Here is a 60948-nt window from a genome sequence, read left to right as displayed (position 1 = left end):
GTCCGCGTCCACCCCCTTCGGGATCGCTTGGAAGGTTCTATGGTGCGCAGGACTGACTTCTCTCCTCATTCCAAAACCCAGGAAAAAATAGAGAAAAGATAGGAAGAAAAGAAGAAAGATGAGTTCATAGAGGAGACTGGAAGCTCTTGGGATTCTAGAATAAAAATGTCCATCATGGTATTTTTCTTGCAAAACTCTTCTTCCTGCATAATTATGTTTTTACAGAAGGAATCAAATTTAAAGAGATACTTTTTGGATAGCCTAAGAATTCTCAAGTAGTTCAAGTGAGCTGTGTGTCTTTGGACCTATCCTGAGTCTCTCTGAGCCTCAGCTGGTCTGTGTGTGTGGAGGGTTGAAACAGGCCTTCCCATCACTACCCCTGTGCTGCCCTGGATACTGCAACAGATCTTGCTTGGGAAGATGGCCACGTGCTTCCGGACAATGTCAAGGAGAAACTCTCCATCATGTCACTTGGAATCTATGAACCAAATAGGCTTGGGCTCTGCTGGAGCCCTGGAGGAGAGAGGAGGGAGAGGTCATAGGGTTGGAAACTCCCCTTTTCTCCCCAAGTCCTGAATGATGGGGACAGACCACGTGTGAGCCATGGGACAGGAGACTAAGGGAATAATTCTCTGAACTGGGCCCACTGTGCTACCCCCGCGTGCTTTCTCTTTTCCAAAGCCATTTTCCTGCCGCCCTGGCTGGAAAATAAGCCACAGGCCTCCTTACATTCTTTAGCAAACAGCCTGCAGGACTAGCAGGCCCGGAATGCAGATATGAGGAGCACCAGTTTCCCCGAAGCAGAGACTTTAGTGACCCTTACACAGACCAGATCCCAGAACTCAGGGAGATAAGGATGATTCCCCCTAACCACAAAATCTGTAAAAACAGGTTCCAATGAGAACCAGTCAGCAGGGGCCAAAGTGACCTGCAGGTGTCAGGCACCATGGGGACTCAGGAGTCTGAGGTCATCCTGCTGTCAGTCAAGTCTGTTATACAAAATTACATATAAGAGGAAGTGAGGGGAAAGGGGAAAAAAACAAGAGAGAGAAATGAATTACAGTAGATGGGGTAGAGAGAGAAGATGGGAGGGGAGGGAAGGGGAGGAGGGATAATAGAAGATAGGAAAGGCAGCAGAACACAACAGACACTCGTATGGCAGTATGTAAAAACGTGGATGTGTAACCGATGTGATTCTGCAATCTGTATACGGGGTAAAAATGGGAGTTCATAATCCACTTGAGTCAAATGTATGAAATATGATATGTCAAGAGCTTTTGTAATGTTTTGAACAACTAATAATAATAATAAAAAAAGTCAAGAGATGGACCTGGGTGGGATTCTCTGAAAACGTCCCCAGGATCCCCAGGAAAACTGAACGGCAGGAGGGGCATGCTGTCCCTCTCCTCTCTGAGAGGACCCAACCTCTCCCTTGAGAGTGTGCCCTTTCTCCCTTTCCTCTCCCTTCTAGTAAACTCGTGCCTGTTACTCTGAGTGATATCTCTGATGTCTTTCTGGAATGATTCCAAGAATCAGGATTTGAAGGGGTGGGGGGTGTCTCTGTGCTTCCTCAGTTGTCAGAAGGCCCCAGCCCTGTCACACCACCCCAGACTCCCCCCACTCGCCTACCTTCCTTCTGCAGACCCGCTCCCTGTGGCTCCGCCCTGTTGAAGAACTGCCAGATTGCTTTAGTTTCTATTTCCTTGTAACGTCCTGCCTGAGCAGAGGACAGCCCAGCCTCCGTGAAAGGCAGCAGTGGCCACCAAGGTGGTGGAGAAATGGCTTTCTGTGGCGTCCAGCCTCCCTACCTCAGCCCGGTGAGTACTGACTGGGGACTGTCACAGGGCTGTCCCCAGCTGGGCTGGCTGCCACAGCCTGGGAAACAGTGGGGTGGTGAGTGGGTCAGTGGGGGGGAGGGGCAGAAATGCCAGGTGGGGGCCTCCCAATAGAGCCCCTATTCCATGCCAGTCTCGTTTGTGCCTCTTGGGACCAGCGGGTGACAATCACTGTGGTCCATGCATTTGACAGACAGACACTCTGAGCTCCTGCTGGGTGCCTGCTCCATCTGAGGTGCTTGAGCTAGACAGGCCTAGTAGCTTCTAGAAGGGTGATGGTTTGGGGAATGGGGATGCCAGCAGGCTTCTGGGAGAGTAGCCACCCTCACACGCAGTAGTTAAAGCACTGACTCTGGAGAGGGCCTGTCCGGATGGGTCGCTCACTAGCTGAGTGATCTCTGGGCCTCAGTTTCTCCATCTGTGAAGTGGGAAGCACCCCCCAGCCCCCATCCTAAGGCTGGGTAAGCACTGAGGGAGGGAGCATATTTGAGCACTTCCTGGCACACTGTAGGTGCTTTAGGAGTGTTCCATGTTATTAGGAGTCAGGGGGCATCCAGGGGTCTGTGCTCTGAGGACTGAGTCAGAGGTCACAAGGTAAGGGCATGTCCAGGATGTCTGCAGAGGGCAGCCCTGGAGGTGAGGCAGAGTGGGGACTGTCCTTGTGGGCGACAAGGGGCTGCCTCCCACACCTTTCCCCTGTCCGTGGGGATCCTTGTAAGGCTGATTATCCCCACTTCACATGTGGAAAAACTGAGGCTCCAAGAGGTTGAGGCACTTGCTAAATGTCTCCAGATGCAAAGTGGCAGAGAAAGCAGCGCTTGGTTTGCCCTCAGAGGAGGGGGAGACCAATGTTGGGGAAGCAGGAGCGCCTATGGTCGTTGTGTCCTGGGTGTCAGGGTTGAGGGGGTTGAACAGGTGCCAGGGGTAGCCTGGTGGCCTGGGCCTCACACTTGACCCTGCCGCAGCAGAGGCCTGAGGCCTGGCCTGAACTCCCCAGCAGTTGCCATCACCCCTCAGCCACCCTGTGGGGCTCCTGGGGTGGGGCGTGCATGGAGGGGCTAAACAGCACCTCTGGGGGGGGGTCTGCGGGGTCACATCGGGTCCCCACAGCATCTCATACCCTCTCGCTGATTCCCCATCAGACTGGAAATGACATAAGTGCTGACATTTTGTGATTCTGATTTTGAGATTTTCTGTGGATGTAGAAGCTAAACTTCCTGGTTTTCTATCAAATGAGAAAGAAAATCCTCCTGCAGGCAAGGGAGAGTTCAAAGAGGACTTGGGCTGTGCACGTCCAGACAAGAAAGAGGATGTGTGCACTCCCCACTCACGTGGTGGCCGCTTACCTCTGGTAGTCTGAGCCACATTTCCTCCAAACGCTGACTCCTGAAGGAGCCGAGTGACCACTGTGGTGCTAGGAAAGGCTCCCAGTGTGAGGCCCTGCTGCTTCTAGGCAGCCTTCTCCAGGGCCAGGAAGGAAGCCAGAGCCATGGATAGGACAGGCTCGGCTGTGAGGCCGGCAATAAGGGTGTCCTGTGCTTTATCATCAGCAGCTTGTGTGGGGAAGCATGAGTTCTGGGGTTCAAATCCCAGCTCTGACATTGACCAGCTGTGCGGCTTTGGGCAAGTTACTGAAGCTTTCTGTGCCTCGGTTTCCTCATCCTTAAAAGTGGCATTAACAAGGGGACAACACAGGCTTGAAAGGCCAGCTACCAGCAGGACCCGAGAGCTTCTGAGGTCTCAGGGCCCTGGGCTGAAAGTCACATACTGCCTCTTTTTGCTGAGTGTAGTGGTAGCCATACCGCTGGTTGCAGGATGGGGTGCCCTCTGGTGACGCTGGGCCGGCCGGCGGCAGGAGGCTGTCCATACTTTGGTCTCTTGGGCCCAGCCCTGCTTTCTGGACCTCCAGACAGAGGAGGGAAAAATCTCAGCCTCCAGGTACAAGCAGGAGCTCAGAGCAAGATCTGAGCCAGTGGAGGGATTTGTCCTGATGCAAACAGCTGTATGACCAAGGCTGAGCCCGAGACAGTGGCTTTCCTCATGGCATCGCATGCCACCCTCTCCCCAACACTGGCAGGCTACATTATTAGCACTGTATTATAGTCTGAGGAGGGACTGGGGCCCAGACAGACAGAGTGACTTGCTCAATATCACAACTTCTGGCACAGGGAGCTAGGGAAGGAGCCAAGGCCAGAGGCCATAAACCCAGTGCAAGATGCTATCCTCCCTTCAGCAGGATCAAAAGTGGGTCCTGCTCAGAGCTCTCCCTCACATACAGGCCCAAATTCCATAGGAGCCTCACCTGGCGAGGCCTCACAGCATCTGTTTTCTGACAGCTTGCATGCTGTGGCTTGCTCACGGCTCCTGCTTCCATCTGTAAAGCCTGCAGTTTTGGAGCCGGAGGCATAGGGTTCAGTGGTAGAATGCTTGCTTAACATGTGCAAGGCTCTGGGTTCAATCCCCAGCACCACAAAAAAATAAAAATTCAATTACATTAAATAAGCCATAATCCCGGTGATTTGGGAAGCTGAGGCAGGAGGATCTCAAGTTTGAAGCCAGACTCTGCAACTTAAGTACACTCTGTCCAGAATACTTTCCCCATCTTAAGATCCTTAACTTAATCACACCTGCAGAGTTCCTTTTGCCACTTCAGGTAACATCATCACGGGTTCCAGGGACTCTGGACTTTTCCAAAGGTGGAGGCAAGGGGTCATTCTGCCCTCCATATCTTCCTCAGTACGCAATATCTTGCAGTCCACCAGCGTTATCAGGTCCTCCTGAATTGTTTTAGAGATACTTTATCTGTAATAAGCCTACACATGCACACAGTGCCCCCACCCACTTTTTACACAAGTGGCGTCATTGTGTATCCGTGTTGAGACTTCCCTCCCTTTTCTCTCTAAGGACACATTGAATCCCTCATTTGGAAACAGTATCATTCATTTCACCTCTTTTTCCCCTTGCATTTTTAGGCTGTCTCCCATCCTTTGCTGTTATAATGAGGAAATGACGAACTTTGCTTGTAATTAGCGACACCCAGAACAATCTTATTTTTCAGAATTTGGGGACAATCATTTAAGACATTTTGAAATCTCAGAAAACTTTTTTTTTTTTAAAGACACTGTTGCCTGAGAGATGAAGGTTCTCTGTCCTGCCCCATCACCTGTACCCTTCTTCCTCCTTCCAGAGTTTCTGTAAGATCTGAGCACTTCAGAGCCATCATACCTTGCTTTCTGTTCCTTTTTCTTTTTTCTTTTCTTTCCTTCCTAGTACTGGGAATTTAATCCAGGGCCTCACATGCTAGGAAAATACTCTACCACTGAGCTCTCTTTGGACACAGGATCTCCCTAAGTTGCTGAGGCTGGCCTCCAACTTGAGATCCTCCCACCTCAGCCTCCTGGGCCACTGGGATTACAGGCTTGCACCACCACACCTGATAGCTTTCTGTTCTTGTGCCTCAGTGTGAATAAACTTCTGTGAAGGGTGCAGGCTTCCCAGCTTTGGCGTGTTTAAAGCGTTATCTCTGGACTGGGGAGGTGGCTCAAGCGGTAGTGCGCTGCCTGGCATGCGTGCAGCCCAGGTTCGATCCTCAGCACCACATACCAACAAAAGATGTTGTGTCCGCCGAGAACTAAAAAATAAATATTAAAAAAATTCTCTCTCTCTCCTCTCTCACTCTCTCTTAAAAAAATAAAAATAAAAATAAAAAAAATAAAGCGTTATCTCTTTTGATAGCTTAAAAGGCTCTGATGAGAATGTTGGGCTTCAACAAACAGGGGAGGGGTTTCCAATACTCTGAACTCAATGCCCTTCAAGTCAGTTTATGCCACGCTGGTCCATAACTCTATCAGGGTGACTCTACTTCCCCCAGACCATGGACATGGGCATGGGTGAACTCGGAGGCCAAGAGAAGTGTGAATTTCTCAAAGTCACTAAAGGATTTAATGTGAGTTCAGACCCATCCTGAGTGGCAACAAGAGACACTTCCCTGAGAGGTCTACCGACAGCAGCTTCTGCCTGAGGTCCAGGCCCTGCGGTGCCCCTGAGTGTGGATGGGCTTCTGTAGGTGCCACAGTGTCATATGCCTTCAGGACACAGGCGAGAAGTAGCCGTGGGCTGGTCTTGGCAGTGGTGCTTTTGAAATCCCCAGAGAAAACAGGTCACAGAGAACCCCGCCCTTGCCCAGCCCCAGGGCTGATGGACTTTGGCCCTGCCTCACCTCCTCCCAACCTTGGCCCACTTCCCTTTCCACCCTTGGACTCCTCTGGAGCCAATTCAGCTACAGCATTGCATTGCGAATACTTCATCCTGTATCTCCACCATATAGGATCGGATGCACCCTTTTTGGAGAATATTTTTTTCCCCAGAAATGAAAATGTTTACTCAAAAGATAATAATAAATCTAACTTTCTGGGTTACTCTTTAATTTGGGAACTGTTAACACTGAGCCTGGGTGGAATTCATGGGTTAGAGCTGGTGAGGGTGTGAAGTCCCCATGCCTCAGTCTCCACTGCTCCCTACTGGTCCTACCTGGCCATCTGGCTCATGCACATCACTGCCCCTGCTCTGGGAAACACTGAATTCTTTCAGGAAATTGACCTAAAGGAGGTGTAGAGAAGAGAGAAGGAAAACCACCCAGGACACAGAACTGTGCACTAATGCGGGTGGACAACAGGCATCCAGAAGTGTGCTTGGAAAGTTGGGAAGTCACCAGGGTGGGGGTTGTGCTCAGAGAGAGCAAGGCAGGGAGAGGAGGAGGGTAGCAGAGAGGCACCTACTACGCACCATGTTCTCCACAGTCATCCACCAAGCTGCCTTAGCAAGGGCAGGGGTTATCTCTACGTCACTGAGGAGGACACTGTGCCAAAGAGAGCTCAGTAAGCTTCCCTCGGCCGCTTCTGCATCTGGAAGGCCCTCCTCCTGGCGGATTCCTGGGTAGTCCTTCCTCTCAGACTGCCAAGGTCGGCTGCCCATCATGTCCCCTCAGACTCAGGTGGTCTCCTCTTTTTAGGGCTCAGAATGTCTGCAACCAACCGAGTCGCATCTGCTTCTGCACAGGACCCTAAGATCTGTGAGGCTGGGACCCCACCTGTCCCATTCACAGCCACATGCCCAGGCCCTAGCACTGTGCTCTCACACCCAGGCGAGTGCCCACCAACTGACATCCCGTGTCTTCTCCCTGCAGATGGTCCCCTTTTCTGGGACAATCCTTGGAGGTCTCCAGGAGGGACTCCAGATCACTATCCAGGGGACCGTTCTTCACTCCTTTGAAAACAGGTATACAGATGGTGCTGCTCTTGTCTCCAGCCTCTTCCCTTAGCAGCCACAGGGTGCTGAGCGTGACGGGCTGGGCCCTGCCCATGCTTCCCAGTGCCACTGAGCACGGGTATCGACTGCAGGGCTCCCTGTCCCCAGAGAACTCAGCAAGGAGGAAAGGGGCCCAGAGTTGCAAAAACAGAACTCCCTCGGTCCCCTGCTGGCTCTGTCTACTTTGGAGCCCTTCTTTGGCAGATGTGTGGACCTATTCAAAAGTCATTTTGTCTCTTTGGTTTTCAAAGCATTTTCTGGAAAATACTAAGCCAGCCAAGGTGCTGATCAGTGCTGTTTCCCACCCTCCTCAGTGAAGCGGGGGCTGTCTGCAAACAGGGAAGAGCTCCCATGTCCTCTCAGGCTGGAGGGGGGTCTCTGACCCCCGTGCAGCCTTGGCTGACCTCTGCTGAGCAACACTGTCCGGGTGGCACTGAGGTGTGTGGTTTTACAGGTTTGGTTGGGATCTACACAGCTGCTGTCTGCCACTGTCCACAGTGCCTGGGCAAGCCCCCTCGGGGCTCAGCTGTCTGTCTCAATCCCAGAGGCCCTGTCATCACCTTACATGGGGCACTAGGACCTTGTGGATCCTCTTCACACCCTCTGATGCCTTGGATTGGCAATCTGAATTTGATTCACTTCCTCCACGACTGCCATCCCCCATAACTAGGGTGGACATGGCCACCGTGGACATGGAACTTGTCTAGGAGCCCTGGGAAATCCTGCAGGAGATTTACTCGAAGCCCTCCAATAGGGCAATCCAGGACCTACCCTGAATTCCCACCCACCCCCCCACACACACATCAGCCTGACCCCCTCCCGCACCAGAAGGAATTCCTACTGCACCACCCTGTCTACAAGACATTGTCCCTCCAGTTCTGGTGACTCTCCCTTGGGAAATGTTGCTCTCGCCCTTCCCTAGAGCAGGAATTTTCAAAACACAGGAATGAAGCTGGAGGGCTGCCAAGGGAGAAATACATCCAGAGATATTTCAAAATCCGCATTCTCCATCCAAAGAGAAATGGCTTTAATTTTGTAACTTGGGTTCTTCCTTCTTCTTAGCACTGCTAGAGTCGGGGCCAACAGGGATCCCGGCTGGGTTCTGGGCCCTGCTGTCATAGAGTTCACAGAGCAACCTGGCTTGAAGGAGTACATCAGAAGGTGCCAGAATGTTCTAGAACATGCCCTTTTCCAACAGAAATTGAGTGGGCTCTACAGGAAGTTAGAAGGCTGCCTCTGGGGCATGGTGCAGTGCTGGGCCCTGTGAGGGACAGAGAGGAGGGAAAGCCAGGCCCCTGGCCTGAAGTCTGTGTGGGAGAACCGAGTGGCCAATGAAGCAGGCAGAAGCCGCGTTCATACAGAGCTCAGGGAAGGCTGGACTGCAGGGAGATGCCCCATCTTGAACTTGAGACTTGAACTTGGTTTCAGGGTCTAGATACAACAGAGAAAAGCAGAGAAGACATCTATCGAGCCACCATTTTGGGAGCCAACTGCCCTGGAAGGTTCTTTGATTTGAAATGGCTCATGTCCCAGGGGAAAGTGTCCAGGGTGAGGGGCTTCCTCCCCAAAGAGAGGGATGAACTGGCACTGGGGGCCTCCTGAACATGACCTCCCTCAGGATCTCGTCCTGAGTGTGGCAACCTGAGGGCAGTGTCAGGGGTCTGAGTCCAACCTCACTTGACTTCAGGGTCACCACGTCCACTCCAACACACACCAACATGCAGTGAGCACCAGGCTTCACAAAACTCCGCACGGTGACATTTTTATGCTGGTGAGCTGGTATTTATCCCACACTTTCCCTTTTCAACTTTGTCTTTGTAGGTATAGGGCCACCGATTTCAAAGGATCTTCAAATTTGTTCAGAATTTCTTTCCCAGTTGGGCAGGTGGGGGCTGGCTTCCAACACTGAGCCCTGCGAGCGTTCACTTGGCACTAAGTCACATGCTTCATGGTTACCATCTTTGACATCCATTTGTAATTAGTTTCCAAGACCCGGGCTTCTTGTAGCTAACTATTTTCCTATTTACATGTTTTTAGAAAATCACGCTGGAAGGGCAACATACAATAATTGCATGAAAAAATATTAGGTCCAAATTAGATGAATAATATCAACAGAAAAAGATGCCAACAAATTCATGTAAACTGCGCAGGCTCTGTGCAAAGAAGCCCGTGGTGCCAGGCTCTTCCATTCTGATGTTGGCAGTAACCATGCAACAGAAGACTCTTTGGTTTCCCTCTGCCTAGGTTTGCTGTGAACTTGCAGACTGGCTTCAGCGACGAAAACATTGCTCTCCACTTCAACCCTCGGTTTGAAGAGGGAGGGTATGTGGTTTGCAACACGAAGCAGAATGGACGCTGGGGGCCTGAGGAGAGAAAGATGCAAATGCCCTTCCAGAAGGGGAAGCCCTTTGAGCTCTGCTTCCAGGTGGAGAGCTCAGAGTTCAAGGTGAGCGGGAAGCCCTCTCCCTGTCCCTCTGGGCTGGGTGAACAGTCTTTAAATACATTGATTGAGATCAGGCCAGAGTGACACCACTACCCAGACCATGGGACTGTGGCTTTCTAGATCGCCACCTGTGGCTAGCTAGTCTCCATGCGTGCAGTCACCTGCCCCTGCAGGTGCCCCTGTTGCTTCTTTTACTGTGCAAATAGGGACTAGATGCATCACCGTGGTGTTTTTTGAGCTCTTACGTCTTTAAGATCAAGATGATCCCATTCCCCTGCTGTAGCCGTTCCTCCACTTCTGGAAACATCTCTTTTTTTGTGTGTGGGGGGGACCTTGTTCTAGACTTTATCCAGGTTCCAGTAGCCACCTGGCTTTATAAGTCCCTGCAAATGACCTTTGCAGCCAGAGCAGTGTCTCTGGGCTTGGGGACCCAGGTGGGGTGAGACTGTCCTCTTCTGTGCTGTGTGGCATGGGGTTCCCTGCTTAGTGTGTGACCCTAGATCACCTCCCCCCGCTCTCCATGAGCATTTTTATGCATACCTAGATGCTGCCCCAGGTGAAGTGTCACCAGAAAAATGAAGATACAGTAATAAACAGAAAACTATAGGAACAAAAAGCCAATGGGAGCTTGGGGTTGGAGGCATTTGACTCGCATGTTCCTGTCACTGGTGCTGTCCTGAGGGTCCCCCATGCCCCCTCTGAAGTGGGCTGGTTGTGAAAACCAGGCTCAGGCCTTTGATTCCAGAAGCGGGGCTCCAGGAGCTCGGGTGTGCTCCCGCCCTGGCCCGGGACTCCTCTCCTGGAACGCGGTCTCCTTTGCCAGGTGATGGTGAACAAGAACTTCTTTGTGCAGTATGCACACCGCGTGCCCTTCCATCGCGTGGACACCATCTCTGTCACCGGCACTTTGCAGCTGTCCTACATCAGCTTCCAGGTGAGACTGAACCCTAGGCCCCTGTCCCAGGGCTGGGGCCAGGGGCCCAGGCTGGCTGTGTCTAGACTCCGTGGCCCAAAGTTACCAGCCAATCTCCTCTCCAGGTGGCTTTGGGGACACATAGGTTGGGAACTAACCAATCTTTTTTTTTTTTTTTTTTTTTACTTATTAAGAAAAGAGATTTATTTTATTTTATTTATTTTTTATTTTATTTTATTTTTTAATTTAATTTAATTTTATTTTATTTTTTATTAGCTACACATGACATTACAATGATCTTGGCAATTCATACCTTTGAATCAGTTGGGGTATAATTTCTCATTTTTCTGATTGTACAGGTTGCAGAATCACACTGGTACTAACCAATCTTGGTGGTTGTCTTCCCCTCCTCCTCTGTCACTCTGCCATCCTTGTGTTGCTGTCTCTGTCTGAAGCTCCTGCCTTGGTCTCCCAGACCCCTCGACCTCTCCTCTGACTGTCGCTCTCTGTTTCCACCTTGGTTCGCAGACCAGGTGATTCCAGAAAGAGCCCAAGTTTGGGAACCAGGCAGAATACTGTTCAAATCCCCAGCTGTTGCCATTCTCTCCATCTGTGGGGGGACCAACGTCACTTCTCCCCGCCTTGAAAGGACATAGTTACGGCCACTGGGTTGGTGGTTCCTCATCTGTAGAATGGACATAGTCATTGCCACTGGGTTGTGTGGTTCGGTGACGCTGTGTAAGTCAGGGTCCGACTCCCCGGCTCACTTTGTCGTCGGTTTGACCCTCCCTGTTTTAAAATATCTAAAAGCTGAGGAGACATCATGCGAAAAAGGGGAAGGTTGGGGTGTTCTGGACCCACAGTAGGTCCTCAATAACCACGAGCTCCTTTCCCTCAGAGCTTCATCCTTCACGTCCCCTCCCTCCCCGGCAGGGGAAAGACAGAGAGAAGGAGAGGGAGGGAGAGTGCCCACCTGCCATGACTCACCCAGCAGCCCCTTCCTCGCCCTGGAGCCACCTGGTCCTGAGCTGGCCTCTGGGTCCTGTGTCTGCCTGGCCGCTGCTCCTACCCGACCTCTTTCTTCTCTTCCTTGGCTCCATGGATGCTCCGAGTCAACCGGTGGTGCCTTTTGTTTTAACAGAGGTCTCCAGTCCAGCCGGCTTTTTCCACCATGCACTTCTCCCAGCCTGCCTGTTTCCCATCGAAAAACAGGGGGCGCAAACCAAAAGTGAGTTAAAGATGGAGGCCGGGAGGCTGAGCAGACAGCAGGAAGGACAGAGGGCCCACAGGCCGCTCCAGCCTGTCATAGCCGCTAGGGGATTCCCCGTCTGCTTCCACCAGGCGCCCAGAGCTGGGGACCTGGGCAGTGTCCTGGGTCCCTAGCCCCTTCTTGATACTCTTGTCTCTCCCTCTCCAAAGCCTCTGCCATGACCCAGACCACGGTGACTCCTCACTGTGACAGCCGTGGTCCAGCTCCTCACACCCCACTGTGCAATCCCTTCCCATGAGCACACCCCTCCTGGTCTAAGCCTCGCCCTTCTGAAGGAAGCCCCAGATCCCCAGAGGAGCACAACAGAATGTCCCCAGATTCGCCTCCGCCAACCTTCCTGCCTTCCAGCCCGGCCCACTCATAAAGAGCATGCAGCCTCTGTGTTCCCTCGAGGCCTCTCAGGCCACCATGCTTTTGCTCATGCTGTCCCCAGAGCTGAAGCCACCATGTGCCCATCTCACCCCCGGCAAGCCTCTCACCGCACAGTGATGCTCTGCTTAGATGTCACTCCTCCAGAGAGTTTTTCCAGTCAGGAAGGCTGCCAGATGCTCCCCTCTGTGTCCCCATGAACTTTGTCCATATCTGTGCCATGCAGTCACCATGTCCTATTATAACCATGCTTATGTGTCTGTCCCTGTCACTCTGCTGCCCCCCTCCCTGTGCCCACAAGCCCCTGGAGCACTGGCACAGTGGCACCATTATTTGGACACCGTCACCTTGCACAGAGTCTGGCACAAAGCAGGGACCCAAGAAATGAATACGGGCTCTGGTTCCCACAGCCAAGTAGAGGAGGAAGCAAGCCAGGGCCAGAGTGGCCTTCTGGGAGGGGCAGGATCAGGGACAGGAAGGCAGCCCTTCCCCTGGCTACCAGGGCAGTGGGGGTGGGGAGAGCGCTCTGACTACCCAGGCTCCGCATGGCCCATGATGACATGGACGTCACATTAATTGCCTCCCATCACACCAATCCCAGGACTGGTCCAGCTCCTGGAAACCTTTTGCAGAGCCCTCCAGATTTGGCCCTGGCCTGGGGAGGATATAGGGGATGGTGGATCCAGTCAGACAGATTGGGTGCCATTTTGGATTTTCTCACTTGCTTCCTGGGCCAGCCTGGGCAAGCTGCTTTGCCTTTCTGAGCCTCCAGGCCCCTCCAGTGAAGTAGAAGCTAAAGATGTCTCCTTTACTGGAAAATGAGAAGCCCAGTGCTCAGCTCACAATGGGGCCTCCGGTGAACGCTGGTTTTCACCTGATGGGTGGAATAGGGCATCGGGCGGTTGCCTCTGGGGATTCAGGGAAGCAATATGGCCTGTATGGGACCCATCTGGGGCAGCCAAGGGCACATCCTCCTCCCCAGCCCTGAGACTTGTGCACTTGGGGGTGAGAATCTGATGCCTCAGGCTTAGGAAGGGAGGAGGAGGGAGGTGAGTGTCAGGGAAGTCATTTCTGACCACAAGAAGCCCACCTGGAGGTAGGTAGCCATGCCTCCTCCACCTGAACCAGCCATCATTTTGAGTTTTCTTGTCTTCTCAGCCTCCAGGCTTTTGGCCTCCCAACCCGGCTCCCGTGGTAAGTCAGCCTCTCTCTCTTCTGGTCCTCTTCATTTTGTTTCTTCCTGTGGGTTAAAGGGAGGAGGCATGGCCAGGCATTGATGTCTCTCATAAGAAAGTGGGCAGCTAAGGCCAGCCCCATGGACCACCTGCCTGGCCTCTGGTGTGTGGTGGAGGGACCTGGGGGTGTGGCTGGTTGGCCCCATGCAACAGGGAACCACCTGAATGGCCACTTGTCTGCAGAGGCCCACATTCCCCTCTCTTGCTTGCAAAGTACAGCTGTGCAGACGGAAATTCCCAGAGAGGAAAGTGGGGCTGGGGCAGACGTGTCTCTTCTCTGGAGCTCTAACCTTTGGTCCCCCACATTCCCGTGAGCTTAGAAACAACTCTATCCAGCCTCTCTGAACCTTGGTTACAGCTCAAGGTTAACTCTCTTCATAGTGTGTGTGTGTGTGTGTGTGTGTGTGTGTGTGTGTGTGTGTTTCCACTGGTGGCAGGTGGTAGCATTCACGCTAGTGGGAGCTGGGAGCTGGTTGAGACTTGGTTTCTTTCTTCCAGACTCAAACTGTTATCCACACGGTGCACAGCACCCCAGGACAGATGTTCCCTGTAAGTCTAAAAGTTCCTTTTCAGCTCCTAGCCCCGTGGCTTCCCTCTTGAGCACTAACAGAATTCCCTAGAGTCCCAGCACTAGTTTAGCTAGTCCTAAAGTGGTTTATCCAGGAGGATGGGGACAGATGGGGCTGAGCCCCCCCCCCCCCCCGTCAGAAGATGTCCAGCTAAAACTCTCCTTGGGACAGTGGAGATTCTGGAACAATCTTCAAATAAGCAGGTCTGCTAGGGGCCAGCAGAGAAATGGTTCCTTCTGCTACCAAGAGAGGGAAGGATAGTGCCCCCAAATCCTGGATGTGAGGTTCCTAGACTTGGATCCCGAGGACAAGTCCCTGCAATGTCACTACTGGTCACAGTCTTGATCTTTGTCCTCCTCCTGCCATTGCAAATCAGGTGGGGGCCTGGATTGAGTGGGGCTTCTGTGGAGGTGCTGAGAGAGAGGTGTCCATGATGGGTCCAGGAACACACCAGGAAGTTTCAGGAGGGCTGATGGAAGGCATGTGGCAGAATCCAAGGGCTGAGCCCTCACAACTCAGTCTCCCACTGGAGCGTACTCTAGAGTGTGTGTGTGTGTGTTTGCACATGTGTTTCCACATTGAATTTTCTGGTCTCTCTTCAACAGAATCCTGCAATGCCACCTACGGTGTTCCCCAACCCAACCTATGTGAGTAGGTTCTCAGAGAAGGCAGGAGATTTCATTTGTGTGGGGCAGGGAGGGAGGGCAGGGCCACTGGGGATGGTCCTCTGACTGGCATAATTCAAGGCAGTCCATTGTCAAGCTGATTTTAAAAGCATCCGCATAAATCAGAAGACTGTCCAAAGGAGCCCTCAACTCTGAAGTGGTCTCTTCCAGTGAGCAAATTAGGACTTTCCTTTTTCCACCCCGAGAACCCTTTGGTGTTGGCCAAAGTTCCTTCTGTGACATTTTAAGCCCACTGCCTTGGGGAATGCCGGAAAGTTTTCCTTTGACTTGACTGAGCCAGGTACAGATGTCCTAGGGCTCCTTCTGGAAGACGTCCTGCTCACAGGCACAGTTCCAGACTTGGCTGATGGGACACATCGGTGGAAGTTGGTACAGGATTCTCAGGGGCAGGTATGGCTCTCTGGCTGCTGCTGGCTGACTTGTCCCCACCCTCCCAACAGCCGATGCCTTTCTTCACCAGCATCCCAGGGGGGCTGTACCCGTCCAAGTCCATCATGGTGTCAGGCACTGTCCTGCCAAGTGCTAAGAGGTAAGACAGGGCCTCCAGGGCTATCAGAATAGAGAGAGACCCCCACGGTCACTCTGGCCATCTCCCTGGCTCCAGACAGGTTGGCGATTGTGGGGGAAGGGCTGGGTCCCAGAGTTCAGTGGACAGAGAGGGTCCATGTGAGTTGCCCCCCCACCCCAGGTTCCACATTAACCTGCGCTCCGGGAGTGACGTCGCCTTCCACTTGAACCCCCGTTTTGATGAGAATGCTGTGGTCCGCAACACCCAGATCAACAGCTCCTGGGGGTATGAGGAGCGAAGCCTGCCCCGAAAAATGCCCTTCACTCGAGGCATGAGCTTCTCGGTAAGTTGCTGTGGCCTGGAGCTCAGAGGGAGGGGCTCACAGGGGGCAAGAGGAGAAGAGGTGGAGGAGTCTGGGGGTACCTGGAACAGCATGTTGCTGAATCCTGAGGGATGAGGACTGCACCCCAAGGAAGAGCGAATGTTAACAGGTTATTATTATTTCCATGATCACTGCCCCCACACACACACACATAGCAGGTGTCAGTGTCCGCTTTTCACATATGGGCAAAACAAACTCGCAGGACACAGGTCACACGGCCAATCTGTGTCAAACGGAACCCAAGAATGAGGCATGGTTCATTTGCTCCCATCTTCACTCTGCCATCACTTGCTGACCACTTTATGGGGGCCACCTTGTAGGAAGTAGCCCACTTGCTGTGGATGCAGCCACCAAGCTGTCAGGCAGGGTCCTGCCCCCACAGAGTTCACAGTGTAGATCGGGGAGGAAGAAGGAACCGTCATGAACCCGTCACTGCAGAGAAGGGACAGGTCCTTGCAGAAAGGGAGACTGAACATGGGCTGGAGGGAGCCGGGGCGGGAATGGTGGGGAGCTGCCTGTGTCTTGTGCAGAGGCAAATGGGGTCCATCTGGAGCCTCAAGGGCAAGGGCTTCGGATTAGCTGGAGGCCTGACCACCCAGAGTGGGCCTTCTCCACCTTGACTCTGCAGTGGATTCACTCAGAGAGCTTAGAAAGACAAATCAAGGCCAGGGCCCCCACCCCAGGCCAGTGAGGCGATCAGCCTGGGCCTCTGTATTTTTAAGACACTCCCTAGGTGATACATCTGCAATCAGGGTTGAAAATGACTGGTGTGGGCCTTTGTGGGCCATGAAAGGGGCTTGGATTTTAATACAATGAGAAGCCATTGGAGTGTTTCAAGTCCAGGAACAATAACCTTGATTAGTGAGCTCTGAGACCTTGCGGAAGTGACACAATGCTCTGCGTCTCAGTTTCCTCATCTATAACATGGAGTAATAATACTAGAGATCAGAGGACTGTAAGAATGGAATGACGGGATCTGTGCATGCTGAGGGCAGGGCCCAGCGCAGAGCAAGGGGGCTGTGCTCGCCATCGCCATGGGTAATGAGGTTTTGAGGTTTGTTCCCTGCCTGCCTCGAGGAGAGGCCTCCGGCTGTAAAGAATGTTAGGAGGCTGCTGCAGGAGTCCAGGCCCCGAGCCCTGAGGACACAGATAGCCCAAGATAGCATCTCATCCCAAATGGAGAGTAGACTAGGGAGGCAGGTGGCTAGACAGGGAGTGGGTCAGGGAAGGCTTGGGTGTGCAGGGTGGGAACAACATTCCATGCTCAGGAAGGGCATATGCTAAAGTACCAGGGAAGGAGAGCGCATGGGTATTTATTGAGGAGCAGATATTTCCGTGTAGCCAGAATGCAGGGGTGGGGCTTGTTACTGGCCAAGGCAGGAGGGAGGGAAAGAAGGAGATTCAAGCCCTGCATTTAGGGCTGCTGATTTTCCAAATGGAAGTGACAGGGCCTCTCTGTCCAGGTATGGATCATGTGTGAAGGTCACTGCCTCAGGGTGGCTGTGGACGGTCAACACCTGTTTGAATACCTCCACCGCATGAAGAACCTGCCGGCCATCAATAGCCTGGAAGTGGCTGGTGATGTCCAGCTGACCCACGTGCAGACATAGGTGGCCTCCCTGGCCTGAGGACAGGGCTGGGATGTGGTGCTGAGTTTCCTCATCATCTCCACTCCCCTGTCTCAGCCCCAGCCTCCCGGATGCTACCATGCAAGCAGAGGGTGTTCAGAACTGGTGAAGCTGTGTTCACCCCCCTCAGCAGACACGGAGTCTCCGGAGCCTCCCAAGCACCCAGTGCAGGCCTGTGTTGAATGTGGCACATTCCTGTCCCAGGTCAACTCCAGTCCCCAGCCAGAGCTATGCACTCCCTGCAGTGAGGGGACCTCCTCGGCCCCACCCCCCTTCTCTGACCCTTACTCTTTCCTTCTCACCTGGCACCCAGCTCAGCCCCCCACCCCTCCAGGAAACTACCCTGATTCCATGTCCCTGGACTTCCACCAACTCTCTTTCCCAGGGGAAAATAAGGAAAATGAAGGAATAAAAATGGTTGCTGGCAACACGTGGGGAAGACCGTGGTTTATTAAATGTGTCTGGAGACACTTGGGAGTCTCTGGAACTGGAGGTCCCTGCCCAGGGAGTGGGAGAGACAGCGTGGGATCCCTTTGGGAAGGGGGATCCTGACGTCCACACCTACTCACAGTGAGTCCCTGGCAAACCCCAGGAGAGAGCTGGGGAAAGCAGGAGGACATGGAATTCTTCCACAGGGGTCTCTGGACCTCAGCAGCTGGGTGAACCTGGAAAACAGCTCCATGCTTCTGAGATGGAAGAAGGGCTGGGACAGAGCCTGTGGGAGCCCCCCCCCCCCCCCCCCCCCCCCCCCCCCCCCCCCCCCCCGGCAGAGCCTCATCAGAACCTTGTGCCCAAGTGGGAGGAGGAGGCAGGCGGGACAAGAAGCTGATTCCAAAGCTGTCCCAGTCATGATGTGCAAGAGGGAAATGGCTCAGTGTCTGGGGATCTGCTGGCCGCTGGGCAGCAGAAGGGAGCCCAGCTGGATGTCCAGGTTGATGCCATTTTACTCTGCTCACTCCGTCAGAACCCAGCCCCAGGAGCCAGGGTGGGGCTCAAAGAGTGTTCAGACCAGCGGGCGCCTCATGATCTGGGAGCTGATTAGAAATGCAGCACCTTGACCTGGTGCAGTGGTGCATGCTTGCAATCCCAGCAGCTTAGGAGCCTGAGGCATGAGGATTTCAAATTCAAAGCCAGCCTCAGCAACTTAGCAAGGCCGTATATCTACATAAAATACAAAAAAAGGGATGAAGATGTGGCTCAGTAGTTAAGTGCCCTGGGTTCAATACCTGGTACCCCCCCCCCAAAAAAAAAAGCACCTCGGGCCCCACCCAGACCTACTGTATCAGGTCGGCATGTTAACAAATCCTGGGAGACTCGAGTGTACATTAATTTGTGAGAAGCCTTTGGTCTAGGCCACTGGACTCTGGGCAACTAGACTTTGGGAAGCCCCTTTCCCCCATCCCCCACCTCCATGAGAGTAGCTGCTACCAGAAGTGGCAGGAGAGGAGGGGAGAGCAGGTGAGGGAGCCCATGAAGCAAGGCCCAAACTGAAGCTGAGAGCAGGATTTCTCTAGACCACCACTTGTCCCCAACTGAGACCTTTTTGTGGTTCTGACCAGGTGGAGATGCAGCTCTGTGGCTTAAGAAGCTCTCCTGGTCAGGAGGCTGAGGAAGGAGGAGTGCAAGTTCAAAGTCAGCCTCTGCAACTTAGTGAGACCCTGTCTCAAAAGAAAAATAAAACAAACACCAGGTCTGGGGGTGTGGCTCAGGGGTTAAGCACCCCTGGGTTCAACCCCTGCCCCAAAAGAAGCAGCTCCCTGGCTGGCTTCAAATCAAGAAAGGACCATAGTCTCCCAGGAGGGGCAAGGGTAATGCATGCCCTTACCCTCCACAAAGTCTTCCACAACCAGGAAACCTCACCTGCTTTCCCCATGTTCTAAATCACAAGTGGCCAAACAGGTGGCTACAGAACAAACTCCTTTCTAAGACAGGGTGAGGGTCCAGGCCTTTGCTAAAATCCTGGCACTCTGCGCATAATCCCGCTGCTCACCACACCTTTCATCAGATGCTTTCTGGGTGAGATACAGCTCCAGCCCCTTGCCTGTGCCCCGCATCCCCACCACAGGTGGGGATCTTTGTCCCTGTGTGGGACACATCAGTCCTTCTCCATAGGATTTAGATCTGCTTTCCTTACAAAACAATCCCCCCTCCAAACACACACATACATATACAGGTTGGTTAAAATAGAATGCATTTAATATAAATATTATATTAAGGAATCACAGAGGAAAGGTCCAAGGGGCTGTTTCGAGTGGGGTTGGGGGTTGTTTTTTTTAAATACGGAGACATAAATAACTGTACACAAGGCAGCTAAATACAGAGTGTTGTGATAGCGCCTCCTGGTGGCCACTTACAATACTGCAACCAGAATAAGGTTTCCCCTTTTCCTCACCCTCTTGCTAGGCCTGGCTCACAGACTGAACCTCCAAGGGGCCAGCGAGGCCCCCCCCCACCGCCGCACTCCATTGCCCAAGGAAGGGTGGGCTCAGAGAGAGTGCTGGCTCCAACCAGCCCAGGATGCTACTTGGTAGTAGGTCAAGTAGAAGGATGGTGGAACTAAGAAGGGCTTGGAGAGATGGCTGTTTTCCAACTCCCCAGGACCTTGTCCTCAGCTTGAGAGTCGACTCCGTCCTTAAATTCCATGCCAGCAGCTTTCACTGCTCCAGTGGCCGTCAGAGGCCTGTGTTGGGCTGTCCCTCGGCCCTGTCCTTTTTCACCTCGTAGGGAAACACAGCACCAAAGACATCTTCATGATAGCGCTTCTGGCTCTTGAAGAGAAACAGGGGCCACGAGGTCAGGCCTGCTGGCCCAGCCACCCCCCCACCCCCCACTCACCAAGCCCTGGCTCCTCTGTGACACGGAACAGGCCAGCAGGAGCCTTTTGGTGTGGAGAGTGCGCTTGGATCTGGTTCATGCCCCAAACCCCATTAGCGCCTGCTCTGGGGTGAATCGTCTCAACATCTCCTGAAGCTCTGCAGGTGGACGCCATTCCTACTTCCTGCCTAGTCTCTCAAGATGCCCCAGAAGGTGGCATAAGTCTGAGATAAGTCTGGGTGGGAAATACGGTGCACTTTCTCTCCCCTCCCCCACCCCAGTCTTGAACTGTCATGATACATCTGATGGTACACCAGTGTGTTTGCCTTTGTTTAACTGAGCACGTTCTAAACTATCTGACCCTGGAATCTACCAACTCTGAACACATTTTGGGAGACATTTGTGAGGTCTTGCTGTTCTTCACACACATATGCTAACGCCACCCCAGGACCTTCATGCATGCTGTTCCCTGAAGAGCAGCCTAGAATGCCATCTCCCTCATTACCCACAAGGCTTCTTCCTCACCTGCTTCAGGTATTTTCTCAACTGTCACCTTCCAGTGACATCTTATTTAAAACAATAGGCCCCTAAGTCTCCCTCAGCAGCCTCTCTGATGCAGTATCCATTATGCATGTTCTGTTGTATCAACCCTTCTAGAATGTTCCATCCAGGCAGGGATTTTTGCTTGTTCTATTTACTGCTCTATCCCTGTTACATAGTAGGTGCTCAAACATGATGAACATAAGAACGGGTCTTAGGAAGAGTATGGAAGTGGTGAGCACAGGCTTTGGGGCCAGAGACAGAGTGCTAGGCTTTCAGCTTCACTGTTGTAGACCCCGGGCCCCCTCCCTCTGTAAAATGGGGGTGTAAATGTGCCTCCCTCATGAAGCCCTTAGAAGGAAATGCCTCATGGGAATCCTCCATAAGCACCTGGCCCCAGGTGGGCCCCTGATAAACACTGTGGCTATTACCATCATAAAGGGAGTGTCCTTCCCACTGGGGGCTGAGGGCAAGCAGACGGCATCCTGGGTGTAAATAACAGGTGCTTCCTGCATAGGAGGCTGCCAAAGGGGACAAGTTTCCCACCCTGTGTTTGTTACTCTGCTCTGGCTACACAGCTGCTCTCTGAAAGGGGCCTGGAGAGAAGCCAGAGAGATCCTCCTGCTCCCATTCCACACATGGAAAGACAGAACATGTGGACCTGCCTTCTTAAAGCTGACAGGCAACCACACCAGGGGGTAGAGTTAGGCTTTCCAATAGCCCATCTGGACTGCTCTAGGGTTCCGTCGGGGCCCAGGAGTGTCCTGGGATTCTCCTGATCCTGTCGCCCTGGTCTAGCTCTTGCAGCCTGGACCCTTGACTACACCCCCGAACACACACACCAGCTCCCCGTACCTTGAGCTGGAAGAAATAATCCTCAACCTGCTCTTCACTCAAGCTCAGCTTGGCGGCCACCAGCTGCTTCAGGGTGTGGGCCACATCTCGGGCCATGCGCACATCCCCACAGACATAGAGGTGGCCTGGGGACTCATGAAGCACACGGAGGACCTCGCCAGCCAGCTGCTGCCGCAGAATGTCTTGAACATAGACCTGAAATCAGAGGATACAGTGGGTCTAGTCCCTAGCCCCTGGGAGAGAGGCTGGGGGTCAAGCCTGCTGTCCCCCGTTAGGGGAGATAGGGATGTCAGGGGAGTAAGCACCCTCCCAGGCAGGACCGTGGCTCAGTATGAGAAGGTACACTGACACCCAGCCCAGGCCAGGCCAGAATGGGGGGGGGGGGCAGACTTTCTCCAAATTCATCACACTTCAAAGAGGCATCAATCAAGTCAACCCCCTGCCCAGGGCTCTGAGGCCTGCCTGCCTACATTCTAGAAAGGGCAGCCTCCCCATGCCCAGGTTCATTGATTTGAAGCTGGGGTGCAGGTTTCCAGGCTTCCCAGTCACACAGAGGGTTCAGGAGACAACCGGGATTCTGTTTTTGTTCCACACCAGATGTCCAGTGGGCCCAAAACGGGGTCCAAAAGGAGTCTTCAGGAACAAGTTCATGACTGCTGAGCCAAAAGTTTGTCCAAATCCCCAGGCTCCTGGGGCCCAGTGCAGTAGCTGCCGTCTAACCTTGTCAGCTGGAGTGTAAACCAGCTGGACCATTCTCCCTGGGCAGCCACGTGTCCCAGGGGGCTGCTGGGGGTCTTCAGCAGGCTGGGCTCAGGGGATTAACCCATAGTGTCACCCTGAGTTGATCTTAAACCTCTCTGGGCTTGTCTCTTCTCCTGGACTACAGGGCACAGTGCTCTCCACAGTGTCACCCTGATGGCTGTGTGTCTCCACTTTCCAGCTGAGGAGATGGAGGCTCAGGGGGCCAGGGTGTCCACTCACCGCCGCACTTACCTTGGGCTTGCCGGGCAGCCGAGAATAGGCTGTGTGCACCTCATGCAGCACCCCCTTCCGGGCCATCTCCAGCATCTCCTCCCGATACAGGTGGTCCTCCTCTGGGTGGCGGCACCCAAACACGAGGGTCATGTGGCCTCTCTGGAGCCCTGCAAGACCCAGCAGGCTGCAGTTACCAGCACGGCCACCAGAGGGCAGATCACAGCTCAAAATGACCAACTAGAAACCTCTTCAAGCGTCCTGTCTGGTATAATCTCCATTTTACAGATGAGGAAACAGAGGCCCAGGACATAACTGGGCACACAACTGAAGTGCAGGCACAGGAGTCCGTCCAGCTCATCACAGGTCAAAAGTGGGGATTTCCCCCATTATTCCCTGAGAAATAATGCACAGGCCAAGGCAAACTCTGGAGGAAGGTCTTCCTCTGGACAGGGGCCAAGAAACATCTGTGGGCTGGTGGCAGAGTTCTTCTAGGCAGGTGGTGGCCACCTGATGCTGTGCCCCACACAGGAACCTTCAAGCTGTACTTCTTTAGGGTCCTATTTTATTTATTTGTTTTTCAGTACTGGGGATTGAACCCTGAGGCGGTTTACCATTGAGTATATCCCCAGTCCTTTTTATTTTTTGTTTTCAGATAGAATCTTGCTAAGTTGCAGAGGCTGGCCTCAAACTTGTAATCCTCTTGCCTAAGTCTCCCAAGTAGCTTGGATTACAGGTGTGAGCTACTGTGCCCGGCTTTCTATTTTATTTAAAAAAAAAATTTTTTTTTCAGTACGAGGTATGCAAATCAGAAGATAATGAAGGGCTGGGTGCAGTGTATGCACCTGTAATACCAGTGGCTCGGGAGCCTGAGGCAGGAGGATCACAAATTCAAAGCCAACCTAAGCAATGGTGAGGTGCTAAGCAACTCAGTGAGACCCTGTCTCTAAATAAAATACAAAATAGGGCTGGGGATGTGGCTCAGTGGTGGAGTACCCCTGAATTCAATACCCAGTGCCAAAAGAGAAAAAAAAAGAGAAGATAATGATGGCAGTTTTCAAGATCACACATCCATCTGGGTGCAATAATGCACAGCTATCATCCCAGTGGCTTGGGAGGCTTAGGCAGGACGATCACAAGTTCAAAGCCAGCCTCAGCAACTTAGTGAAATCCTGTCTCAAAATAAAATGTAAAATGGACTGGGGATATGGCTCAGTGGTTAAGTGCCACTGGATTCATTCAGTCTCTGGTACCCACCCCCCCCCAAAAATCACACATTCAATACCAATCCTAAGCCAATACATTGTTCTTTTTTGTTTTTTTTTTGTGTGTTTTCTTTTAAAATATACATGATTATCGTCTAATTCATGGAGCACGGTGTGATACTCTGACACTTGCATACAGTGAATAATGATCAAATCGGGATCATGAGCATTGGCTAGGCCTCGCCGTGGGCTGTACCTTTGTGCTCAGAGTCATGGAGCCGCTGCTGCCAGAAACTGCGGAAGGGCGCGATGCCTGTGCCCGGCCCAATGAGGATGCAGGGATGGGAGGGGTCCTCGGGCAGCTGGAAACTGCTGGCACTGAAGGGAGACAGAAGAAGAGAGGTCTCATCCTCAGACATCCTGGGCTGGTGCAGGTGCAGGACAGGGGCTGGGATGCTGGGTGTGTGGCCAGGAGGTGGTGTTGGGGATGGAGGAGAAGAGCTCCAGGTCGACTTCCTGCCGGCCACCTCCCTTGCCCTGTCCAGGCACATCATCTCCCCACCCAGGAGCCTTCTGAAAAGACCTGACCCCACTGTACTCTGGGCACCTGCTAGAGACTCAGCCAGGGGATAAAATGGGGAGGCCCAGTGTGGTCTCAGTACTTTCTCAGTACTGGACCAAGTGGCCCAGAGGGGCACCTAACCCCCGATCTCTCTCTCTCATCCCAGGACACCCAGAGGTCAGTGGTCCCACAGGGATGGGAGGGTGTTTACCTTCGCACAAAGCAGGGCACTGGGTCCTGGGGCATCAGGCTGCTGAGCCATGTGCTGCAGACGCCGTGGTGCAGTGGACCCTGGCCACCTGCAATGACAGAACAGACCTGACCAACGTTCCCCCTCCAGCCCAGCCCGTAGGCGACCCTGTCAGCAGCTCCTCCCACACTGACGCACCCCCTTGGGCTGGCCTGCCTACTCAGATGCTCTAAGGGCTGAATGAGGGGTTGTGTGTCTCTGGTTCTGGGGTCCACCCTCTACACATCCAGACCTGGGAAAGGCTGCCAAGGGCTTAGCAGGCAAGGTGCCCCTTTTACCTCTCAGAAACCGAGTCTCAGAGAGGGAAAGTGGCTTGACAGGTTGCTCAGGTGGTGGATGGCTCTGGGTCCCTGATTCTTACTCTATTGCTTCTTCCAAGAGTTTCTCCAGGGACCCCCCCAGTCCCCAATCAGCTTGGAGATGGCCACTGCTGGGTGTGTCCTCGTGAGGGTAGCCCTTGCAGGTATAGCCTGGGTGCAGGTATAGCCGCTCATCCAGCCTGTTCTGATGTCACTGTCTTTCCTTGTAGTCCCTCCTGGCCTTCTGGCCCTAGGACTGAGACCTGGTCCATGGGGAGCTCTCTGACGGACTGACACAGCCTCTGTGAGCTCTTAGAAGCTGTGTGACTATTCTTCACAGAGGACAGAGGGCTCCCAGTGTGGCCGGATCCCAGCTTGCCACCACAGACAATGCTGAGTGACAGGGGTCAGGGCAGGGGGCCAAGTGTGTCCAGGGGAAGAGCCAAGACCACAAGGGATTGGCCTCCCCATGAGCTCCATCATGGTCCCCTGCACGTTCCTTCTTGGCTACTTAATCATAATCTCTCATTATTTCCATGCCTGTCTCTTCTTTGGCTCTCTAGATACTCCATGAGAGCAGGAGCTATGCCTGCTGCGTTTCCACACCCACCATGGTGCCCAGCAGAGAAGTGTGACATAAGCCATCCCTGAATGAGTGGAATGAATGAGTGACCAACCAAGTCAGAACCACCCTGAGCTCAGGCTGACTTCGGGGACTAAGAATCACTGGGCTCCCCTTGAGTGTTGGATGGTCTCCCCATGTGATCTCTTGTCCCAAGAGTAGGACGGTACAGTGATGAAAAACCAGGATTCAGCAATTAAACAAACGGGGTTTGAATCTCAGCTGTCCACTTAGTACCTGTGTGACTTGGATCAGTGGCTCAGCTTCTCCTCCCCTGTGAAATGCCCAGTACCTATCTCACCTGGCTACTGACCCTAGTGATTCAAAGCGGTGAGCTTAGCGCCTACTCTGTGGTGATCTCTTCCGCACACCTAGAGTATGATTGACAACTCTGGGAGGGGGCGGGGTTACCACCCTGTTTAACTAATGAGACCAAAACTCCGAGATGTTGAAAAGCTGCCCCAGAAGCAGGAGAGCTGCGCCCTTCACCTTGGGTGCGGTAAGTGACCACGGCCACGGTGAGGTGGACCTCTGTGGGTGTGTGGTCCTGGGAGGAGCTGATGGAGTAGTAGCGCGGTTTCAGAAGAGGGAGCTGGGAGAGCAGGAAGGCAGCCGGTACCCGCAGCGATGGGAACTCCTCCAGCACCTCCAGGAACGTGGGGCTGTTGGTGGACTTCCACTTGTTGTATTCTGAGGGCTGAGAGTCAAGGGCAGGGTGAGGACTCAGGGTGCCTGCCCCGCCCCGCATTCACCGTTGAATCCCGCAGCGTGCGCTGTCCAGGGTGCTGAGACTCCCAACCTGCAGAGAAAGCGCTCCCGACCTGGAGTAGCGTTTGTCTAACTGTGTGCCCAGAACTCTGCTGTGGGCAGCTCAACTCCATTGCGATCTAAATCGGGGCAAGGCTTTGGAACCTGTTAGATCTGGGTTTGAATCTTGGTCAGGCACCCTTCCAAGCTATAGAACCATCCCCCTTACTTAACCTTTGTGAAGCAAGGACAGTGTCACTGCCCACGTGGGGACATTGTGAGAATTAAATGAGATGGCATGTGTCAAGTCAGTACAGCACAGCTGGAAAGTACAGTAGTGGGAGGGTTGGGATAAAGATGATTAGCCACAATGAGGATGATGATAACGATGTCTGGTGACTCTTAGCAAAGACTTGGGCCCAGAAGCTGCAGGTGAGTTAATGCATGCTCTCATTAAGGTGCTAATTCCACTCTCTGTCACTGCATCACTTATCCATTCGTCCACACCACCCCTCCTCCCAGGCTTCTGAGTGCCATGTTTTGAGAGGACAAGGACAAGCAAGATATGGTGGATCCCCTTTCTAGCTCATTCCCAAGGAAGTGCACTTTGGCTACATCCTGCTGGCACTGAGGAAAAATTCAGTTTATTCCACACAACTGTGTCCTACAACAGGGATGGCAGACAATGTCTGGCTTCCCACTAGCCCTTGACAAGTCTCGCCTTGGGAATCTGGGGAGATCCTCTTGAAGGTTAAAGACCCACTCTGGGAACTTCCCCTGCCTCACCCACCAACCCTGACATTTACCTGGCACAGGGTCTCCAGCCTCTGTCTCTCAGACTCCTCTGTGGCCAGCCTGGCCAGTTTTTGGAGCTGCAGAGGGGTTGGGGGCGTGGTGATGTCCAGGAAGTAGGTGAGGGCCTGGCTGAGCGAGCAGGGGGGCAGCCTCTTGTCCCTGATCCAGTAGCTGCCTGCAGAGGGAAGGAAGGCATCAGGAGAAGGAAATGCCCCACCTGGGTTTCCCAGAAGGTGATGGGACTCTGGGAAGACACACTCTATGCTCTAGCTGCAGGGGAGAAAAGAAGGTGGTACCCAGAGATAGGGCTGCCAGGAAAAGCCGACTCTTGGGGGACTAACAGTCCTTCAAGAGGCACCCAAAGTGATATGATCCTGACGAACTAACCACATCCTTCTCTGGCCTACACCTGTACATTAGCAAGATATCCACGGTGAACTACAGTTTCCCACTGGCTAAATTCCACAGGAGACTGACCTATAGCCCGGAGGCCTGTTGTTCATTTAGAGAAAAACTCATGACCACCAGGCCCTTGGGTGTTATACCAAGAGGTGCTGGCTGAGCAGAAGATTAGGCCAAAGTGAGATGGCAAGGGTGAAGGAGTCCCAAGGGGCAGTGTGCAGGGTAATCACAGCATGGATCCTGGGGCCAGCAGACCTGGGTTCAAACTCTGACTCCCTGTTTCCTGTCTGAATGACTGAACCGTAGGGCTTTGGGTTCCTTCCCTGAGAAATGGATATGATGACAAAAACCTGTCTTACTGAGCTTCCACGAACATTGAATAAAATCAGGCGTGTAAAACAGTTGATACAGCACCACGTACACTCGATAAATGTTGGTAAAGATTATAATAATTATTATTATTTCATCTAGGCCAGAAGTCTGATGAACCACAGGGCTTCTCTGGCTCTCCCCCTTTCTCCTGGTCAGGGAGAGATGGGGGCTGGCTTTGCTTCTCTGACCCCCCACTTTCCTATCTTGGCCTCTGTGCTTAGAGGGTATGTCCTTTGGTGGTATCAGTAACCCCGAGGACACTAAGGCCAGGGAGCTATTCCTACAGGCCGGGGCTGGGGTAGCTGGCCTGGGGTAGGTAGAAGCCCAGCCCCAGGCTGGCTGGAAAGGGGCTCTCAGCCAAGGGCTCACCGCTGTCATCCAGGGCCTCCAGGCACACAGTCTGCTGGGCAGCGGGGCTGTCCACTACTCGCTCCAAGATGCCTTGGACCAGGGCCAGCTGGTTGCTTGGGAAAACCCCGAGGTGCTCTCCGGGCAGGTAGCTCAGGTCTGTGCTGTCCTCGCAGGAGAGCTCCACCAGGAGGGTGGTGCGGCTGCGGAAGGAAGGACCTGGTGACTGCCAGGATTTCCTCCTGGCCACCTGGAAGGCGGGCCAGTTTCCCCAGGAAATGTGCCCTCCTGTCATTTTCGTGCCTGGTTCCTTGAGCCTGAGCTGGGGACCAGGCATAGCTTTGGGCGGGAAGACTCAGCATCCCACAGTTTTCCCTTGGGAGAAGGCCACCCTGCCCTGCTTGGGCAGCCCGCCAAGCCCCGGAGGTCTAGCTGGAGGCTTTGCTGAAAGAGAGCCTCTTGCGTGGAGATCTCTGGGTACTGGAAGAAATGCTTCCCTGTCCCCAGCGCAAAATCCTGTCCTTATTAGAAAAAAGTCCAGTTTCCCCAATGAACTTGGGAGAGGACAGTACAGAGAAACAAAACCCACAAATAATCCCCAGTGCTCAGCTTCCTGGCTAGGACATTTCCTCCCTGCCAAAACTTCATGGCAGCTCTTAAGACCCCAATGACTTGTGTCCCTGGGCCTCTCCTTTCAATGAAAGAGTCTAGTGAGGAAGGAGAGAAAGCAAAGCAGGGGCTTTGTTCCCAAGCTGGACAACTGGCTGGTCAATTGAAACTGGCTGCAAAGACACACAGGTGGCCACAGGTTGGTAGACCAGTTGATCCTATTGGTGGTATTTTTTTTTTTTTTGGTGTGTGTGTGTGGGTACTGGGGATTGAACCTAAGGGTACTTAACCACTGAGCCACATCCTGACCCTTTTATGTTTTATTTTGAGACAGGGTCTTGCTAAGTTGCTGAGGCTGGCTTTGAACTTGCAATCCTCCTGCCTCAGACTTCAGAGCTGCTGAGATTACAGGCATGCACCACCATGCCCAGCTATGGTGGCATCACTTCTAGTGACAGCAGATGCTTCTCTCCTTTCCCTTCAAGGACTGACTTGCTCCGGTCTTCCATTTATCAAAACAGAATTTTCTTGGAACATCATCCAAGAGCCCTGCACAATACCTCACCTGGATTTGGGACTTTGTAGATTCCGCTGAGATTTGAGCCTCATTGTGAACACCTTCTTGGCGTGCATTTGGCTGAGGGCTGTGGAGACACAGATAGGAAAAGTGGGCTCTTGAGCAATGGTCAGGGAAGTCACATGTCTGAGTCTTGCCCATTGCCTGTTATGGGTTGGACATGAACAGTCCCTGTATTGAAGATATATCCCCAATGCAGCGATACTCAGAGGTGGGGCTTTGGGGAAGGGATTGGATCTTGAGGGCTCTGGCCAGTGGATAAATAATTTGAAGTCATTGCTGGGAATTGTAGGAGGTGGGGACTGGTTGAAGGAAATAGATCACTAGGGGCATGCCCTTGGGGACTACATCTTGTCCCTGACCCCTTCCTCTTTCTCTCTGCTTTCTGGCTGCCATGAGCTGAGCAGCTTTCCTTCGCCATGGAGTCAGCCGACTGTGGACTGACACCTCTGAAACCACGAGCCAAAATAAATCCTTCCTCCTCTAAGTTGTTTTTGTCAGGTAAGTGTTTGTCAGCTTTTGGTTGCTGTGACCAAAATATTTGAAAAGAACCACTCAGAGGTTGGGCTCCTGGTTTCAGGTCTCAGTCCATGGCCAGCCGACTCCACTGCTCTGGGCCTGAGAGGAAGCAGAACATCATGGCGGGATGATGGAATGGAGGAAAGCTATTAAGTTCAGGGCCGCCAAGAAACAGAGGGAAAGAGGAAGGAAGGGGTCAGGGACATATATAGTCCCCAAGGCCACACCTCTGGGGACCTACTTCCTCCAATCACACCTCACCTGCCTATAGTTACCACCCAGTAGTTCATTCAAATTATTAATCCATCAAGTGGATTAATCCACAGATAGGATTACAGCCCCCACAATCTAGTTTTTTCACCATTGAACACTGCCTAACAAATGAATGGGTGGGGGTAACCTTCCAGATCCAAACTGTAACTGACAAAAAGCTGACTAATAGACAGTGGTAGCTACTGGGATTTTTTTTTCCTTCTGTTTTCCCTCCGTTTCTGAATATAAAGATCCCTCATCTGACAGATGGTGGATGTGCTGCTGCTAACTATTGGGAAATTTAATTTAGAACCCAAAATGCATGATGTCCCAGGGCAACTCCCTGGCTTGGGATCCACAGGAGGGCAGAGCTGAGGCTGGGGATGTTCTGGGGATGTTCAGAAGCCTGCAGGATCTCTGTTCTCAGGGAGCAGGCACAGCACTTAGAGGGAGCAGAGTCTGAACATAGCCTGAGTCATCTCATGCTGTCACCGTTGGTAAAGCTGGGCTCAGCGCCTAACCTGGCCACGCTACCACTTGCTTCACCTCCTTGAACTTCAATTATTCTGTCCCTTTCTCACAGGTTGAGTGTCAGGGTCTCTTACATCACCGTCCATGGTATCAGCAACAAAACCCCAGCACAGTCAGCCCACCCCTGACACAGCCCATCCTCCCTCCCAGAGGGTCTTCTTCAACAGCTCTCTTTGGAGCCTGGGGTCTGGTTGAGTACCAGGCTCTTGGATTCATTGAGGCAGATGCCTGGCAGCCCCAGCTGCTGTCTCCATTCAGAGGGACCTGGTTGTGGGCTCAAGGCCCAGACACCCAACCCAGGCAGGAGGCTAAACAGGCCTCGTGTGGTGTAGAGAGGCAGGTACCTTTGTTGAGGTCCAAGGGCTGTGAGTCCTGCACAAGCCTGTGGTGGCGAGGCTCCCAGGTCATGCTGCCCGTGTAGAGCTTGGGGATCTGAATGTGGTGTTTGCCTCGAATGTCAAACGTGTCGCAGGCAGCCTGGAAGGCAGTGCAGACTGGTGTCAATCATCATCCTCCTCATCACCGGTGGGGCTATCAGATTGTAGGCCCTCACCATGGACCCAGCATCAAGCTGAGTGCTTCAAAGAATTTCTAAGCACATGAATCTATAGGGTCACTATAGGGACTCAGAGAGGTGCCCGGGCTTTGCACACAGTAGTTACCACTAATATTAGAAATATTAATACTGACATCGTCTTGCCAACATGGTGACGGAGGTTTGAATACTTTTCTTTCCTTATGTGAATCACATGGAGGAGGCCTGGGCTTTGAAACCAAGTGCCCTCAGCTCAAGCCATGGCTCCTGAGCACCTTCAGTGATAAGCCCCCTACACCCACAAGCAATCCCCATAATAAAGGTCTATGGAGATACTGAGCCAGATCCGAAGAGCTCAACCATGTGCCCTCTGTCCCCAGCTCTCTGTGTCTAGGAGTCCCAAACAAGATGTGGTTGTTAAGAGGTGACCTAGAAGGCCAGGGTTGTGGCTCAGTGGTAAAGTGCATGCCTAGCACGTGTGAGGTACGTGGTTCAATCCTCAATACCATATTTTAAATAAATAAATAAACAAACAAACAAACAAATAAATAAAAAAAATAAAGGTATTGTGTCCATCTACAACTAAAAAATGGTTTAAAAAATAAGAACTCTTCTGGGAGGAGTGAGGATCACAGCCTTGACCTGAGTCCCCTGGCCCACACCTGGGACCTACCCACAGGGTGGGGCAGAAGTCGCACCACCCAGGATGGCTGGTACACATGTCCTGGGTGGGAAGACACCCCATCATGGGGCAGTTCTGGCTGGGTACTGACCTTGAAGGTGTGCACGGCCCAGCTACGGAATGCATCCTCCTGCCCGCTGAGCTCGTCACCTTCCCCCATTGGGGTGAGCTGAGAGGCTCCCAGGTGGGACAACTTTTGGTCGATGTCATGAGCAAACGCACAGAACTGTGGGTACATGCTGGAGCCAAGACCGAACACGGCATACCTGCCCCAGGAGGACACACAAAGAGACTCAGGTCACATGCAAGCAGCACCCCTCGCCAATGGCCTGCAGACCCAGCCTCGCACTCTCCCATGCCAGCTGGGCCATGCCTGCTCTGGTCCTCTTTGGCCTCTGGCCCTCACCACCAACTGCCATGACCAATGCACGCTTAGCTAGTAGACCCGGGAGAGGAAGTGGTTTCCCCGGCTGGATCCGCAACACACTCAAAGGATAAACTTCAGATTAGGGCTGTTCCTGTGCTGGACAATTCCAGGAAGACCCACTTATGCACATCCAGTTTCATCCCCAGATCCCAGACTCTGGGCCCAGAGGTTGGGCTCAGCCAAAAAAAGGAGTGGGGAAGAGCCTGACCTGAAGGTGTTGGTGAGCTCCTTCAGCATGAAGAGGGATTTCTTCAGAGTCTAGAAAGGGAGACAACCACAGAGTTCGCAGGCCAGGATTCACACAAGCATAACTTTTTCTTTTTCTCCTGGTGGCCCATTTAAAAACTGGCCATATCTAGCTGGGCTGGGCACACCTGTAATCCCAGCAACTCCAGAGGCTGAGGCTAGAGGAGCACAAGTTCAAAACCAGCCTCAGCAACTCAGCAAGGCCCTAAGCAACTTATGGAGACCGTGTCTCAAAATAAAACATAAAAGGGATGGTGTTGTGTCTCAGCGGTAGAGCACTCACCTAGCACACATGAGGCACTGGGTTAGACCCTCAGCACCACATATAAATAAATAAATAAAATTGTTAGGAACCCCAAACAATTTTAGGTGCTGTGTGATCCAGCATAAACAGTGTCAAATCATGGAAATTATTCCCTTTTGTGTATTTCATTTTTTAGTTATTCTCTTCTCAATTTATTTTTCATCCTTCTGTGCACCAGGAGTCTCTAGTTGGGGCCATAGAGCTGTAACCTCTTGAATACTTGCCTATTGCTCTTAAAAAAAAAAAAAAAATAGAGACAGCAGACTGGGTTGGTCAATAGCATTAACTAAAAATCAATAACTTTGGATTTCACTGAATTTACTTTTTGCTGGATTTCTCTTTGTGAGAGTGATACAAGTTTCCTTTAAACATGAGTTTTTCAGTTAGAAAATGTGTAGGTCAATTCACAGAGATTTATTAAGTGTGTCAGAGGAAAGGTGGCCCATGAAGGACCCTGGGTGACTTGGGGTTTCACTCCCAACCACCCTCTTTTTTGGGGTGGTTTCCAGGGATTGAACTCAGGGGCACTAGCCCACTGAGCCACATCCCCAGCCCTACTTTGAATTTTAGTTAGAGACGGAGTCTCACTGAGTTGTTTAGCACCTCGCTTTTGCTGAGGCTGGCTTTAAACTCACGATCCTCCTGCCTCAGCCTCCCAAGGCGCTGGGATTGTAGGCATGCACCACCATGCCCAGCCCAACCACCCTCTTTGTGGTATGTCGATCCCTTTGGACCTTTCTTTGGTTCTCTTGGGCTCTACTCACCCCTCGGTGATCAGGACCTTGGGCCACCCACCTGTCCATTGCCAGGGGCATCTCCATTCCCAAATGTGCTGGTCACTACCAGCAGTAGCTGCTCCTGCTCCAAGTCGCTCAGGCTGTACTCGTCCATGCAGAGGACCTGTGAGGTACCCAGGAGGACATTAGCCTTCAGCTCCCAGGCTGGGCCCTCCACCCTTTCCCCAAACACCTGTCCAACTGATCTGGTACCTTGGGGTTGAAGGCACAGCTGAACAAGGTCCCCAAGTCCTGGGCCAGCGCTTCTGATTTTCCTGTCTCAGTTGCAAAGAGGATCGTGACTCTGACTCGGGATGACATGGTCTTGCGAATCAGCACAGAGGCAAAGAGCACAGCTCTGTGGGGACAGACAGACAGATGCTGTGTACTGAGTCCTCTTCTAGAAGGAGGTGAGGGTTAGGATGGGAAGGGGACAGTGTTCCAAGTGGACAGGTAGAGGGAGAAGCAACCTTCATTTCACCAACCGTCCACCCTGACTAGTGGCCCTTATCTCCCCTCACCCTCTACTCGGCCCCTTTGGGGAAGGGAGGAGAGAAAAGGTGGGACACAAGCATCCAGTGACCCTCAGAAATACTGCCCAGATCTCTGAGAGTCAAACTGCACAAAGCAGACTCTGTCTATGTGTGTCCTGCTCTTCAAGGCCTGGGGCAAAAGCTGACTAGAAGGAAGGGACAATGCAGAGGCTGGTGATGATGGCCGTTCCCACTCACTTCCCCAAGACTTTGAACCGGATCTCTCTTCTCCTGGGTCTCTTCTTCTCATCCTGCCAGACGTGGGTCTTCCAGGGCTCCACCTGCAAGAGAAGGGAGATGTGAGTGTAGGCCAGGGTCCTGCTCCGTTCATAACTTATAGTCTGAACCAGGATGCTTTCGAGAGGACGAGGAGGAGCTTGATGGGCCTCAGTAGTCCTGGGCAGACCAGGGTACACAGCTGCCTGACTTTGAAAGTGAGGCAGTTTCTCCCAAAATTGAATTTTTGTGTGTGGTGCTGGGGATTGAACCCAGGGCCTTGTGCATGCAAAGCAGGCACTCTACCAACTGAGCTATATCCCCAGCACTTGAATCCTTTTTGATAAAACGTGTACTCATGTCCATAGCTAGCAGTCACTGACTGCATTCTGGCCTGGGCACTGGGCCAGTGCATATGACCCTCAAGCACATCCTCCTCTCATGGGAAAATCAGGGCTCAGAAAGGCAGGCACATAGGTAGAAAATGGCAGAACCAGCAGTCTCAGTCTGACCTCCCCCATGATGCTAGGTGACAGTTTTCCAGACTCCCCAAAGAAGTAGGTATATCAAATAGACACCAGAGAGGCTTAAGCCAGACATGGCGACAGAACACAGAAAGCACAATGAAAGGAATTTCCTTTATCTCTGTAGACATGGACAGGAGATCCTCTGAGTCCTAGATTGGGGCTTTAGAAGCATTAAAAACATGTCCCTGGGGCTGAGGATGTGGCTCAGTGGTAGAGTGTTTGCCTAGCATGCCTGAGGCCCTGGGTTCAATCCACAGCACCACAAAAAACAAAAACAAAAACAAAACAAAAAAAACAAAGAAATAAAAAATTAAATATCAAGTCTTTTAAAAAAAATAATAAGTCCCTGCTCCTCACCCATGGCACACACACAGTCTCCACACCCGCATTCCAAGAGGAAGAGGACAGGAGGCCCCTCCCTCACCTGATAGTAGTAGAATGGGGACAGGACATAGTTCAACATTTCCTGGTGAAACACAAGGGTGATGCTCCCAGAAATTGGAGGGACCAGCCAAATCCAGTCTGCAGGGCAGCCCCCGCGGGCCCGGTACTCATTCTGCATGTGCTTCATGAAGGACTCCGCGGCCGAGTGATGGTCCATGATGGTCACGTTCCGCTTCTAAATCAGAAACAGGAGGGAAGTTGAGATAAGGGGTGAGGAGAGTGGAGAGCCACCAGGTGGCAACAGGGATAATTCCCAGGGAGCACGGGAAAGCCTTGCCATCTATAAAATGGGAGAGCCACACCTCCTGGCTTTTCTGCTCACCTACTGGAAATAAATGACCACATGGGAGCTCTTCCCGAGCCTCTGAAGGGGCCTCAACATCATCTAAGCACTGTTGGCCCAGATGACATGGTGGCCCCCCATGATCCTGGGGAGGAAGCATCCAGCTTCTCATGCCCACAGGTCTCCCTACCCTCCCGGCAAATGTCTCCTAGAGGACTCAAACAGAAGCCCTTATTTGCAGATAAAGAAATACCACCCCTTCCATCTATACCCTCTCAGCCCAAAAGGAACAAGACATCTCAAGTGGAGAGGCCTGAAGCACGGGAGAAGGATTACAGGGAAGACGAACCACCCATGTCCTAAAATTAGAGGCCACAGGATCTGAGACACCTGGTCTGACCCATTAAGAGCAGCACCACCCCTATGTCTAGGGCAAACCATCCAGTCAAGAGACACATGTTTAGCATTGTGGTCCAGACTCTGACCTTTCACAGGCCCGGTAACCTTGACCTACTAGTTCCTTAACCTTGCTAAGCTTCAGTCTCTTCATTAAGCTGGGGTTGACAGTTCTACATAATGAGGTTGTTGAAAGGGTGCAATAAGCTAGTAGAAATAAAGCATCAAAGTTCTCGGTAGATATTAGCTATTATTATTATTTCCATCTGCCAGTACCATGTAAGGCCCTGGCATAACAGGAGGAATGACAGTCCCTTTCTCTGTGGTAGGCTGTGGTCTAACTAGGGGAAGCAGAAGGAAGTCTGGGAGCTATGATGGAGGGGAACCAAGGCTGCTCGGGGAGAACAGAGGCTCAGGGGAGTCGAGAGGGGCTTTGGGCACAGCTTCTGGAAGAGGCCAAGTCTTAAGAGATGGGTACAATGTATCCCAGGATGCAGAGGAGTGGGGCATTCCTGAGAAGATGCTATGAGTCAAGGATGGGAAGGACGGGAACAGCCAGCTGATGCAGGCCCTGTGCGTCCAGCCACATCTTTTAAAATTTCATATATAGGTGCCTTCCCCCTTACTATGGGCTTAAATCTTGATAAACCCAGCAGAGTTTGAAAGTCAAATATGCATTCAATACTCCCAACCTCCTGAACATTGTGGCACCGCCACACAGCACATTACAGAGGGTCAGGTGGTGAGCCCGATGCTGACGTGACTGACTGGGAGCAGAGGGTTGCTGCTGCTGCCCAGTACCACAGGAGTATCCTGTTCCCCATCACCAGCCCAGGAAAGATCAAACTTCAGAATTCCAAGTTCAGTTTCTGAATCCACATCACTTTCACCCCTCTGTAAAGTTAAACAATTCCTAAGTCAAACCATCCTAAGTTGGGGACTGTCTGTATACATACATGGGGACTCCTCAGTGCCAGGCCAGTGGTCGTCACAGGAGCCAATGATCATCGCTATGATTACAATAATAAATAACAACAGTAAAACGAACGTGCTGAGGGTCCTCTGTGGGCCAGGCAGTGCAGCTAAACGTGTTGCAAGAGCTGTCATTTAATTCTTAAAATAATCTAGGGAGGGAGGTCCTGCTATGATCCCCATCTTTCAGGGAAGGAAATTAGGCCACATCTTTGGAAGGTCATCCTGAAGGACGGTGACAAGGAAGTTCTGGAGACTCTCAAGCCCTGGAGGGGCGTGGTCAGCCATGGTCAGGAGACGGCAGAGGCTCTGCAGATTTTCTGGGACATAGCCACATCCTGCCAGCAGCAGGGCTGATGCTGGGAGTCCCCTGGAGCCAGGATGTGTGGTCCAAGGCCAGCCCTTCCTGATGGAGGCCAGCTCCAGGGGCTCTCTTCCTGTTCCTCTCAGCTCAGAACCCCTGACTCCATCACGCACAGTTTGGATCTGCCTGTGGAGTGACCCAGCCCTGGGGAACCGTGTGTGATGCATATATATTTTGTTTACTACTTATGTTCGTGGCCCAGCCTAGCACTGGCACATGGAAAATGCTCCATAAAATTTTGCCAGTGGCTTAGACTCTAGGGCATCTATCAGCTTGGTAGAGATGGCTCCAGCTTCACACATCCTGGGCCTGAAGCCTAGGAACAATGTGAACAGGGGCAGCAGATGGACTGGTCTGGCCCTGCGTGGGAAGCAGCCTGCTGTGTGTGGGCAGAGATGGACGCTGAAACCCCTGCTCTTGTGCATGGGACTCACATTCATTCATTTTAGTATTTGCCTTGTGTCCAACATTCTGACTAGAGGTACAGCAGTGAGCACAAGGGACAAAGTCCTGTCCTGTGGCTCCCCAGGGAGATTAGATTCTAGTGAAAAGAAACAAAACAATGAAGAAAGACAGAAGTAGTTGTCCAACACAGTGCCACAGACTATGAAGAAAAATGAGGCAGAATTAAAGGAGTAACAGAGAGAGGCAAGACAGAGGTGGGTGAGGACGTTGATTCACGTGGAAGACTTGGGGAGGGCTTCTTGAAGGAGGTGTCAGCTGAGAACTTCTAGAAGGGAAGGAGCTGGCCAAGGCATGATTGGTGGGAAGAAAGTTTTACACAGAGTGAAAGTTAAAGGCAGAGGCCCTGAGGGGGAAATTCTCTTGGTGAGTTTAAAAACCTGGCAAGAATTTCAGCATCACTGAGGAGGAGTGGGAGATAAAAGCCAGACCAGAAGGACTACTGGAATGACTGCAGGAGGAGGAAGTAAAATGAGTTCATTGAATAGTTTTGCTGTAAAGATAAGCAAAAAAAATGTAGCTGGAGGGAACCTGAGGTTACCTCCATTTGTTACCTGCAGATGGGACCTAGGATAGCCTGCCTGCACACCGATTGGAATGTTCCAACAGAGAAGGAGACACTGATGATGCAAACAGAGGGGAGGGGGATTTGGGGGAGTAAAGGCCTTGAGCAATTGAAAGCGCACAGGGATCAGTGCGCATGCGCAGGGACTGACCCGTCTTCGCAGGCAAGGAGTTGCCTGGTGCTAGACCGAGAGAGCGAGCAAGAGGGCACAGCGAGCGGCCTGCTATGTGCCAGGGCCTAGCCGGTGCCTGGCACTTGTTGATGTTCAATATTTGTTTGATGCAGGCACAAATGAACAATGCTTCCAGGGGGAACATCCAGCACCGAGCCAGGTCATCTTGTCACCAAAGCATCGGTAGACCCACGTCACCTGACGTACCTGGAAGCTATGGAGCACAGCAACGTTGATCTCCGTGACGGCCCGGTCTTTCCAGAGGGAGGCCAGCATGTGCGTCTCCAGGCCCATCCTTCTCCCCACTTCCTACAGGGCAGAGCAGCAGGGGTGAGGCCTCCTGGGGACCCACCTACAGGCCCACTCACACCTCCAGTTAGGTGGCCCTCGTTACCTCCAGGATGTTGTAGCGCTGGACATCACAGAAGTCCCGGACTCCGATCTCAGTGCCCATGTACCAGCCATTGAAGGGGCACGCGGGGAACTCAAGGCCACCCACCTCCAGCAGCATGTTGGACACAGCCGGCAGGGCATACCACTTCAGGTCCAGCTCGCGGAACCACTCGAACCTGGCCGGAGGCAGAGTCAGTTGCAGTTGGGGACTTCTTTTTTTTTGTCCCCGGCTCCCCCCACCCCCGCAAAAAAAAAAAAAAAAAAGCAAAAGCTTCAAGCTTCAGAGTCAACCAGGAAAACTCCTTTCCAGGTCTCTGAGTCACTCCACCAGGAAAGTGAACTGGGAACACCAGATGTCATTCACTAAATTACTGCACTCATTCACTGATTCCTTCCCCCCAGGCCTTGTGCTAAATGCTAACAATCCAGTAAAACATAGCAGTTAGGAGCTCCAGAGAGAGAAAACAGAACCTCAAATTTGGCCTCCCTACTGACAAGCAAGGAAGCCGAGGAAGCCTTTAGCCTCTCTGAGCCTCAGTATTCTCATTCATCAACACAGCATCAAACTCATGGGACTGTTATGAAGACAAGACCATCCATTTATATATCCAATTATTCTATAAATACTTATAACTGAGCAACTACTGTGTGTCAGCTCCCTTCCGGTTTCTGGGGATGTTCTGGTGAATAAGAAAAGTGAGATCCCCAATCTCCATTCGCTTACAGTGATGTCTAGACTTCAAAACTACACAGAGGTAAACAAATACATAAGAAAATAAAAACAAGATGATGTGTTCGTCTGAGGGTGATGGTGCCTACTCTAGATTAGGTGGTCAGGAGAGTCTTCTGGGCGGGGGCGGGGAGTGACACCATGGACAATACCTTTCAATAAGAAGGAAAAAAAAAAAAAAAGGTCTTGCAAAATTCTGAGGAAAGGGCAGGTCAGATTGGAGGAACAAGAAGCGCAAGGCCCTGAGGCAGGATGAAGTCCAGCGTATTCAAGGAACAAGAAGAAGAGCTCAGGGGCTGGGGATATGGCTCAATTAGTAGCTCGCTGGCCTGGCATGCCTGAGGCGCTGGGTTCGATCCTCAGCACCACATAAAAACAAAATAAAGATATTGTATCCACCTAAAAGCCTAATGCCGGCTACATAGTCTTAATATGTGGGGTTACTTTTGCTATTTTTAGAAGGGCCAAGAGTAGGTTCTGATCCCACTGAGCTCTCAGAGTCCTCATAGCCCTATCCTTGCCCCACAGTCAGCAGACAGACAAGCTGGGAGGAGGGAAAAGGAGACCTGGGCTGCCCAGACTGAGTATCTCCAAGGGTTTTTGTCCTGAGGTTGAGGCTCTCCAGTCTCCTCGGGGCCCATTCATCTAAGCCTCGGATTCTCTTGTCCATCAACACATCTTCCTAAGTCTGAGGCCAGATAATATAATGCAGAATTGTTGCAGAAGGCACAGGATGACGCCTGGGTGTCACCTGCTGCTGCTGGGCTCTAGGGGAGGCACGGGAGGGGTCTGATGGTCGGAGTCCGTGAGGAAGGAGAGGGACGTGCCTATGGATTCGCTGGTCCTGCACCCTCAGCCACTTACTTGGGATGTTCCATGGGCACCTCAAGCACAAGTTCAGGTGGGATTTCAAAGAACTCAGGGTCACGGCCATCAGCCTGCAGGACCAGAGGCAGCACATCGAAGCGGCCATAACGAGGCTTCCAGCCCAAGTCGATGCACAGCTGGGGGGCAAGACAGGTCCAGTGAGCCTGTGGGCCTGCGCCTTGACTCCCCCAAGCCCCACTCGACACCCAGCACTGAAGATCCCGGGGGTAGAGACTCGGCAGGTACCTGGGTGAACTCCAAGTTGGCAGGGTCCCCTCTGATGGTGCCATCAGGCATCTGGTAGCCGGCATACCGGATTAACTGAGAATTCCAGACTCGGAAGTCGTGCTTCCCATCGCTCCGCTGGGGGAACACAGTGATGGTCGACCTTCCCCAGGACAGGAGTGGCACTGTTTACCATCTGGCCCTGGTGGGGACTCCCAGCCATCCCCCCTGGCCCACCCCATCCCCCACTCTTCCTGCTCTGCAGTCTTTGCAGCTGAGCTGACTGCCTCCCACCTCCCACCAGCCCCTTCCTTCTAGACCAGCACAGGGACCACTAGGGACCTCCACATCCTTTAGGCAAGAGTAGCTGCCCCTCCACAGCCCTCTCTCTCCCTGCCCGGTATTTCTTCCCCTGAAGTTGAGTCAGCCGGATGCCTGTCTAGTGCGGGTCGTGGTTCACAGTGAGGGTCTCAGACACCTCTGCATCCGGGTCCCCTGCCTCTTCTTCCCCAACCCCCCATGCTGGTCTAGTCCTACTACATGGTCTTAATATGTGGGATCTAGTGATGAGTCCCCATTAGGTGGCCCCTGAGTATTTTGCTGGACCCCAAAATGAGTGAATGACAGAACGAGATGTTAGTCCTATCGGGTGGGGGTAGGGGGACAGAGTGACAAGCAATGACTCACCTACCTCTAAGAAACCACACCAGAGTCATATGCTAGCAAACCAAAGTCTCAGCCCCTCTAGGAAGTGGAGAGCTGTAACACTGAACCGTGAAGTTACTTCTTAAAGCTGGAACTTCCACAGGGTTCCAAGCCCAAAGGAAACCCAGGAAAATGGGCTCCTGGTAGAGGCTAAGCCGTGGAGGCTGGGCTTGCCATTAGAGGTCCCTGAAGACAGGACCAGATCTTCCTCCTTTTCTCTGTCCCTGGTTTCTCCTGGAGCTGGTGAGGCCTCCTCCTAGACCCATCTGCATGTTTTGGCTAAACTGGGGGGGCAGAGTAGGCCCCACGGCCACCCTGGACAGGCACCCCCACCTGATGTTGCCGTTGTTGGTGGCATAACGGATGTGTCTGCAGAGGTGTTCAAACATCTCCTGGGCGGTGGAACAGCTCCGGGCGTCAAAGACCTGCACACAGCCCACCAGAGTCAAGGATACTCATGCCTTGACTTGAGGCATGTCAAGAAATGCATGGGGCTGGGGATGTAGCTCAGTGACACAACATGTGACAGCGTATGTCCTGGGCTCAATCTCCAACACCAAACAACAAACAAACAAAAATCCGATGACTATGCAGACAGAGGCTTCTGGGCCGACTGAAGCCCTGGGGGACAGCAGGCAGCCTGCATGCCCCCATTCCCACAAGACAGAGGGGCCTATGCTCCTCTGCGTGAACGGCTGCCCCTTTCTTCTGTTCCCCTGGGGCAACCCCACTCAGGAGACTCCAGCAAAATGCACATTCCCAGAAAACCCAAATTTATAGCTCTACAAGTCAGGAACACCCAACCCCAGCCTGCTCCCCTTGCATCTCGAGCCTATTTGAAAACGGTTGGGGTTGGTTTTCCTGGTTTTTCTCATCGATTTCTCCTTCCAGAGGATCCAAACCACAAAATGATCCTCCAGCGAAATGTGGCCCAGGAGCCTAGGATAAATAAAGTGGTCTCTGGGAGCCAAGAATTCAAACATTTGAGGTAAACAACCTCTCTTGCAGCACCAAGGCCTTGGCAATAACAAAAACAAGGTCATGGTGTGGTTTTACAATGGCATTTGGATCTCCTGAGCTTAATGCAACAGAGAAGGTCAGCTAGAGATCCTGAAGTTAAAATGGGATTCTGGGGGCTGGGGGCGTGGCTCAGTGGTAGAGCACTCGCTTAGCACGTGTGAGGCACTGGGTTTGATTCTCAGCACCACATATAAATAATTAATTAAAGATCCTTTGACAACTAAAAAAAATATATTAAAAAAAAAAAAAGGATTCTGGATTTCTATGGGGGCGGGGTGAGGGGGCTTTGAACCCTATCTCGGGCTGAGAACATGGGGCTTTGGCTTGTCCTTGGAGACCTAGGCACAGCTCCGCTGGGCTGCTCCAGAGCCATCTGCTCAGGGCTCAGGGCTCAGGGCCAGCCCACCTCCAGCTCCTCTCCTGCCCAGGGGGAGGAGGCTCACCTGCAGGTTGGACCACTGGATCCTCCCGATGCAGCGGGGGGCGTTGCGCCAGGCCAGCTTGGTGGCAAAGATGAGCTCATCTCCAGTCAGCTGGTAGGTTCCTGTTGTTTCGATCTCCTTTGTCACCGCTTCCACCCTGGCCAGATGTTGCTCTATTTTTGCCCTGGGGGACAGGAAGATATCAGGAAGACCAACAATGAGATGACCTTACATGGGGATTAATTCAATCCACAGAAGCAGGAACCGCAATCGGACACCAAAAGGGCAAGCTGTCCCTCACGGGAGACTGTCCCCTCTGAGGTCTGCTCCAGGGGCCTGTACTGAGTGCTCAGCCATGGCCATCGTGAAGTGCTTAATCATTTGGAATAATGAGTCTACATTTTCATTTTTACACCAGATCCTGCAAATTATGAAGTCTGTCCTGCGTCAATGAGAACCCTTATTATTTCTAGGTACTTTTTCTTTTCTTTCTTTTTTTTTTTTTGATATATTTTTATATTTTTTCTAATTAGCTATACATGACACTAGAATGCATTTTGACACATCATACAAAAATGGAGTCTAACTTCTCACTCATCTAACTGTACATGATACAGAGTTACACAGGTCACGTAATCATATATTCACCTAGGGTAATAATGTCTGATTTATTCTACTACCCTTCCTATGCCTGTGGCCCCCACTTCCCTTCATTCCCCTCTGTCTAGTTCAAATTACCCCCCTTATTGTGAATTAGCATCCATATATCAGAGAAAACATTCAGCTTTTGGTTCTTCAGGATTGGCTTATTTTGCTTAGCATAATGTTCTCCAGTTCTATCCATTTACTGGCTAATGCCATTATTTCATTCTTATTTAAGGCTGAGTAATATTCCTTTGTGTATATATTCTAGGTACTTTTTCTTTAATGATTCATCTTAGCAAGGGGTCTGATCCTTCTCAGACATTTACCAATGTTGGAGGAGCAGAGTCCCATTAAGCCACAACACTGTCCTGACTGTTTTACTCAGGGGAGCACCTGTTCCCCTTGTCCTGGCTAAGAGGCGGTAGGCCAGACCCTCCTGCAGCAGCTCCTGAGCACCAAGTACTCACTATGAGCCAGGCACTGTGCAAAGCAATTCACAGACAAGGTCTCATTGCATCTGTGATTTTTAAAAGTCTTTTTGAGTTGAATGTAGTAATACATGCTTATATTCCCAGCAGGAGGATCACAAGCTTGAGGCCAGCCTCACAACTTAGCAAGATCCTATCTCAAAATAAAAAAATAAAAAGGTCTGGGGATGTGGATCAGTGGCAAAGCACCCCTGGGTTCAATCTCCAGCACCCGTGCACTTGACTTAGAAGGAATTTCATGTTTACTTCATAGTCAAGGGTCTCAAGGCTATAGCAGTTAAATATCAGGCCCAGGAATATAAGTGTGGTCAAGAGAAAATCAGGACACAGACTCTAGGGGCAACAGCAAGCTCTAAGACATTCTTCACAAGCCCAGCCAGGCCCAGATACAACCCTGGAGGTTAGGACTCAGCCTGCAGGGCCTCAGGGAAGAGGTGCACCCAGCAATTTCTAAATGCACTTCAAAAATATCCCAAAGGAAAAGACTCGTCAGAAAGACTTAAACCCCCACCACCACACATACACCTCACCGTAACCCTCACCGTAACCTTGAGATTTCCAATCAGCACCATCAAAGGTTTTCAAAATGGCAACAAACAAAATTATTTTAATTATTCTGTTCTACTCAGAACAAAAGTGGCCTTTCAGTTGTGCCATGTCTCAGCAACCCTTGATTAGAGAAAGAAGCTCAGAGACAAAACACAGGGTGATACTTATCCTCAAGGACATCCCTGTCATAAGGATCTCCTGGGGGCTGTGGGGTGGAGTGGTGCTTCCCCCCTCTCCAAACAAAGCTTCTAGAAACATCTTCCACTCTGCGCTTTACCACAAAGACAGTAGTGACTGCTGTAACCCCAAAGCCTCCAACGTGTATAGCGGTGTCGGCATGTGAATACTTAAGAAAGGTCATTTTTAAAGTCTGTGCCTGGTTCCCTTCGAGCTTTATGTCTGACCATTTTGACACAGTCGTGTTTCTGAGGCACAAACAATGCAATGATGCCTTTTAACTCTGAAAAAGGGGAGCAGCCTTCCTCAGCAGCAAAAATATTTGAATATAACATTCAGCATGTCATGATCCCCCAATGTGCTACCATCCTCCACATATAGAAGATGACCAAACATGCTCGGCTGCTAGCGATTGTGGGGGATGGGCTGTCATTCATGATTCACACCCCCCAGGACCTCCCGGGTGTGACAAGTGGAACTTCCCTGTGTGAGAAGCCAGTGAGTTTCAGCAGAGCCCAACCGCAGCACCGTGGCCTCTGGGCTTCCTAACAACCATCCAATTACCTTTCAAAGACCAGCCACCCTCGCAGTTCCAGAAGAGCATCAGAAACCTGAAGGGTAGAAGGGCTAGGTGGAAGGGCATGCAGCTAATAGCCAAGGCTCAGGGTACCAGCTGCCGAGGCCCCAGACACAAGCTGCTGAGCCTCCCATCCCAGCCCCGGGATTTCAGAATGGGTACGTTCAAGCAATTACATCTCAATTGGCTTTGGTTTCCTTGTCTGTAGAATGGGGATAGTAATAGCGCCAATCTCATGGAGTCATGGTGTTACAAAAAAAAAAAAAAAAATGTGACTTACATAGGGGCCTGCACGTGCTTAGTGTCAAATAAATCAAAAAGAACTGTGGCCCAATGAAATCCATTAGGGAAAATCCCTGTACTCCCAAAAGGCTCCCTACCTAACAACTGAGCTGAAAGACCAAAGACCGTGAACCCTGCAATCGGAACACAGTTCAGTGGAAGTTCCAGGTGCACGGCATGCAAACGAGACAGCGCCCTGACAGGTCTCAACCTGGGCTGCACATCAGGATCATTGGGAGATTTTGGAGAACATAGATACCCACCCCTTCCTCATCTCCCAAGACCCTGTCACCTTTGGTCCAGGGGACCCAGGCATCTGTGTTCTGAAAGCTCCCCAGGCGAGTCTACAGTGCAGCCAGGGTTTGGCGACCACTGGCCTGGAAGATGGGGACCTCTTGCAAAGACTCCTCATCTCTCCTAAGCTTGGATCTTCTAGGGTTGTGGTTAAGGGCAGATGGTATTTCTAGGAACCACTCTTTCCACCATGGGTCCCAGGCACCCTTCTGTGGCTCACTTCATGTGGCCAAGTGTCACATGAGTCTGCCACCTAAAAACCACACTGTCCTCCCAGCTAGAAAACAGCAAACCCAATGCCTCTACCATCCCACATTTTGTCCTACAATGTCTTCATGTTTTGTTTTTTTTTTTAAATACTGGGGATTTATCCCGTGGGTACTTAATCACTGAGCCACATTCCTAGCCCTTTAATTTTTTTTTTTTTTTTTTTAACAGTAAGTTGCTCAGGGCTTCGCTAAGTTGCTGAGGCTGGCTTTGAACTCATGATCCTCCTGCCTCAGCCTCCTGAGTGGCTGGGATTACAGGCTCTTCACGCATTTTTATGTTTAAGTTTTAAAGGAGCTTAAATCACATAGTCATCTATTTTATTTGGACAACATAGGGTTCTAAGAATATAATAACAGCTCATACTTGGGTTGTTCTTATAATGGACTAGGTACTGATCTTAGTACTTTATATATGTTAACTTATTTAGTCTATATAAACTCCTGCAAGGCAGATACTTTTTTTTTGGTACCGAGGATTGAACTCGGACATTCAGGGGCACTCGACCACTGAGACAAATCCCAGCCCTGTTTCCTATTTTATTTAGAGACAGAGTTTCACTTTTTTTTTTTACACAATATCTTTATTTTATTTTTTATGTGGTGCTGAGAATAGAACCCAGTGTCTTACGCTTGCCAGGTGAGCACGCTACTACTTGAGCCACATCCCCCGCCCCACTTAGTGCAACTTTGGCTGAGGCTGGCTTTGAATTCATGATCCTCTTGCCTCAGCCTCCTGAGCTGCTGGGATTGTAGGCATGTGCCACTGCACCCGGCAGCAGGTACTTATTATTCTCACTATTTTCAGGCAGGAAAATTGAGGCACAAAGAAACGAAGTAATGTGCCCAGGGTCGGGCCACTTAGGAGGTTCACAGCTAGGATTTGAACTTAAGTCTGCCACCGGAATCCTGACTCTATAATATCATTATATGATAGTATAATCGTATAGCTATCTATATGATTCTCTGAATGTTTTCAATTGTACATGTTAACAATAAAAATCTGCACTCGACAATTTAAAACATCTTTGCATTCCAGTGCCTGACACCAGGCTGGTACGTGATAGTGCATTTGTCATCTGAATGACTGACTATAGAAATCAAGGACTCCTAGCACTCCTTGCAGAAATCTCATTGGGTAGGAAGACGAAAAGAACCCCAGGAATGTGGAGCCCCACCAGATTCAGTGCAGAGAGCACCCACCTGCCCTGGCCAAGTGAGATGGCCGTGTTTTGTGCAGGGATTCAGTGACCTCAGGTGTGTCACTGGGTTCCAAGTTCACACCTGTAGGAGGAAGGGCTTGACTAGGTAGTCTCTGTCTCTGAGGTCCTTTCTATCTCAAACCTTTCATAATAAAAGAGTCCATTTAAATTCACAGTCAAGGTTACTGAGAGCTAGGACACTGTTCTGAATCCTCATAATGATCTTATGAGCCAAGTTCTATTATTCCCATGGAAGCCGAGGCTTCAGGAAGGTAAATAGATTTCTCAGGGATTCAGCGGTGGTTAATGATGGACTCAGAATTCAAACTCGGTTATACCTCAACCCCCACTTTTTAGCCCTATTGCTATTCTTGAACTTTATCCCCGGTTACAAATACCTACTCCAGGAACTCTTCTCTTGGAAAATTACAATTTAGCCTGGAACCACTAAGAATCTTGGAAGGAAAGGGATCTAGGGTCAGAGGATCATTGCTGGAGATAGGAGAGCCCGGGGGAGAAGGAGGAAGCAGTGACATCATAGGACACAAGACTTACTCTTTGAAGGAGGCGTAATACTGGTTGACAAATTCAATAGCTTGAGGTAGAAGCTCATCCAGAGAGATAGGCTTGTCCCTGGGTCCTCTGGTTAAACTTTTGGGGTTCATGATTGACCCCAGGCAAGATTTAGACTTGCAAGTGAAATCCTGGAAAGACAGAAGCAGGTCAAGCCTACTCTGCTGGCCCGGCCACCTCCCTGCTCTCTGGATGCTTCCCCTCCCCACACCTCCTCCACCCTGTGGCACCTTTTCCTTAGGATCCAGGAGCTTGGGCTTTCTCCCCACCCAGACCTCCTCTTCTTTACTGGCTGAGTCCCAATGGGTGTGAGCCAGGACTGTCCCCGGATCCTGGCCTCAGTCTCTAACTAGCCCCATTTTGGTGGCTGTGGGAACATTTCATCTGCTTTCTTATTTAAAGAGGCCCCCGTGGCTCCTGGGGGGGGGGGGACACACAATTCTGGGGTCAGCCAAAATGAACTGAAATGAAAGAGTGCAAATCCCAGAGTCACAGGATGGCACAGAGAACATTCTGGAAGGAAGTATCCCCAAATATTAACTTCGGTGGTTTCTGGGGGTGGAGGGTTGGGGAATCATTCTGCTTTCAAGGTCTTGACATTTTCCATTCTTTACTTGTTGAGCAGCTGCTCTCTGTATTCTAAAGTCAAAATAAGGAACTTAAAAGACAAAAAGAAGGACTGGGGGTGTAGCTCTATGGTAGGGTACTTGTCTAGCATGTGTAAAGCCCCGGGTTTGATCATCAGCACTAGAAAAAAAAATTAAGACAGGAAGGAGCTTTAGAAGACATTTAGTCCAACCACTCACTGGATGCTCCACCCGCTCTGTGATCTCTATTATCAAATAGTATTTGACTTCTTCTAGTGACGGGGAGCTCAATTACTGCCTCACTTAGTTCGGTCTAGCTTTGGGCAATTGAGTTAGAAATTCTTCCCAATTTCTGCTAAATTAGGTCTAAGAAAAGTATTAATTTGTTTTTTTAATCATTTATCTGATATCCTTGGTTATCCGTTTTCCATTAGGGGTGGTTAAAAGAAAGCTGTCATCATTAACTTCCTACTGTCATTGGTAAGAAAACTGTTAGTTTCTGTTCCCGGCAGATGATTGTCTGCCTAGGGGGAACATCTGTTGATCCACAAAGGGTCCCCACAGCTTCACCGGCTTGGACAAGGGTGGTTCTTCCTGGAGCCCCGCCTTCTCACCGATTTGGCTTTGAGGTGGAGCGTGTCTTGCAAAGTCATCCCATTGCCCCAGTTTTTGATCCTCATGTGCTCTGAGCAGGATGGAGGAGGCACATTCAGCGGTCCCAGAGATTCTGGAGACTTCTAAGAGGGAGAGAAAAAAAAAAAAAGAAACAGGTCTCTCCAAGTGTTTGCAACCCCAGGATCCCACAGTCCTCCCCCCAGCCCTCTGGGTCAGCTCCAGCTTGGGTGGAGAGCTGTAGGTATGCACACAGGGGAGGGGGCAGTCCCTGTCCCTCCTCCCTGCCCAGCAGTGAGGCCACCTGGGCCAGTCCCTGCTGAGAGCTCCAGGTGCCTGGGCCACTGGCCAGGCTTCTCTCCTCACCAAGGCCCTGCCAAATGCTTGCTCAGAGGAACGGCAATGGGAGAGACTCAGGTTAGATGTGGGGGAACCTGTCACAGCCAATACCACTAAGGACAGAAATCAGGACAGGGAAGAGTAGACCACCGCCTTCCTCTCCCAGGACTGGGATTGAAGGCTCAGCTGGTAAATCTGATTGTTTGGGAATGTCCCACCCCTTACAATCAGGAATGATTACAAATCATCCCTCATCTGTCGCCAGGCCACCCGGACAGGTTACCCAGATGCTTATGTACCTTGGGGACCCCCACTCCTGAACACCACAGACCATTCCACTCTCAACAGCCCTTCCTTGCTCCCACCGGAGCCCCTAGGTTTGGGCCTCTCCACTCACCACCCAGACCCTGGCTTCCTGCACCCCCAGCCCAGCCCGCATCTGCCCATGTGAGGAAGGAAAAGGATTTCCACATCCATGTGACCCACTGACCTTTGCCATCTCCGGGAGGGGAGGGGGAGATCCATTCTGGTGCCTGCTGAGGTTGTGACATTTGGGGTCATCCTGCGTCCCTGGGCTACGAAAGGAAACAGCCATCAGATTTGGAGTCTGAGAGCAGAGAGGGATCTTGGAGTGCCGTCCCCTAGTCCCCTCACTTGACAGATTGGGGGACTGAGGTCCAGAGGGTGGGAATGAACGGAACGTGGCTTCCAGTCAAGGAGGACGGGGGGTGGGGGAATCAGTCACACCGAATCTCCCCACCGGTCCCATCCTTCCTCTTCTTCTCTTTTTCCCACACAAAAGGATATGAGGAGACCTGAGCCAAAGCTACTGGCCCAGACAGCAACACACAGAAGTTCTGGGAAAATACCCTCTTCAAAAGCCAAGTGCCCATGTGGAACAGGGGCAGTTGGGCCGAGAACAGCTCCGTCCCCTCTCCCCTCCCAGGCCAGCAGCAAGCTCTGCCCACCACCTGCTTGTTTTTCAGTGACTTGATCTCCTTATCCAAAACACGAAACTTATCCTGGTTTATACACTTTAAATTTTTATTCTGGAAAATGTGAAACTTGCAAAAGTCGAGAGAATACTTTAATAGCCTTCCATGGGTCCCTCAGATTCAACCCCATTCATCAGTTATCATGGCCATCTGGTTTCGACGCCCATCCTCTGCCTTTATTTTATTTGTTTGTTTTTACAGTATTGGGGATTGAATCCAAGGTCTCATACATGCTAAGCAAGCACTCTGCCACCGAGCTACATTCCCATCCCTTTTGATTTGATTTTATTTATTTTTTTTGCAATGCTGGGGACTGAACCCAGGGAGTGCTCTACCACTAAGCCATATCCCTAGCCCTTTTTCTTTTTTATTTTGAGACAAGCTCTTGCCAAGTTGCTTAGGGCCTCAATAAGTTGCTAAGGCTGGCCTTTAACTTGTGATCCTCTTGCTTCAGCCTCCCAAATTGCTGGGTACAGGCATGCAACACCTTTATTTTAAAGCAAATCTAAGATGTCATGACATCTTTATTGACATACATATCCCAGTAAGTATTTCTTCTAGAAATACTTTCAAAAGGATTCTTTTTACAAACATATTGGTTTGATATATTTTAAATCAACAAGTTGTGTTTCAAGAAATGAGCCTGTCCTTTGAAGAAGGAAAAGCCTTGATTGTCTGAAATCATTGGTTTTGGTTTGGGATTTCAAGTTCACCCAGTGCTGTAGGAAGCAGACAACATGGGCGCTCTCTGTGCACGTATGTGAGCACCCTCCAATAGTCATACCCACACCTGCCTGCCCCTGGGGAGAATCATTCCATCGAGGCATCCTACCTTGAAAGCTTATTGTGCCCCATGTTCTTGGCATTGTCAGAGGGGGAAGGTTAAAGAATATAATAAGGGTCTTTCATTTTCTTCATACATATATCTATGAGATTGGAATATGAGTGACCATAGATTGCTTTTTTTTCCAGTACTGGAAATTGAATCCAGGGTGCTCTATCACTTAGCTACATCCCTCATCCCCCACATTTTTGTTGTTGTTGTTTTGAGGCAGGGTCTGTATAAGTTGCCCAGGCTAGCTTTGAATTTAAATCTCTGGGCTTATAGGTGTACACCACCACATCCAGCTTGGATTGCCTATATTATTGGGAAAAAAATAATAACTGTAGGCCAGGCACAGTGGCACACACCTGTAATCCTAGGGCTCGGGAGGCTAAGGCAGGAATAGCACAAGTTCAAAGTCAACCTCAGCAATGGCGAGGCGCTAAGCAACTCAGTGAGACCATGTCTCTAAATAAAATACAAAATAGGGATGGGGATGTGGCTCAGTGGTCTATTGCCCCTGAGTTCAATCCCCAGTACCCAAAATAAATAAACAATTAATAATAATAATAATATAGTAATAATAAATGTATATTATTGTTTAAATTGACTATATACATTTCATACGACATTAGGTGATTTATAACTATAAAAAGATAGTATCCCTGGAAGAGACTGTAGGTATGTAGAACTCCTTTATTTGTGGTTTTGTTTTCCATGGTTTCAGTTGTAGGAAGTCAACCAAAGTTTGAAAATATTAAATGGAACATTCCAGAAATAAACAATCCATAAGTTTTAAATTTGCACGCCATTCTGAGGCGCATGATGAAATCTTACATCATCCCCCTCTATCTTGCCTGGGCTGTGAATCATCCCTTCATTCACCAAATCCCCACTGTATACACTGTCTGCCCACTAGTCACTTAGCAGTGGTCTTGGGCATCAGACCAACTTCCACTTTGTCATAGTGCTTGTGTTCAGATAAGCTTTATTTTACTTAATAATCATCCCAAAGCACAAGACAGGTGACTCTGGCAATTCAGATTTGCCAAAGAAAAGCTATAAAGTACCTCCTTTCGGTGAAAAGGTAAAAGTTCTAGACTTAATAAGGAAAGAAAAATATTGAATGGTCAGGTTGCTAACATTTATGACAAGAATGCATTTTTTCTAATTATGAAATTGTGAAGAAGGAAAAAGAAACCCATGCTAGTTTTTCTGTTATACCCCAAACTGCAAAAATTACAGCCACAGCATAATAAGTGCTTAGTCAAGATGGAAAAGGTCCTAAATTTGTGGGTGGAAGATACGAACATAAAGGATGACAATATGTTCCACCCGAAGGCCCTGAATCTATAGGAAGACTTCAAACAAGTGACACAAGGCCACGTACTCCAAGTAAGAGATGGTTATACAGATTCAGGAATAAATTTGAAAAAAAAAATTATATATATTATTGAAAGGGCTGCATCTATTGATGAAGCTGCTGCTGCTTTACTTCCAGCAGAATTGAAGAAGTTGATTCATGACATCAGACCATTGATATTGTCCTGGTTCAATGATGTACATTCATATAACTTTAATAACAGTATATTGTTATAACAGTTCTATTTTCGTATTAGTTGTGTTAATTGCTTACTATGCCTTATTTATGAATTAAACCATTGTTAAGTGGGGAAATCCAGTATTTATAGAGGTTGGTACTACTGTGGATTTAGGTATCTGCTGGGATCTGGGAATGTGTGCCCCTTGGATAAGGGCAGACTGCTTGTATGTGTCACAAAGCAACTTAGATATGAATCAAATGATTCAGCATCCCTGTAGATGGCTGTCCATCTGACCATCTATTAGTTATCTGGCAAAGATTCTTTGCTTGGTCAAACTTTGATCAGGTTTTTGAACCTTCTCCTATGCCTATCTGTGAACTTCCTTGTAAAACGCAATTTTAACAAAGAACTAAGTCAAGTCAGTTTAGCAGTAACTCCCCCAAACACAATAGCTTAGCACCCTTCATAACTGATCAGGTTCTTCATCCTCCACCATCCTCAGGTGGAGGCTCATTATCCTGGCCTTGCCTGCTTGCTATTTTTGTGATTCTAGGAATAGGACCCAGTGTGCACTACACTGAACTAAATCCCCAGCCCTTTTTATTTTTATTTTTATTTTTTTATTTTGAAACAGGGCCCGGTAAGTTGCTCAGGCTGGCCTCAAACTTGTGATCCTTCTGACTCAAGCACTCAAATCTCTGGGATTACACGTATGTGTCACTGTACCTGGTCATGCTAACCTCTTTTTAGCAAGAATTTTGTTAGTACAGATTTAGATAGAATCCCCCTTACTCCTGATGTGACCTCTTAGAACTTCTCCTCTTAGAACTGGCCCCTATCAGTTCCCACTTTTCCATACTGTTTTCCAAATTGAGCTCAATCTCTCTCCTCTATTGCAAGTCTCAGTTGCAGTGGTCCCTTAATACAGAAATCCTTACCATGCTTCAGCAAGTGTCATGGAACTTTTTTTTCTTTAATGGTTAAATTTTTTTTAAAAAGACATATTATTTCAAGGGAAAAAATGATATCTCTTCTTATCCCAAGCCACGCCCTGTAAAAATCTAGTTTTAGCAAAGAACCCCATTAAGTCAGGTTAGCAAGAACCCTCTACCCTTGATATCTAATCAGGTTCCTCTCCTTCATCATCCCCAGATGATGTTTCATCATCCTGGCCTCTTTTCAGCAAGAATTTTGTTCCATTGGTTTAGACACAATCCTTCTTACCCCTGACGTTCGTTCCATCTTAGACCTTTCCCATCACCCTTAGAACTGACCCTCACCCTGTCCCTTGGAGATCAACTCCCACTTGCCCATTCGGTATTCTGAATTAAGCTCAATATCTCTCCTCCACTGAAGGACCCTGTTGTAGGGTCCCCATATCCAGCACCTGTCCTGAATATATAGAGAGCCTTCCTTGTGGTGTTTAAACAACTATCATTGAATAATTTTTTTCTTTAACACACTCACCTGGTCTGGACTAATGTGCTTCATGGGGTGGGGTGGGGGAGCCAATATAGAAAATCTGGACATTAGGAAGAGAGAGATAAGCCAGGCTGAGCAGGCACCAGGGGGCCACTTACATAGGAAGATGATTTAGGCTGGGCTCCCCACAGTAGCAATGCCTTAATGCTCTGCTCACTCTCACCATCATCAGTCATTCTAACCCTCTATTCTGCATCCATTCTGGTTTCCTCTCATTTACTTTTGGAGATGGGGGTGGACAATTTCATAAGAGTTGGATGATTTCATAAGTCTCAAATCAGAAACATCAACTAGTCCTCAGCATTATTTAGATTGAGAAACAGTGTTTTTGACTGTGCTTAATCATTTACCCAAAATATTAAAAAGCATCATCTAAAAGGGCTGTCTGAAAATTTGCCATAAGGATGAGCTATAATTAGCCTGACCCCATCACCTACAGCTGGATGTTTAGATTGTGTCTAGTTTCTCCACTCTTATAAACAATGCCTCAGAACTGTATATGTGGTCTGATGCTGGCTGTGTGTGTATATAAGAACCTGGGGGAAATGATGGTTAATGTTAACAGCCATTAGCATTAAGTGATGAGATCATGGGCAATTTTAATTTTTCTTTTTACTTTTCTGTATCTTTAAACTTTTTATAGTGGCTATAAATTCCTTTCATAATTTTTTTTTGAAAAATGAATATACAAGGCTTTATCCAGGTGCCTATCTGCTTTAGTTAGCAGATTTCTTTCATCAAGGTGCTGCAAGATCCTGTGACCAGTTGTCAGATGAGCACATTAAGACTCTGGATACTTGATTCCAAATTACAGCATCGTTTATCTGGGCCCACATACACTCATGCAATTTGACTAACCCCACAGCTGTGCCTGGACCTGCTTGGGCCTTTTGCTGACGAAGGACCTTCAGCACTGTCCTTCAAAAGGAACGCTGGTAGTGTGGTGGCTTGCTTAGACCTACAAAGCTATTTGGAAGCCCTGGAGTGATAGGGCTGCTGAGGTCAGAGGTGTAGTTTATAGCTGTCTGGGACTGACGTGGGAGCCCAATTTCCCTGTTGATGCCACTTCTCACCAGCCTAGACCCCAAGTGAGTGGGGGTGGCCCTCCTCGGAAGGGGAATTTATAAAAGAACATCTTTGCTCTCTTAACTACATCCCATCTAAAGAAAGCAGCAGTCCCAGTGTTGAAAAATTCCAAGCTCCCAAGTGCCAAAAAATGCGCAATTCAGCCTGACAGACGCCTCTCAAGGTGCACCTGGGGCTTCCCTGAACCATACGTGGCTCCTGCAGCGCTCCAAGGAGACAAGCGCGCAGAGAAAGCCCTCAAGGAAGCAAGGGGAACATTCCAAAGCTCCAGTTTCTCTAGCAGAGGATCCGTGCTGGCCGGGCTGGACTGTCCCGGTCAGGAGTCGCCCGCCCGCCACCCTCTGTCGCGGACACCTCGGCGGGCGGGGAGTACCTGGCTGCGCAGGGGCGGCGGGAGGGCTTCGCTCGGAGGATCCAGCGCAGAAAACGGCACAGCCGCGGCCGGGCCGCTTCGCAAGCGGCGCTCAGCCTTTCGCGCATGGCCCGGTGCCGCGCAACTCGTGGGTCCCGGAGCCCAAGCGGCCGCCGCTTTATCACTCCCGGACCCCGCAGCCCCCGCCCCCGGGCGGAGCGAGCGGAGGAGCGGCCAGGATCCACGTCCTGGCGCCGAGGGTCCCAGCGCTGGGAACCCTGGCCGGGTGGCCCCAGCGTTCCTCAAAGCGATCCCTGGTCCCCAGATCAGCAGCCGCAGCGCACCGCACCGCAGTGAAGTTTGGCCGCCGTCGGACGGTCCGTGGGTTAAGAAGAGTGGGGGCCGGGATGTTTGGCCTCTGATTTGATGATTTCCCAAGCAATACCAATATGGATCATAACAAAAACGCCCATCTGTACTGCACTTACAGTTTACAAAGGAATCTTTTCGGTCTGCTATTTCCTGCACATTTTACTAATCAATCAATAAGGCGGGCCTATATGTTACGTCCATTTTATTGAGGAGGAAGGTGGGGACCCAGAGAAGGTAAGGACCTTGACAAGGAGTCACAGTAGAAATGTTCTACTGGGGAGTGATAGTGGCCAAATTATATTATTATACCGTGTGAATATACAAATATGTAGCAACAAATCCCATCATTATGTACAACTCTAATGCACCAATAAAAAATGTGGGGGAAAATACATTTGCATTTCTAAAAAAAATAAAGAAATGCTTTAGTTTGTTGTTGTTTTATTGAGACAGGGTCGACAAGGTTTTGACAAATTGCCGGATCTGCCCTTGAACTTGCAATCTTCCCCACTCTCAGCCTCCCAAGTAGCTGGGATTATAAGAATGTGCAACCACTTCTGGGGGGAAAGATTTCTTTTCTGCATGTCCTGTGTGATTCCAGAAAGGAAATGAAAAAATAGGCAGTGGTAACTTCTAGTGGGAAACATGGGAGTAGGCAGTTGGGCCAGAAGTCCTGTCAGGTCCCTTCCTATCTAGAAGGCTGAGAGTCTTAAGGCTTTGTTCCAAGTGTATATTGCTCCTTACATTATAGGTTGATGACTGATGAGATTCAGATAAGGATAGGGCTGCAACCCTCTGGGGACCCTCCTGGCTATATTTCAGCACATTAAATTCTAAACCCAAATTACAGATGAATCACTGTACATGTTTGTTTGGGGTCAACTTCAGCCCAGATAGGAGCACTTAGCTCAACTTTGTTCTAAATTCCTTTCATCTTCACCTAGATGACTCCACATTTGCCTTTGACTCTAAAACACAGACGTGAGCGCACACACACACCATGCTCACTTCTGAATCACACATACTGAATATTAGAATCCTGAGTTACAGAGAATAGGTTATTGGTCATATTACACCTAAATAAATTGGAAAATTATGTTAAAAAATAAAAATAAATGGGCTCTTATTGCTTTCAGACGAAAATCTTCTTTGTATGGCTACTTCCTCTTCCAGTTGCATACTCCCTGCCCCACACCCCACTGGGTGGTTGCAGTCCAGCTGGGTCGCCTCCTCCAGTAAGTTAGCTGCTACCCACCTGTGCCCCTCCCCACATACAGGCAGGGTCCTCAGTTGTCTCCCCAGTAAGGACACTTGACTCTGGGGCCTGGGCACTCATACTTTCCAGCCTCCTGCCCACCTCTCTGTCCCACTGCATCTCTTCCATAATTTATAAACTCTTCAAGCCTCGTTCTTCATGGACTCCTCCAAAATCAGTGAGGAAGTCATCATTTCCCACACTTCCTCCCTGACAGTAAGAACTGGTCTCTTTTCTGTCCTTTCCACAGTCCAGCGCAAGGTAATCCCTCAGGGAGAGCCCAAGAGTGTAGAATTTAGACTTGGTTCAAAATCTCAGCTCCATCACTTTCTAGATCTTGGCCTCAAGTAGGTCACAACTTTATAAGACAAGGATGATAATAATAGTTTCTGCCTCATTATGGACACAGTACTAAGGCTAGTCTAAATATTACTTGTTATTTTTAGCAGTGACATATGTAATTAATAAATGGCTCGAACAATTCACTGATAAACAAACAGAAGGGCTTGTAGACATCTTCCACTCTTAGCACAGTGCCAAGTGAATAAGCCTAGGTGTATGATTGTTAGCTCCCCCTATCTCCTTTTTTTTTTTTTTTCTGTAATGCTGGGTATTGAGCCCAGGGTTTGTACATCTAAGTAAGCATTCTCTTGCTGAACTACACACCTAATCCAGTATATAATTATTAATGAATGGCACATGCCCAAGACCCAAAATGTAGCAACCTCTTATAGTGGTTACAGTCAGACTGCCCATTGGAATTTCAGCTCTGTCATCTGCTAACATTAATAAGATCTTAAAAATCACCTTCACATTCTGGCCTCAGTGTCCTCATCTCTAAAATAGAAGGACACCCAAGTTCCTTCCTCGTGCATTGTTGGAAGACTAATGAATTAATGTGTGACATTTCCTCTCCGTCTCTTCTACTGTCTGATTTGAGCCTTTCTATCAGCCCACCCCAGTGTGCAGAGAGGAAAAAAAAATAGATGGTCAAGTTCAGGTTCCATTGAAGCTCAGGGTTTTGCCTGAGGGCCTGAGCTTAGGTATCCTGAATGGCCTAAAGACAAGTTAGTCCTCAGGAATAACTGGTGACAGGCAATTATAGCCACTCCAGGCTCTAGAGCAGGAGCATTGCTTGCTAAAAGTCAAGAAAGATTAGGAACAGCTGGAGTCAGGGAGGTCAGTTGGCAGGGGTAGCAGTAATGAAATAAAGAGGAGAGGGTGCAGCCATTGTCAGTTCTGCAGCATTTTGAGACCTAAGTGATAACAGGATGTCCCAAGGCTATCCAATGCTTCATTCTCATCACTTGGTCTTTTGGCCACCACAGTGTGGCTCCCTGTTTCAAAGGTTCTTTCCTCCCGTTCACCCCACACACCATGCCAGGACAGTCTTGCTGGAGAATCTACTGGAGCAGATGGCTCTCTGCTGCCACACAAAGCGAGTCCAGATCCCCGACCCTGCACTCTACCTCCCTGAACTCTGACTTCGCCTTTCCTCTCCCAGCTCCACGGATACCCAGCTGGAGCACAGTCAGTTCACTTCTTCCTCTCTTTGCTTCCTCGCCACCCCCCTTCCCAGAATGTCTCTGTTACATCTCTCTGCATTCCCCCGCCCTTCAAAGTCCATGACGTACACCTGCAAAGCCCTCAGGGGAGGGCTCTGCTTACAATGTTGCTCAGTCCCTTCCTAGCTACCGGGAACAGCAAGCACTTGAGGATGGCGACAGCAGATGCTGTTTCTTGAGCACTTGCTCTGTGCCCAGCCCTGTGCTAAGTGATTTACTGTGCATTTAATCCTTACCACAACACCACAAAATAGGCAACACCACAGATGAGGAAATTGAGGCTTAGAGGCTAGGGGGCTTACCAAAGTTCACAGGACTCTGAATTGACAAAAACATTTCCTTCTCCCCAAGCCCATGCTTTAAACTGGACGGCACTTCCACAACCAGGTGAGGTACACCCAGGACCTGCCGTCGGCCTCCAGGGGGCGCTCTGCCTGTTGCATTCCCTGGAAAGACACTTCTGGGCGGTGACGTTGCCTGGTGGCTCTACGTCAATTGGGACTTCGATTTGATTTGCTTGGTCATTGACTTTTATTTTCGTTTAAGCAAGACTCAATCCTCAGGCCAAGGTTATGAACTCCTCTAGCATTCTCTAGAAGCCTGTGCACTGACTGGTCAGGTGACTAATTCTCTCAGTTCTGTGGCTTACGACTCCGGCTGGGGGATGGCATGGAAGAATACAAACTTTGGATTCACATTTCAACTCTAATTACCTACCAGTCATGTGACCTAGTCATTCCCCTTTCAGGGCATCTATTGCCTCATCTGTAGAATGAGATAATGCGTGTTTCAAGTAGCAGCTGAAATGCAAAGTACGAGAAGCATTCTGCAGCCTTAGCAATGCTGAGGCGCTTGGTATCTAAGCACAGCCCTAATGTTTATTAAGTGCCTGCTGCATGCAAACGCTCTCCAGTTGTTTACCCACTCCCTTTCATCCTCAATGTGCTATGAAGTGAGTTCTCACACTGCAGAGAAGCACTTCTGAAGCTCAGAGATGTTAACTTACCCTAGGTCACACAGCTGATAAGAGATGGCACAGGGCCAGCTAGTGAGGCACAGAACACCTTTGACATCCTTCAGCAGGATGTTATTCAAAATATCCAACAACTGGTAAGGTACATGTTCTGGCAACTCATGGTAGATACTGGTCAAGATGCTGCCTGGTGGTAACCATTAGGCACTCCTGCCTCCCATTCTCTCATATTCTTAAATTTTTTTTTTAAAGAGAGAATTTTTTTATGAGAGAGAGAGAGAGAGAGAGAGAGAGAGATCTTTCTTTTGAGAGAGAGAGAGAGAGAATTTTAATATTTTATTTTTTAGTTCTCGGCGGACACAACATCTTTGTTGGTATGTGGTGCTGAGGATCGAACCCGGGCCGCACGCATTCCAGACGAGCATGCTACCGCTTGAGCCACATCCCCAGCCCCCATTCTCTCATATTCTTGCTAGAGATTCCAAGTACCCTCAGGGCCAGCACTGTGCCATATCTCCTTCTCTCCTCTGCCCCCCATATTGGGGATTGAACCCAGGGGCACATTACCACTGAGCTATCTCCCCAACTCTTAATTTTTTTTTTTTTTTTCATTTTGAGACAAGGTCTTGATAAATTGCCAGGGCTGAACTTGAACTTGAAATCCTCCTGCCTCGGCTTTCTGAGTCACTGGTAGTACAGGTGTCCACTACCACATCTGGTGTATCCCTTCCTTTTTCATAGTGTCAGGCACAATGAGGTGCCCCCCCAAACAGAGGTTCCACAGAGACCTCCAGGAAAGAACCCGGAGACCAGACCTCAAGTAAAAGGCCAGGAGCAGAGAGAACACTTATGTGCCAGGGGCCCGGAGGATGATGGACACCAAGAGAGTCAAGCGGGAGGTGGCAGCAGGGAACCCTTACCTGGAGAGTGCACAGGTGACTTTCCCCACATTGTTGTTGATGTCCTTTTCCTCAGTCAAGTCAAACCGGTGGGATTTGACCTTGAACAGAAACCTCCAGGGACAGGCCATCTTGGTGGCTTTGCAAAGTAGCTTTTTTATCTGGATTCACACTCAGATGTTCTTTGCTGTAGGGCTGAGGAAGAGCAAATAGACTGTGAGGCAAGAGTGAAGAATTTACAGGACTGAGCCTTCCCAAGAGATCAGTTTACTAAAGAACCAAGATAAAGTAAAGGTAGGGCTGAGGCTGGGCTGGGGCTCGGTGGTAGA

General features: G+C 50.4%; 2 protein-coding genes across 4 annotated transcripts; one reads left to right on the top strand and one right to left on the bottom strand.

Annotated features, from left to right (window-relative positions):
* The first annotated feature begins 1735 nt into the window (after positions 1 to 1735).
* Positions 1736 to 17564, top strand: Lgals9 (galectin 9). Of its 3 annotated transcripts, XM_026388848.2 has the most exons (11): positions 1736 to 1817; positions 7021 to 7112; positions 9387 to 9588; positions 10409 to 10519; positions 11640 to 11726; positions 13296 to 13331; positions 13871 to 13921; positions 14547 to 14588; positions 15068 to 15156; positions 15316 to 15478; positions 16981 to 17564. In XM_026388848.2, the coding sequence occupies exons 1-11, from the start codon at positions 1779 to 1781 to the stop codon at positions 17125 to 17127; spliced, it is 1059 nt and encodes a 352-aa protein (XP_026244633.1). In that variant the 5' UTR covers positions 1736 to 1778; the 3' UTR covers positions 17128 to 17564. The 3 variants fall into 3 exon arrangements, with proteins under 3 accessions (XP_026244633.1, XP_026244634.1, XP_026244636.1); XM_026388849.2 differs by lacking the exon at positions 11640 to 11726; XM_026388851.2 differs by lacking the exons at positions 11640 to 11726; positions 15316 to 15478.
* A 1809-nt stretch (positions 17565 to 19373) lies between these two features.
* Nos2 (nitric oxide synthase 2) lies at positions 19374 to 55770 on the bottom strand. The gene is made up of 26 exons (XM_077800468.1): positions 55577 to 55770; positions 49764 to 49848; positions 48937 to 49059; positions 47718 to 47866; positions 42704 to 42866; positions 41574 to 41665; positions 40557 to 40698; positions 40308 to 40447; positions 38715 to 38889; positions 38528 to 38629; positions 35087 to 35281; positions 34118 to 34200; positions 33600 to 33744; positions 33406 to 33510; positions 32269 to 32318; positions 31725 to 31899; positions 30761 to 30893; positions 29103 to 29181; positions 27950 to 28131; positions 26818 to 26981; positions 25754 to 25961; positions 24305 to 24392; positions 23788 to 23909; positions 22348 to 22496; positions 21355 to 21549; positions 19374 to 19913 (listed from the first exon to the last, which is right to left on the bottom strand). Exons 1-26 carry the CDS (start codon positions 55681 to 55683, stop codon positions 19818 to 19820), a joined length of 3447 nt encoding a protein of 1148 aa, XP_077656594.1. The 5' UTR covers positions 55684 to 55770; the 3' UTR covers positions 19374 to 19817.
* Between the last annotated feature and the right edge of the window lie 5178 nt (positions 55771 to 60948).

The sequence above is a fragment of the Urocitellus parryii genome, chromosome 7 (assembly GCF_045843805.1).
Source record: "Urocitellus parryii isolate mUroPar1 chromosome 7, mUroPar1.hap1, whole genome shotgun sequence".
NCBI classification, from domain to species: domain Eukaryota; kingdom Metazoa; phylum Chordata; class Mammalia; order Rodentia; family Sciuridae; genus Urocitellus; species Urocitellus parryii.
This window is presented reverse-complemented; position numbering and strand designations above follow the sequence as displayed.

Excerpts from the sequence above, each read along its gene's own strand:
- Lgals9 (XM_026388848.2), top strand. The coding sequence starts at position 1,779 with ATGGCTTTCTGTGGCGTCCAGCCTCCCTACCTCAGCCCG. Across the intron at positions 11,727-13,295 it reads ACAGGGGGCGCAAACCAAAA|CCTCCAGGCTTTTGGCCTCC; the intron begins GTGAGTTAAAGA and ends TTGTCTTCTCAG. Across the intron at positions 13,332-13,870 it reads CTCCCAACCCGGCTCCCGTG|ACTCAAACTGTTATCCACAC; the intron begins GTAAGTCAGCCT and ends TCTTTCTTCCAG.
- Nos2 (XM_077800468.1), bottom strand. The coding sequence starts at position 55,683 with ATGCGCGAAAGGCTGAGCGCCGCTTGCGAAGCGGCCCGGCCGCGGCTG. Across the intron at positions 28,132-29,102 it reads CTACAAAGTCCCAAATCCAG|CCGCACCACCCTCCTGGTGG; the intron begins GTGAGGTATTGT and ends TTCCTTCCGCAG. Across the intron at positions 22,497-23,787 it reads CCATGACTCTGAGCACAAAG|GGCTCCAGAGAGGCCACATG; the intron begins GTACAGCCCACG and ends TGGGTCTTGCAG.